Source organism: Dryas octopetala, chromosome 9, assembly GCF_963921425.1.
Source record: "Dryas octopetala chromosome 9, drDryOcto1.1, whole genome shotgun sequence".
NCBI classification, from domain to species: Eukaryota; Viridiplantae; Streptophyta; class Magnoliopsida; order Rosales; family Rosaceae; genus Dryas; species Dryas octopetala.
The window spans coordinates 11,302,760-11,373,365 of record NC_141374.1 but is presented as its reverse complement, the minus strand read 5'-3'; the positions used below and the strand labels follow the sequence as shown (position 1 = coordinate 11,373,365).

Genomic DNA, 70,606 nt, shown 5'->3' with positions numbered 1-70,606 from the left:
GCAGTACTTAAAAGTCCCACCTATTTTTTATAGTCCTCAATTTAAGGACTTGCAGGATCTAATTATGAATGAGGGCAGACACATTAATGGGCTTGGTCTCACCTCTCAATTTTCGGTAGGAGTGTTGTTAAAAATTGACAACAAGACACCTGGTGCAGATAACATTTTTTTTTTCTGCAACTGCATTTGTAAGTTCTTACAAATTCTTTATTTTTGCACAGATGCCAAATGCCAACCCATTGTCATTATGTGTTAGTAATACTTGCTTTATTGACAGGGCGACACCTCGTTTCTGTTAAATTTTTTGTTCTATAATAATCTGTTGATTTCTCCTTAAGATGACAGATTTAAGAAGCCTTCCTTGAGTTGTTCAAAGTACATCTTACTGAATGTAATGCTCTATCATATAAGCAAAAAATTGTAGGTGAGCTTTTGGTAGGTACAGAATCACATATCAAATACTAGAAGATATAGCATTTAACACAAGTTTAATTCCTTTTACTAGACTACTACTACCTGAAGGAAAATTCCTCAAAGAGACTCATGTTTCTTACAGCGAAAATCTAAAGAACCTTTCCATGTTACACAGTTGTACAATGACAGGTTTTGAGAAATCAAATAACCCTCTTGGTTAGAACAGAAGCTTCAACAGTTCCTTGCAATTCTCTGAAGTGCTTGCTTGATTGTCCGAGCCGATGCAAGAGTCGACCCCTTGAACTGTAGAATAAGAAGAAACCAGTAGTTAAAAACTATACAATTTCTCTTAAAGCACTGAAAATTGAAATGATAGAGCATATTCATCATGTAACTATGAGTTCCTACCCTGGATTGAATAGTCAGGGAAAGAATCCCATCTCTGGTGGATGATTGAACTGAGTGAGTATCTAAATGGAGACTGCTGGTGGCATCCATGATGTCTAGTAACACTCCCTCCCTCCAAGGAAACCTCATCTCAATTAGAACATCCTTGTTGTTGATACTCACAGTTATATTATCACTTGAGCCGTTCTTTGATACAACATAGTTGATTTCTGGCTCCGTTTCATCAATGTCACTGGCCTTCCTTTTGTAAACTAGTGGCTTCTTCCCATTACTGATTTTGTTGTTGCAACAGTTGTCAGAGGTTCTCTCAGTAGTATCTTGGAGTTTCCTCTTTGTTTTTGCTTCTAAATCTGTTGACTCCCTGCCTGTTTCCAACTCTCCAACCCTTTTCTCAAGATCTTTCAAATATTCTATTGCATCATCCAGTATGGATACTTTGTCATCCTGTGCAAAAAAAGTGGATAAACAATTTACTTTAAAGTTAATGTCTGTAAACAAATATCAGGAAATGAAGTTGTGCCTACCTTGCTAATTGAGGGGACCAATGATTTCAAAATGGAAAATCTTGCGTTTAGTTTTTCCCTTTGCCTCCTCTCAGATAATACATGGTTCATAAGAAGTTCATCAGCCTCTGGCCTCCAAACTCCATTTCTATTGCTGTTATCTTCTGGAGAGTCAAGCACACAAACCACATGCATCCGAGGAACTTCAAACAAAATCTTCTTTAATAAATTTTGAGGGGTTCCACTTCTTTGTTTCCGGCATTTTAGAAATCCTCCTTTCTTCCAACTGACAAAATTCGATTTCTGATGACAATTTTGAAAGTGTGGCCCCAAAATCAGTTGGTGTGAGCTCTTTAGAAGGGAAGAAAGGACAGTCTGATAATGCAAGTCATTGGATTGGGGATCCAAAGAGGCTAGTTTTGTGCAATTGCACTCTTTATGGTCTTGCAGACAATGGTCATTTGCCTTTTCACCCTTAGGACCAGAGCTAACCTTTTCAGGATATACCAAAGTTTGAGATATACAATCACTAGAATCCATGGAATGATGTACAAAATTACTTAACTCATCATCCATAAATTGCCAGCTTTGCACTTGAGAAGCTCCCCCATTCATCCCTTCAACCATAAATGAATCATCAGCTGGTTGATTGGGCCCCAACCCATTTGAACTATTATTGGGTGAAGTCATATCTATTTCTTCGCATCGTACAACAGGAAATAATTTCGCGTCAATAACATCATGATCAAGCACAGCGCAGGCAATATCATTGTCATTTCTTGTGCTTCCTGCACTGGGATTGGTTTTCTTTGAAGCTATTGGGTATGGAACCTCCAAGAAAGATGTTTTAACATTCTGAATGAGACCAGGGTCCTCCAGTACCTTCAAAAAGAATGTGCAAAGTGATATAAAATGGAGCTGAATTGGAAGAAATATAAACTTCTAATTGAATATACTGAAGCAGGTTTCTAAGTCAAATACTACCTACCAGCTCAGTCACACCCAGCTCGACCACACCTCCCAAAAATGGAAAGCATACCACAGTCTGGAGGGAAAAACAAGAGAAAGCATGCTTAGCTATAAGAGATAAAAGTTTTTACATTGATTATGCCCATAATTAAAAATGTAATTTGTATTTTCTAAAATAAACCGTTACAGAAAACTTATATTGACAATTCAGAGTCTGTGGTGTCTGAAACTGTGACAACAGACTTAATGTACCAGTAAATACTTTGGCAGCTTCATGCTTCCTCCTTCATATAAAATACAGTGGATGTGTACTATTTTTAAATTTAGTGTGGATGAGTCAGTATTAGTACCTGAATGGATGCGCTCTGAGGGTGACAGTTGTTACAATCCATGTATAGAAAGAAAACAAAACAGAGAGCAGATGTTTTAGTTTCTTCATTCTGAGCATGGTAGCCAATAAACATGAACCAGTATTCAGTAAATGATACTTATATAAACCAAGAAACAGAAAGCTACCTTTGCTAGTAGAGAGCGAGTAAATACTTTGCTATCTGCATAATGAGCATTGCATAGCCAGATAGGTTGGCCATTTGCTAATGTTCTTCCTGGCAACCTGAAGAAGTTTGGGGAGGAATTAATTAGTGAAGCTATAAGAAGCAATGAATGTAGAATGAACTTTGGGGTTATTATGCCCTGCCTTTTCACATTCAAAGCCAAACTAAATTGCATCACATCTATGGTTGATCAATACATAAATATCAGAAAGGCCTAAGCTGCTACCTGAGTACAGAAGAATTGTGAGGAAATAAATTACCCTTGGCCAATGTTGAAGACAAATGACATGCAAACTAGGTAATACCACTCTGTATCAGCAAGATCTTCAGGAGATAATGCTGCTGAAGGCCTTCTAGCTTGCGGGCTTGCTTCACCAGCTGAGAGGGACTCATAAAGTTCTCTCAATTGTTCACTCCTTTGCAAACCCATTTGATCAGCATTAAGTTCTATGGCTTGAACTGTTTTCCTTGTCTTAATATCTCCATTGTAGTACCCATCACCCCACTCCAATACCCTGTAAAGTAAACATTTGCAATTTAATGCAAATAAGGACAATGCCATAAGAGATTAGGAGAATTACATAATCAAACAGTGAAAAGGTTACTACTTTGTCCTCATCTAATAGAATGCCATAGAAAGCATGTAAAACCTATAATTTTGTCATCTGAATGTGAAGGGGATTAGTCCAATTATTAAACCAACATCGGTTTCACTTGCAGAAGAAGACTTTTCTGAACTGTGAAACCAAAACAAAGAGAAAAAGAGATGGTGGGGGGAACAAACTACTATGGTAAGGTGAAACTTTCCCTTTGAACCCAACACGTGCCTGAATCCAGACGACCACCAACACAGAAATTCCGGAAACTTAAGCGGTCCAAGTTGCAGAAAATTATAAATTTATAAAAAAAAAAATTTATAAAAAAAAAAAGAGAAAAAGAAACACACACACAAACACTCAGACAATAGAAGATTTTAGAGGGAAATTGTGTACAAAAAATTTTTACTTTGTTTTCCATGAGACCAAAATACATAGTTACAATTCAACTAACCGAAGTAGAGCAAAAGATGAAAATATGAGTACCCAGGTTGTCTTGCTGAAATGGACCAGAAGATTGCATAGCTCCACTGGATGCTTCTCACAGCAAGAGCAAGCTGTTTTCTCAGGTTCTCTGGCACCCTCTGCAGCCTAGTAGCCATATTCAAGCATAAAACTTTTGACTCTGGATATTGAAACAAAAAGGCACGCACCACTCAATCAGACCAGATGGAGATAGACTCTCCCTGGATTCTTCATTTCCGAGCACCAGAACCCAAATCTTGGTTTCTGTTCTTTATCAAAATACACCTCTAGAGAACCAAGAAGTGCTGGTGTATTAGCTCAAACTCATGATTCTTGGTGTTTCTAAAGCAATAACCCAGATGGGTTTCTTTGACTCAGGACTGTTCCTGGTTTCTGAACAACAAGAAACTGGGACTCAAAACCACCATGGCCTTGCTCAAAAGAGACAGACAGAGCCTCAAGATGGGCACTTTCTGTGAAAATTTGGTGTAAAATAACAGTACAGAGAGGAAAGAGAAGCAGCTGGTGCTTATTATTATTATCAAAAATATAAAACCTGGTTTGTAGAGAGAGCAACGACCATCACTAGACCAGTAGTAAATTGCTTTCCCGTTTTGTACAGAATCAGAACACTCACTTTCATGAGAAACAATAACATAAAAAAACGTTATCTTATTTTTCAATCTAATAAATGAGTGACTTAAATTTTTGCTCTAAAAAGAGCTCTATAATAAGCTATCTGTTAGAAGACCCAAGAAGCACAAGCTCTTTAATGGTGGCAAGAGGTGTGGGGGGAACACCAACACTTTGGAGTTTTTTAACAAATACATACAATACAAGCTAAAAGAGCCAATAAATGATCTGGGTATTTCTGATCACCCCCAAAATCTGAAACACTTAGGCCTACAAACAAGAACCAAACACCAACTTTCCCAAACTGGGTTCTCTAATTTTCACCACAAATAACTCAAAACCCAGCTCAGAAATACAAACTTGTGTAATGGGGAAAACAGGTATAGTAACAGTAGTAGCTAGTGAAAGGCACTTTAAAGACAAAAGAGGCCTTGAGTGCAGTGAGGCTATATGGGTTTCAATTTTGATACATTTCTGGAAACGTTTCACACAGTTTCACTGCATTGGCTTCATGGGTTTTGGAGCAATCCCAAAAAGGCGTTGCACAAATTATTGATAGAATGGCAAAAGAAAGATTCTCTTGGAATTGTTTCTTTTGACCCAAATTACATGGAAATGGAGAGAGAGAGAGAGAGAGAATTCTGGACAGAGAGGAAAAGAAAAGAGACGTGGTACAGCAACAGTGGTCACATGAACGAACAAGCTCAAGCTAGCAATCGATGCTCTCGCTCGCAGTCGTCGTATGTGCTTTAATGGTGGGATTTGGTGAGAATTAATAAGCAAAAAACCAAGAGTAATTATTGTCTCCATCCCTCACTATTTGTTTGTTTACAACCTTTATTTACCTTTTTTTTTTCTTTCTTTCATGCTACGTCCACACCACTTCTAAATTCTAATGGTGAATTAATCACAATTGGCTCTTCTTCTTTGACGTCTTAATTGGCTCTTCATCTAGTTCTTCGCATATCAATGTTCTCATTTGGGCTTTTAAGAAAATGCCAAATTGAAAGGATGGTAAATTGAGCATTGATTGTGTTATTGGTAAGAACGGTAAAATGGATGGATGTATTATTTTCTATATATTTACTTTCTCATTGTATGAAATAATTTGAGCATAATCATAATTTATTATGAGATTAATTTTGTAGTGAGATTATTCGATCCTGAATTATATAGGCTCATTTGGTTCGCATAATTGGTTCTTGGAGAATATCATACTATACTCATTTCCTTGGTATTATTACATAGAAGTTGATGGTGCACGGACCACGAGAGCCTCATGGAATCGTTTCCCATATTTTTATTTTTTTCCTTCAGAAAACACGACAACAACATATTTGTACGTATTTCACATTTGTGACCTAAACCTTGTCCTGGTTACCTTTTGAACTTTTTGCCTTCTTAATCAATTTTCAGAGTTTTTTACAGCTTGCACAATTGAATCTCTCACTTAGAATAATGAAAGTCGAAGAAGTCCAAGTATGGCAAATTGTTAGGTATTACGCTAACACCACATGTCATGCTAAGTGTGTTATTTACTAATAACATTTCAATAATACTAGCGAAATTATATTTGGAAAATACGTCTCTCAATATTATTCAAAACATTTAAACATCGGGTAGTTAAATAAACATCATCAAATATTGTGTAACTAAGATTATAACTTTTTTATGTTACATCTTTTTCAATGACCTCACTAATTAACTTAGATTCACTTTCACTTTTTTCGATGTCAATTTTTATCATTTATCGCTTTATCTTTATTGAGTGCTCCAAAGAGGTTTTCATCACGATAAAAGACAAGCATGAGCATGCATATATAAGAGGCAAAAATAGAATGCTCAATCACAATAAATTAAGAAGAAAATTCTTATTTGGAGGGATTATATCAGTTTATTACATTTAACAAGTTAACTCATTAAGCCCATATAGGAAATTAAGGTGAGGTGCACAACTACCTAGTCAATGGACTTAAATTAACAAATATAAAAATCTAAGGTCCCAAGCTAGCTAAACCCAATTACAATGTGTACATAGTTTTTGGATTAATGTCAAACTGTCATTTTAATTATTCCTGCTGTGAGATTTCTCTCGAACATAATCTCACTGAAATAAAAGAAAAAAGAAAAAGAAAAAACGAAAAGTAGATGCAGTGTAAATGTGTAATTCACATGGAGATGGAGCAGGTTTTGAGGAGAAGGTATGTAACATCATTATACGGCCATATATCTGCAGATTTCTTTTCCCTTTCCTAATGATTATAAAAAGACATCATAATTTCTTGGCCAAAAAAATAAAATAAAAAGACATCATAATTTAAGAAAACGAAAAACAAAACACGAAAGACAATAGTATCCTCAAGTCTAATCCTGTCAGGATTTGTTGGAAAACGAAATTATTACATATAATGTCAGAATTTTCAAGAAAAACAGATTAATGAATATAGAATTAGTTATATAATATTTAAAACAACCTGCAAGCTTTCTCTAGCTTTGTTTCACTCTTATGTATTTATGTTCACGTGCATATTCTTGAGCCTTGGCATCATTATATATATATATATATATATATATAACCTTGAACCTGATATTATCATATGTTTTTATGATAACCCTGAATCTGATGTCGATAGTTTAATTAAAGGATAATATTAGTAAAACAACTAACTATTTGTTCTAATTAAATATTTCAAACTTTTTTTTTTGACTCAAGTAAAGATTTTTGGTCAAAAATACCAATTTTGAGGAGCAAAAGCATATTTTTATTTAAAAAATTATTAAAAAATAAAAATAATCATTAAAAAAAGTTTGCATAATAAAACTAAAAGAAACTAAAAAAAGTCTGTCTCACCATCATCATCAGACCTCCTCCCTACGACGCCCTCCACTGCTAACCCGTGCCCAGCTACTTAGCTTCGGGCTCTTATGCTACCACCAGTCACCTCCGCAACTCCAGCTTATTCGGCAGCTCGCCCAGCCACCTGTGCACAGCCCAGCCACCCTCGTCGAAGCCCATAACCAAGCCCACGCCTCAAAGCTTTTATGCCCAGCCGTCTTGTCTCGCCGCCCGAACCTTTCACGCGTGCCTGTTCAATACCGCTGACCACCACACCACCAACTTCACCTCAAGCAACCACGCCTAACCCGTGCCTTTGCGAGCCCAGAACAAGGTGCCCTTGTCTCACTGTCGAGCCTAATTTATAAACTAATTATACTATATCCCTAAATTGTTGTGTGCTTCACATTTGGATGATTCCAATATCCAAATCTCCTAAGTGGCTCAATTGATATCATCTATAGTAACCTACTTGTGGGTTGTCAAAATAAGATAATATTAAATATTCTTGTTTAGATGAGGGATAATTTTGAGTGAGAGCAAATTTGCTCACCACCGTCACTATTTTATTAGTTGTTTGACATGTATTATTTAGAGTAATAATGATAACCATAATTAACTTTTTTTAAATTCCTACATTCTGATGTATTTATAATACAGATAAAAGCTATTTAACAATAAAATAATAAATTATCTTTCAAGTTTACCCACATTTTTCTCACCATTATTCTCACCTACAGCCTTTTCATATTCTTTTCATTTTAATGTCTTTTTTATTTTTTTTTTCTCCCAACAATACAACCCATCAGTTTTCGTCGACGAATGGATACCCCACTCCACAGTAAATAACAAACAAATTTATAATAAACCAAAATTATGATTTCTGAGGCATGTAATGATGATGTTGAAGTTGAACAACCTCATGAAGGAATTTTCGACAATTTGGAATAAAAAAAAAGACTAATTTACGTCAGCCAAAATTTTCAAATCCATTGATATCTTAGGCCAAGATGTGAATTTTAGCATTTGAAGAGAAATGAAGTTCTAATTGTTATTTGGAGATGATTTTGGGTGTCTAATGTTAGGATACAAAATAATATTTTATAATTTTGATTTGATGGTTTTTATTTAAGAACCATTTGAACCTCAAGTATGTAAAAAATTTTATAGTTTGTTGGTTAATCAATTTATGATCCTTCAGAAGCCAATGAATTTTCTTTGATATATTGGTAGGTATGCATGTCTGTAATTGTAAAATTTTCTCAATAATATTGAATAAATAATTTTTGTTTGCAATTGGAATGAATTTTATATATTGTGTTTGTTTAGTTGTTAGTGGCTTTTCATGTATGAAGTCCAACTGTAGTGTTTGAATTCAACAAACCAAGAAGTTAAAGTTCTTATCTTTTAACTTTTTAATTTCATTAGTCTTTTTTTTATTCTAAATTGTCGAAAATTCCTTCATGAGGTTGTTCAACTTCAACGTCATATTCCATGGCTCAAAAATCATAATTTTGGTTTATTATAAATTTGCTTCTTATTTACTGTGGAGTGGGGTATCCATTTAGGCATTGCCATGGAGATTTTGTATGTATTAGTTTGAACACTCAAATACTGCAGAAAAGTATAAGCGGAAGAAAGCCAGAAAGAGTGTCAAAAACTGATGAGTTATATTGTTGAGAGAAAAAAATGAGAAAGACGTTGAAATGAAAAGAATATGAAAAGGCTATAGGTGAGAGTAATGGTGAGAGAAATAAGGGTAAACTTGAAAGATGATTTATTATTTTATTGTTAAATAATTTTTATCTGTATCATAAATGCATCAGAATGTGAAAATTTAAAAAAAGTTAACTATGATTATCATTATTACTCTAAATAACACATGTCAAACAACTAATAAGGTGGTGATGTTGGTGAGCAAAAGATGATTGTACTTATCACTAATCACATGAATTCATGATAGAGTCTACCATAAGAGGGAAGATAGTGGACCCTATCATGGGCTGGTGGTGATGAGTACAAAATTGATACTAAAAATTGAGTACCCAAATATTTTTCTAAAAATAATTTAAAATAAAAAAATAAAAAAATAAAAATAATGAAAGAACCCTCAGCCCAGTAGCCTCAATCGCAGGAACCCACCTCCTCCCTCTCTCATATTTCCGGCAGCCTCTCCCCTGATGCCGGCGACATCTCAACCCGACCCCGACCAGCCATAAATAAAAAAATTGTATCACAAAACAAAACGGTAACCAAGAAGAAATCTGGAATTGAGATTTCTTTGGATTGGTTGAGTTGCAGAGATCTGGCAGAATCGGGAGAGACATAAAGCCTTTTAATTAATGTGTATGCTTGTAAATGCCTCTGAAGAGATAGATTCTGGGAAAGAGGAATAATTTTCTATCTTATAGTCTTATCGTATTGTTCAACATGTAATATTACTATTATTCATTCACCCAAAGTAACATCATAGATCTTGCGAATTATAATATATTTAATAATAGACTTTGTAGGTGAAGTCTTCAACAACTTTTTCGACCTTGTCAAGAACAACACAAGCATAAGCCAAAAGCTCTAATCCATTAATCTTCCAAGCATGTGGATTAGCTATGTAGCCTATGTATGATCTATAAATCGAGTCCCAAGATGTTTGGTTTGAATGAAGTCATTGTGGTTGGTGAATGGTAAGCCCACGTCATTCTTGTGCCCATTAACTTTATGCATTAAATACATATACATAAGACAAAATTTTCTTCTATGACTAATACATCTATGAAAATTGTTTTAATATAGAGTTGCTTGGAAATCTTACATTCTTACTTTAGAAATTTATTAATTTAAATTATTAATAAGATGAATTACTATTTTACTATGAGATTAATTATATATAATGTGCCAAACATCTGAGAAGACATTATTTTATAGCATTCTACAGACTATATTAGAGTCTGAACAAATTATCTTATGAGAATTGGTATATATCATATTTCCCACAACATAAATTTTCTATTTTACGTCGAAAAGACATAATCAATACAAGTTAAAAATGTGTTGTTATATAAACAGTCATGCATGTCATGAAATAAAAGGAATTTTATAAGATTTTTTATTGACTTTATGCAATAATATGGGGCTCTAGCTAGTGTTAACGTCATACATATTACATGCTTCCACAAACCATTATTTAATTGGGGGAAAATTTTTCAAAAAGGACACGTACTTTGGGGTCAATCTTAGTTTAGGACACCAGTTTGGGTTTGTGTTAGTTTAGGACATATATTTTGGGTTTGTATCAGTTTGGGCTTTTCCGTCACCTCTGTCAAATCCCCCGTTAAAAACAGACCACGTGACTTGCACCTGACTTATTTTAAAGGGCAAAATTGTCACTCCCTTGCTTTTAAGAACCCTATCATAATTAACAGCGTACAAACCAACAATTAACCCTAATTTAAGTGGATCCATTGAGGAAAAAAAACTACTAAAAAGAAACAAAGAGAGTTTTAACTGAAAATAAAAAACTTTCCATTTCTGGTCAGCCTTGCTTCCCCAGTTCCCCAAAAGGGCCATAACTACTTTGTCAATTACCCACAAACACAGAACCCCTCTGAAAACTTTTCTCATGCTCACTGTAATTTTCCCTCCTCCCAAACACCCAATGATCTCCACACTCCAACTATCATCTCCCAATCCCTATCCTCACTTCAAAAAGCCAACTTTCCCCTCTATTCCCGTTTCCTAGGGCTTCTTTATTCGTCCCCAAACCTCATACAAACCCCCCCCCCCAAAAAAAATGCTCACCAAAATCATAAAACGCGGCCACCGCAAATCCTTCAAACCCGACCCCACTACCGATTTCGAATTCGGACCACCCGACCCACAATCCGCCGTCACTTTCCCCCCTTGGAATCCGATGGAATCCCTCCCTCTACTCCAAAACGTCGCCGTTTCGGATCGCCCGTCCCTCTTCCTCCGCAAACTCCAAGTCTGCTCGTTCCTCTGCGACTTCTCCGACCCTCTCAAATGCGTGCGAGAGAAGGAGCTCAAGCGCCAAACCCTAATGGAGCTTGTGGACCTGATCGACTCCGGTTCGTGCAAGCTCACCGTTCCAATGCAGTTGGATCTGACAGAGAAGTCGCAGAGGAACGAGCAAGATATATCCAACTGCAAGGGAGTGACAATTTTGCCCTTTAAAATAAGTCAGGTGCAAGTCACGTGGTCTGTTTTTAACGGAGGATTTGACAGAGGTGATGGAAAAGCCCAAACTGATACAAACCCAAAATATATGTCCTAAACTAACACAAACCCAAACTGGTGTCCTAAACTAAGATTGACCCCAAAGTACGTGTCCTTTTTGAAAATTTTTCCCTTTAATTGGCGACAAGGCTTTACGAAAGATGTTGGTGATCGATCACCATTGCTTGGACTTGACATGCAGCAGCCTTGGGATTTTAGCCTCCTGCTCTTTATTTTGATAGCAATCAAAACATACGAAAAAAAAAAAAACAAATTAACCAATTCAAAAATAATTTGTTGCTTCAAATTTCTAAACAGTGGAATAGATATCAATGAAAATAGTTATTGGGATATATATATATATGTGTAACATGTTCACCCACGTGTGTTAAGCCAAGCGGCTACAAGTGCTCCACATCACCTAATATAAGTATGAGTTATCCATGTGTTTGGCTTAAAGTGACGTCAAACATACGGGAGCGCGTGAGAATATGGAGTACTGTCTCACATTAAAAAATTATAACCTTGCCTAGTGGCTTATAAGGGTATTGTGTTACTTCTTATATTATCAATTAGTTTTGGGATGAATGTCTAAATTTTTTCAATATCATTACACATACTCACAATTATTGTTACATACAAGGGTTTAAATTTCGAAGTTTTCGGCGAAATTTCGCCGAAAATTTCGTTTTTTCGGGGGTCCGAAATTTTAACACCAATTCGACCGAATTTCGGTAAATTTCGGCGAAATATTCGAAATTTCGGATACCCTAAATGCAAATTTTTTTGAATTTGAGGGAAATTTCCACGAAATTTCGCTTAAATTTCGTCGAAATTTAGGGAAACTTCGACGAAATTTCCCTCAAATACCCAGTAACCCAGCAAACCCCAGCCCCCAGCGCACCAAATTTCCCTCACTCCCTCACTCCCTCAAATACCCAGCCTCACAATCTCACCTGCATAGTCGTCGGCGCACACCTCCATCGAAAGCTAAGGCCCGATCTGCAGTGCACACCTCCGTCGGCGCACACCTCCTTCGTCTTCTCGGCTCTGTCTCTTCTCTCTGTCTCTTCTCTCTCTCTCGCCTCTCTCCTCCATCGTCTCGGCTATGGCAGATTCTCGCAGTATGGCAGTATGGCAGATTCTTCTTCTTTTAATATCACCCAGAAATTCTCGCAGCGAACGATGAGAGAGATTCTCGTCACATACCATATTTCTTCGGACTTTTGCAGTGGACTCTGTGACAGTGTGTTGTGTACTTGTGTGTGTATGAGGTGCGATTGTGCGAAGAGGTGGGCATACGAAACGCAGACCAACAGAGTACAGAATTGTCGTTTAATGGGCAAAAAAGATAAAACTCATTTAACACAGTCTGCTAATCGATCGTCACAGTAGCCAAGAAACTTGTATACTTGTATTCATTGTTTTTTTAATTAGAGTTTTATAGTTTTTGTTTTTTTTTTTTTTTATTTGGTCGAAAACAGGTTCCTGTGGACTTATTCTTAGACTTTACTTTGATTTTAGAAGTTTGACTGTTCAATATTCTTATAAGAATTCGTTTTGAATTTTTGATACATTATTATTTATTTTAAAATTTTTTATGCGGTTGCCCTGAAAATTGAACCATTTAATAGTCAAATATAAAATATCCTATTAAAAAAGTAGTCATATATAAAATAAAATAAACACTAACATAATAGCTAGCCAACTTCGATCTCCACATTGCAATTAATTACTTTAATCTCATATTTTGAACATTCTGAATAAGAATTAGTCCTGATTCTGTGGGCTGTGGCTGTACCGCTGTAGTTAGATTTCATTTTCAATCAAGTTTCTAATTTCTATAGTTAGGTTCTATTTTGAATTAGGTCCATCAGTCCATGTCTTAAGGCCGTGACTGTGAGTAATAGTCTAATAGACTAATCTAAAGTTCTAAACTCTAAACTGTCTAATAGACTTAACTAACAGTGTAAATGTCTAAATTAATGTATCATGTATTGATGTATATGAGTATATCTGTATATATGAGGTTGAGTATATCATTTACCCACTTTTAAATATTATCTAACATCAATTGATCAATATCATATTTTGGGTCATGAGAGTTTGGCACAAGAAGAAGAAGATTCATTATCCACCACTTTTGGCTCTATGGGGGTAGGAAGTGACAATTACAATTATGGGCAAAACCCTCCAATATTCTACCCACCACATCTGCCTTACTTGGTTGAGTCTGATAGTAACTCATTGGCACAACAAGAGACAAACTCTTCAAATGAGTATGCTTATGGGCAAATTCAACCACAACAGGTTCCTGGTCCATATGGTTGGCATGTTGGCAATTACATGCAAAATTATGCTGGAGAAGTATCTTGGGATGATTATTCTTCACATTACACCTACTCTGGACATGATGATACTGAAGACAGCGGAAATTTTGAACCTCCTAGAAACTCTATGTGGTATTGATTACTTTTGTAATTCATGTGGCAATATTATAGTAAAAATAAAATTGAGGTGTTAATGTGTTATTGAAGTAATTATTAATTAGTGAAGCATTTTTTTAACAGTATTTGCCTCCAACGCGCATTATATTCATCACATATCACATGAAACCTACCATATAATTTGGTTTTTTTCAATGTTTTTTATCAATGTAGTAGATAATATGTTAAATAAACATATGGTGAAGTTTCATTCAAAATTTCCGTATTTTGATAATAATTTCCGTCGTTTCCGTCGAATTTTTGTCGAAATTTAAAAATCTTCGAAATTTCCGTCGAAATTTCCATCGAAATTTCCGTCGAAATTTCCTCGAAATCCGAAATTTTATTCCTTGGTTACATACCCTTTTGTCTTTACGTATTAAAGGATAATTAGATTTATAAATTTTGTAAAAAGAGATTAGTCTTGTTGAGAGAAATCTCATATTGAAGATGTGAGAGCCTTACTAGTGGCTTATAAGAGTTTGAGCTACTCCTCCCATTATCAATTAGTTTTGGGATGAATGCCTAGATTTCTTCATAGTATCATAATAGATTATCTACGTGATGCATCTAACGGTTACATATGCTCCCACGTCACCCAATATAAATTGTCCACGTGTTAGGTTTAAATAATGTCACACGTGCGATGGCGTGTTGAGAGAAATCTCACATTGAAGATGTAAGGGCCTTGCTAGTGGCTTATAGGGTTTGGGTTACTACTCACATTGCTAATTAATTTTGGGATGAATGCCTAGATTTCTTCAAGTCTTACTCTTGCCTATGGTTTTCAAGGGATTTTCGAAATAGTTTAATTAGGCATAAAACTCTTAGTACTTATTTAATAATCAAGTCAACTTCTTAATTTAATTTTTTTGTATCTTAACTTAATTTTTTGTATATCTAGTATTTTTCACATGGTGATGATTATTTTGATCTCATATAATCCACCTTCCATTGTGAAGACTTCTCATAATAATTAATTAATTAGATTACTATTTTGATGATATATAATACACCCACATATATTCCTTTGTATAATTATTTTCTGGACTTTGTAATTTGTATGTATATACTATATACTACGTACGCAGCCTGCAGCTTGCAGTGTACGTGAGACTTACCAAGTAAAACTATCATATAATAAATGAATATATTAAGTTAGTGCATGAACTATTAATTCCATCATATTAGAATAGATTAAACTTCATATATATGTTTAATGGCCTAATGGGTATTGATTAACGTACAAGTTCATAAAAGAGCTGCTTTCAGATTAAAGGACTAGCAAACAAACCACTAGGTTGCTAGTGGGAATCCACATCACATGTAAAGCTCCTTATCACTTCTAGATGTTATTGAACTTCCTTACAAAATCAAATCAACAATTAATTATCATTTGATCTATTGGTATTAGTCTTCATTTTGTTGGAGTTGGTTCCAATTTCATACACTATAGACAAAATTTTAATACCTATTTAGTGGTTTAATTATTATGATTATTAGGACTAATTTAAAAGAGCCAATAGCCACATTAGATATATATATATTATATATAAGAGCAATTGAGACTACTATTCCACATAGGCCGCAAGTGCATGTATAATGAAAAAGATATTTAATGTTTAATAGCATAAAAAAAAAAATTTCAGTATAGATAAATATATTTTTTTCATTTTATAAAAGATAATTGAATGATATGACATGTTGCTACTTGCTAGTATATTCAACCAAAAATTTAAGTGATGACTTTCACCATGCAGACGCGCGACCTCTCTGGCTCTCTCAATAAAAAATTAAAAATATATTACCATACAGAGGCGCAATATCCCCTAAAATTTTAATTTTTCTTAACAAATATATGTACTATATTTGATAGATTTTAAAAATATATATTTAGCTCCTTAAAAAAAATGTTCTTGTTCTCCCCTTGTATACAATATACACTAATAATTGGTATACTAATACATTGTATACTCAACCATTATATTAATTTGTGGACTAAAAAAATACACCATTATATTAATATAATATAATATTTCCAATAAATAATGATATAACCTAATATAGCAATATTATTTTTTCAATAAGAACAATTTTATTTTCGGAGATAGCAGACACATATGTGACACTTTATTTATATGACAGATGGATAAGTGACCTCTTTAATGTCATTGATTACCTTGACTTGCGGACTTCGCAATCAACAGTTCGCAATGATTCGCTACATTGATCTCCTTAGAAACATTGTCTAAAATGAAATCTAGATGAGACCTGTAAAAACATCATAATGCATATGAACCATGAGTCCTGGCTAGTGCCCAATAGTTTATGATAAACAGATGAATGTAATTACTAATTACAGAAAGTAAAGAAAATAATAAATGGACCCAATCTGACCCCAAAAACTAAAAAAAGAAGAAGAAAACGACCCAACATTTGCTGAAATGTGTAGGCAGCCGTATCGATTAATTATTCAGCCATTTTCCAGCCCATGCGACATTTTTTTCTTCAAGAAAAATTTTGCTGTGCTCCTCCTCCTAGGGCTGTGAACAACTGCATCAGCCACATGATTGAGCAAATCAATAAAAATGTGAAGAGGGATTTTAAAATTTTGCAGGGTATCAAAAGGGCATCAATGGGCCGTGATTTTTATAGTTTTACTTTGTACAAGTAATTAATAGAGACAAATTAAAAAGGAAATTGTTAAATTGTTGTTGAGAAAAATGTTCTTTTACCCTTTTAAATATGTTATGTTATTAAATTGGCAAAAAATTTATTAATAGAATTTAAATTTATTTTCTCATGTGATTTGTTTTGTATTGTAATTCAATACTCGAAATTGTACAAAAATTGAGGGTCAAAGACTCAGCAGCCATCCAAAGAAAATACAGCAAAGTTGGAGAGAGATGGTTCACACTTCACACTAGACTTGAGTACATTCAAAATCAAATTAATTAAAAAGAGGACAAATCAGAAAAAAAGATGAAAATCTTGTGGGCCATACATGATACATACATACCCATGAGTCCACACAAGAGAAGATCCTTGGTTTGGGGTTTGGTTAGTTTGGCTACCTACCAGTCAAGGCAGACCCGGCGGCTGCCTGGTCATTTTCAATTGGAGCCTTCGATATGCGCACGTGTATCGCTAGCAGCCCTTAGATCCATGTCTCATATATCCTTAATTAATTAATGGCTTTGTTAGGGACCACCATTTAATTAGGACATGTTTGTTTGTTAATCTGTTTTTTCTTCTTTATAAAAAACATCATAAGCATGTGTTTTTTGTTTTCTTTTTTTTCAACAAGCTAGCATGTCCTTTACTTGGTAGTTGGTAGACTTTTTCCTTGGTCTTTTAAAAAGTAGTACTGCTTGTACTTTTCGTTAGTTTTATTTGACGAGTTAATTACACTTACATTTTCTGAGGTTTATCGCATTTTCACATACATCACTTGGAGTTTCAAAAATTACACATACACCTTCTGAGGTTTTAAAACTATTGCATATAACCCCCTACAAGAAAAAAAATAAATAAACAAAAAAGAAAATATTTGTATTGAGATTGGACCTTACACCTTAAGTAATCTTATTAGGCTATTTAATCCCTTAGCATGTCTTTTTGCATAATTTCTCATCATTTTTTGTCTCATTATAGGAGGTTATATGCAACAGTTTTGAAACCTCATGGAGTGTATGTGTAATTTTTGAAACCTCAAAGGACGTATGTGAAAAGGCGATAAACCTCAAGGGGTGTAAGTGTAATTAACTCTTTATTTGACATACTATGACTAGGAGGATAGTAGGTCAGTTGAAAATTAAAAGAATAATCAAGAGTAAATTAAAAAAAAAACACTGACAAGAAGTTAATTAAGGGTATTAGGGTAGTGTAGAAGAGAAAGTCTTGGGTGGGGCTGGAATGCCACTCACCTAATGAGACTCACACCCAAGTTTTGACATTTCTTATCCTTTTATCCAGTTGGACATCTCCTCTCTCTCTCTCTCTCTCTCTCTCTCTCTCTCTTCAACACCATCACCAAACCCAACACAACCCAGCACACCCCTACCACCCGACATCGGCCGGCCACTATCGCCATCGACCGACCCTCCTACTGCGCACTTCTCTATCTCTCTTTCTATTCTTCCCTCCCTCTTTCTCTTCTCTTATCTTTCTCCCTCTTCTCCTTTTGCATGCCCAACCCCATCCCTTCCCCGGCTCGCCCTACCCAACCTCATCCCCATCCCCGCCCCACCCTGCCCAGCCCTATCTTGGCCCGCCCCTACCTAGATCAGAGAGAGTGAGTAAGCAGAGAGAGAAAGGAAGAGGAGAGAGAGAGAGAGAGAGAGAGAGAGAGAGAGAGAGAGAGAGAGAGAGAGAAAAGGGGAAGCAAGGTTGGCTGGTTGTTGGCGATAGTGGTGGGAGTGTGCTGGTTGTGTTGGGTTGGGTGGTGGTGTTGAAGAAAGAGAGAGAGAGAGAGAGAGAGAGAGAGAGAGAGAGAGAGAGATGAAATGTCCAGCTGGATAAAAGGATGACAAATGTCAAAACTTAGGTGGGAGTCTCATTAGGTGAGTGGCATTCCAGCCCTACCTAAGACTTTTTCTAGTGGAGAGTAGAATGATCACATCTTTCGTTTTCTAAAAACAAATTAAAAAAACTCTACCATCTAAATACTATATGATATACAAATACGTTTTCAAGTTTTTAATATTAACGAATTCACATTTTCACTATTAGGGTATGAATTTCCTATCATCAAATATGTTTTATGACCATAATAATCGAACTCAACACTCCCTACATTTTAAACTAGTATGTACCTGCATGTATTGTTTATCACATTTTTTTGACTGTGCCATGTACAAATATATTTTCTAAATAGTTACTTACATAATTATAGTCGTGTAGACTTAATAGTAGTTTAAAATAGGTATGTACTAATACAAAAAACTTGATATAGGTTCGAAGTAGGTCCAATTCTGCCGACTCCGACCCAAAATTCAATTGGAATAGGCCTTGGGTTCAAAATTTTGGATCGGATCAAGCCAGACCAACCCATTATTATATATTTATAAAAGAATATTTTAAATGACATGTTATTAAAAGTAACATTTTTGTGTCAAGGACTATTTGGTATAGTGAGTGGCACTCAATTTTCTCATTATCGGGAAGAGGTTTTGAATTTAAATCTCATACACAGTTGTTGATAAAGAAAAAAACAGCAAAATTTCTATGACTGTTGAGATAAGAAGTTGATAGAACATTTTGAAGCTGAAAGGGAATTGGGACCCTTGTTTTGGAAATTATATGCAAAAATTGACAGTTATTTGAAATGTACATATCACATGCATACATTTCTTATATATACATGAATGATTGTGAAATTGTTTTGTTGTAGTTGAATCCTTTTGACTCTTTCTCAATTCAGTCAAAAAACAATCAATGCAACTTTGGAAGAGTTTAATAAGTGAAGTGAAAAAACAATTAATTGTGGCTTTGCTGGCCTGTTTACATTGAGAGATACAGCAACATATTGACCCACAAACTGGGCCAACAACAGTTTTTTGTCTGTTTCCGTTGCATGCATATATATAAAAGTCTAGAAATTTCAGATAAACTTATTCACATTAATTCACCATATATTCACATAGCATGCACTTTGCAATTAGACTCAACCACTTTTGATTCACCATCACAAATTAAATATGAAATGGACTTCTCTATCACTCTTTTGAAGTCTCGATCTGAAATCCTATATCTATTGTTATCATGCAAATGGGTATCGGCAGTTAGACCCAAAAAAACAAAAAATGGGAATCAATCAGCAATTTCTGACATGTTGAGGTGTAACTGTGTAAGCATAAATATAGAATTTTAATTGCCATGATATATATGCTTCTTGATCGGTACTAGATTCATGTACAATAATTTATAAATTAAACTTATGAGATAAATCTAAATGTTTTGTGTTTATTAAAAATTAACAATAATGCTAGGAATCTTCAATTTATATCCTAAATTTGGATCGTAAATACACATGTTAGTGTTTTACTTGTTGAAAAATTTATAATCTTTAGAGTGGGTCATGTATGGATTAATAAAATACTGACACATCATTTAAAATTTAAATTTATAATACAAATTTGAAATTCCTAGCACTACTCAAAAATTAAACTTTTATACCTAGTTTGAGTTAACACCTTACGTGCACCATTTTTTATTTTTTATTTTGGTGAGCAATAGGACACAATACAATTATAATAGTGGCCCAGTGTTGGGAAGTTTTGAAGACAATTGCTGAACCTAAATCTTCAACTTTTAGAGGAGAATATAGTATGTCTAATGAGTACAGAAGCTAATTGCAAGGTTGCTTTTTGGTAACGTTGATGGTTCCAATAATTTGCAGCCAGTAGTGGTGTAACATAAAATAATGTCATTCCAAATGCGAAACAAATACAAGGGACAAACAATATATACCAAACATGCAATACCACGTAGAACCAATATACAATTAGTATCTATATATGTTACCATGAGATGGACCACATTCCTCAAATAGTTGTCCTTTCTTCATTCCCTTTTTATATATATCTTGCTTTGAATTATATTTATATACAGGGGAAAGTTAAAATGATGGGGCATCGTCCCCCTCTGCACCAAAATAAAAAAACAAAGTTAAAATGATGGATTCTTTTATATAAGAATAAATTGAGAATGCATGTCTACACAACTCTCAATAAAATTTAATAATTCAAACAGTCTATTTGTTGGCATTCCACTCAAATATCATCTTTATAAAAAATTTAACTAAATTATAAATTATTTAGTCATACTTGAATAAATAGACAAATAAAATGAGTTTAATAAAAACTTAAATATTTACGATAATAATTAAATAGTCAAATTAGTTTTGATTTTGTTAATATTTTATTAAAATTATTCTTAAATGATGATGTAAAAATTAAACTGTTCTAACATTGGACTATATTGCAGGACGGCCCCACCAGTCCGATATCTTATTCTTCATGTAAAAAAAGATCCTCTTAAAAAGGGACCTCACACGTATATATGGCTCTTCTATTATGATGTGTCCACAATTGGAATTCGATTGGTACCATTAAATGTTAATTTGTTCCCCACTGAATAGACTCAAAGTGTATTTGTTTTTATTTGCAAATTCAGTTTTGATTTGAGACACAAGTTCAACATATGCTCTATATCTGTATGACAGTTAGATCAATAGATCCATTGAGTTGATGTGAACTCTGCTAAATATCTTCATTGTCCTATCAATAACAATTTAGGCAAAGAGAAGCCAATACCGTTGGCTCATTGGTTAGCGCATTTTGCGTTATCCAACTATGGATGAAATGTTTGGTACTTTTGTTGGATGTTTTAGATGGTCCTCTTTGGTTTCGGCTGAAGTTGTATGAGGATTATCATCTTTAATAAAAATTCTCATTACTTATAAAAAAAAAAAAAAATTCATATAGTCACCTAGTTTTAAAACAGTAATTGTGTGACAGTTTTCAATTAAAAAATAATAAATGTGTGATAGTTACAAATTTAAAAAGAGTAATTGTGCGACAATTATCAATTAAAAAAAGTATGTGGTTGTTATTGACTTATATGTAATTTTAAAAATTAGACATTGGTTATGTCAGCCGCATGTCAGTATAGTGGCAAAATTCATAAATTCCTTTTTTTTTTTTTTTTTTTTTCTGATTGTTTCTTCACATAGTTTATCTTAATTTTATTTTGGGCAATAGTGACTATCATGATATTTTGAAGAAGTTTATTAACTAATTTGTAATATTGAATTTTTTTTTTTTTTATAATTGGCCCTTTTTAATTTCAAAATATTATAAATAATCGTAACTCAACAATCATGCAAATCATACGAAGAATTGTTTTTGTGTTAAATATATCATATTATGTTACTAGACTATCAATCTCATTTACAAATATAAACAATATTCTATTTAATGAATGGAAAAGTCCGTAAACATAATCTTGAAAATTGTATTTAACAAAATATAATAGTGATAATAGTATTTGAAAGTTGAAACACCTAAAACAGCAAATATGCATCTGATCTAGTAAGGTGGGGACCACTTAGGGTTTCCAAGGTCTAGTGTGGATACTCCAATTTTCAACCAAGATCTAGACTAGTGTGGTTGATATTATGACATATAGGTACACCACTTTATTAGGGTCAGGACAATGATTTTAATTAGCCCAATTGGCATCGGCACTCACCAACTAAAATTTTTAATCTGCTACAACTTACCACTTAAAAAAAAGTATTATCCAATTAGTTAGTACTAGTAGTAGTACTCTTTTCATGTATTTATTAAATTTGTTTTGCCAATTATTCATGGTCATGAGCAGCATGCGTAATTAATGGTTGTGAGACATGTGAATCAACTATACATGTATAGTATAGTATAGTATGCACTTGCAGGATAGGATTTGACCCTGACCATATTTTGTGAGTTGTGACCCCAAAACATGGAATAACATATAAAACCCAATTGTATAATTTGTATGGTAGGCAATTACATGGATAGGATATTAATTCATTTTATATAAACCCAATTGTCCCCTGGATGATTTTTCGAGGCCAATTGACCCAACTCAACCCTTTTTTCTTTTTGCTTTATCAAATTTTGTCTTACATTAATTAATATGAGTTGACATTAATTAGAATATCTAGTCATGGTTCCATCACTTCCATGCATGCATGATATCTACTCTTAACCTAAAAATGATGTTAGCATTGATAATTTGAAAAGCTCAGTGACATGAAATAAATAAAGAAACCCACTTGATGAGATTTTGTTACTCTCTTTTAGTGATTTTTTTTTTGGGTGTGAATTAAGTGGGATTTAGAACGAAGATAAAGGTTCTTGGGATCTCTCAGATGGTCACAAGTAGGATACTAACATAATATTTGGACCTGCTTCCCAATCCAAACCCATTAGCAAGTTGGGGTAGGAGGAAACCACCAAAAGGGGTGGGCTGGGCCACAATTTAGACCCAATTAGCTCTAGTCTAGCCACCCCCTTGAACTAAGCTTAAGTGGATTCAATAGATTATGCAGTGAATTCCATAATTCAATTAAAGATCAAGTCAAGGCAGAATTCCACTCATAGTTTTGAAATTGGTCAGATCCAACTTTCATACTCAATCCAGCTCTAAACCTAAATTTTCTTTTGAGTATTATGGGGACCAAGGCCCAACAACAAAGAATATACACACAAATATTTTGTTACAGTGGTTACACTTCTCTCAACGTTCTACACCTACCTACCAAGATAATAAAACATCTCTACTTCATTTGCACCAATTTGGACAACTAGTTCATTCGGTAATCAAAATGCTGTGATGAAATTGTCGAACATTACCTGACAATGATGATATTTCCAAGCAAAACAATCATAACTAAGCAAATAAATTAGAGAGAAGTTCCCAAATCCATAACTGATGAAATAATATATAAGTCCGGCTGGTCGACATCATGGAATACGGAGGAGTTTGGTGACACCTGAGTCTAGAGCATCAACATTTCTCCTCAGGATTTTTCTGGATATGTATTAAGGAATCCAAAACAATGCCAACATCCCAGAAACAAAGAACTCTACAGCAATAGCAGTCCAAGGCAATTTTAAATTCTTAACTGTGCTGGAATTTAAGGGTTGCTGAGCAAAATTTATCAGCTGGCAGCAGATTGATAACTCACTGAACATCCAGCTGCCTTCATATTAGTATAAAGTGTGATGGAAGGCTGAAGCATAAGTTGTGAAAACACATACGTACGTATATAACAAAACAAATGTTAAGGATACAGTTGCATGGCTAGATTGTCAATCCCCTTCATTTCTTCATTTAATCTGCAAAAAACAAATAAAAAATCCAACTTGGGCTTAGGAAGGCCATATTTATGTTGCAAAAGCGCCCGCCACCACCCCAAAAAACAAAAAGAGTGACCTAAAATTTTAATTCTTCTCCATCGATCCTAAAACTAAGAATGCACCAAACAGCTACTGAGACAGAGACTCAATGTTACTGAGACAGTCAGTCTATCAGTGCATGGCATTGGCAGATATGCTTCAAGAAAGGTAAAAACTTACTTGAAAATGTAGTGTTGTAGCCAGTTATCACAAGGATGTGTGCCACACTGTTGATGGCAAACAGAATTTGACAAATATTATATCTTTCTAAATAACACATACAGACTGCAAGCACTTTTCCAGATGACACAAAGCTCATAAATATCAGATGCTTATTAGTAGGAGATGAAGATTCTGAGAAAACAACCACATATCGTAAATTCTAGGCAGGCTAAATATCGTCTGATTGATGATGGAGCAATAAATTTATGTGAAGAACAAAAAAGTGTTATTGCAGAAACCACTATCCATTGTTACAACTATTCACAGTATACACCTTCAAAGACAAATTCAAATCATATCATGCATGAACAATTCTGACCGGTCATACCATTCAAAGCAATTCCCATTTTCCAATATCTACTAAATCATAAAAAGGAAGATAATCAAAGTGTTTAACAATACCTGAGGCACGAATTTATATACCGATTTCCCTTAGTAGCAGCATCAAGCACTGGAAATTGAAAATCCAATCACATTTGTTATCTTTCTTTTTCGCAATTCGGAATTGATAATTATAATTCATGCTAACTATCAATGAAATCTTCAAATGTTTTGCAAAAACAGATACCAGATTCTTGAAGGCGGCCGGCGGCGTCGCTAAAGCAATGCATGTGATCAACCGAGTTGCTAGTGACCTTCATAATGTGATCGTTCATAATTAGATATATTGTTAAGAAAATAGTAAAATAGAATAAAAAAAGAATAGTAATAAAAAATCTTACCTTCTAATTAAGCTAATTAAAATTTTTTTTATTGATCACCGTTTATACACCTTATTTTGCTTAAATTAAATATTCCTTGCGTTTCCTTCACTCTCTCAGCAACCAAACAGAAAGTCAAGGTAAAACATAAATAAATTGGAGTGAAAGCGGCACAGACAGACCTCGGAGAGAGCCATGCGAAGGGAGTCGAGAAGAGAGGTGAAGCTTTCGGCGATGGCGAAAGAGTCCTTCTCGACCACTGCGAGAGCTCGGAATATCTCGGCCTGGTTCGGCGGGGGATCGGAATCGGTGCTGTCGTCCTCACCACGATCGAGTGTGGTATCGGGACACGTGAACGGTGGATCAGGGTGTGGCTCTGAGATTAGGGTTTCGGAGCTCGTCGGATGGGACCGTTGAGCTTGTTCTCCTCCGTCTTCGTCCATTTTGTTTTCCCGCGGTCTCTGTGACTGGTTTCGACTGCAAGTGTAAACTGTTAATCAAGAGCCTTCTGCGTTTTATTCTTGGGCCCAAATAGTTTTGGGGTCAAATTTACTATGTTTATAAATTTGGGGGCTGTAAATGCACTCTTGAAAAAAATATATATAAACCCAACTTCCAAACAAAAAAAAAAATTCCAAATTCAATTTTACCTATGCGTGACAGCGTGAGTTATGAAAGTTCAAAGCTCCTTGAAATTACAAAATTTAGATAATTAATTTTTTTATTTTCTTAAAAATAGCCAGTCATGATTGTAAAAGATGAGGGCGATTGCATTCTTGGGATGCTCGTGTAGCACCCGAATGCATTTCAACATTTCATTTGTTTCGTATAGAACAACTATCATTACCAATTAGCTATAATCTAATCGTATTTTTTCCTCATAATATTAGAAGTGCGACATTTAAATTTATGAAGTGTTTGAATGACATATTTGAGTGTATCAAAAAATTGAAAATAATGGATTTTTGTTTTAAAGGAGAAAACAATGTGGGAATTGATATCAAATCCTAACGTGGTGAAGTTGAAGACAATGGGATTCAAATGCAAAATTCATGTCATTTAGTTTTTTTTTTTTTTAATTTATTATTTTTTTATGGAAGAGTTCAAGTCAAGGATTCGAGGTTTGTACTTTGTAGTTTGAGAGGCAGAGTTAGAGATCCAAGCTTTTAAAGTTCCATTGTCTTCGAATTTGACAATAATATCTATTTAGATAGAATTTTCAAATAGGTATTAAAGCTTGTTAAAGATATAAAGGTCCTGCCCGGCTGCCCCTGCTAATAAGCATAAATACATTGCACCAATATGTGAAATTGGATTTTCTACTTATTATGTCGTAAAATAAACCAAAGACATGTCATTTGTGTTCTTCCCTAAACAAAAACAGAACAGTCAAATAGTTGAACACTTCCTCAGGAGTGTAAAGAAACAAAAGAAACAGCAACTATAAATTTGATGGAACCAAAACAGTTTTATGTAATGTAAATCTAATCTAATAACACCTTGGAGCAGCGGCGTAGTTAGGAACTTTACTCATTGGGGACGAATTTTAACTCATAGTATATTCGACAAAAAAAAAAACTCCTAGTATGTTCACAATAGTTTCTTTTAATTTCTTTCAATATTTTAAATAGATAGATATATATATATTAATAATGAATCATTCATATCGATCAATTTTTCTTTACATTGATATATAGTGTTTTTTGAAAGCACTTACATTAGTAGTTTTTATGCTAGCTTATTGAGACACAAATTTATATTTGGTTATCATAAGTTAGAAAAATAAGTTTATTATAACCAACTTATCATGTAAAAGTTATTAACAATCACTCTTTTTTCTTTACAAAATCACATTTAAAGTGTTCAAAAATATTACACAATTTTCTAGATTTATTAATTAGCACATGTAATTGATACGACATAATTCACATCCAAAGTTATTTGTTCATCTTTATTAACCTTATATATCTGTTTTATAACACACTTTTAATAGTTTTATTTAAAAATGATATTTTTAGATTTAAAAAAAAATTACCAAACTTCGTAAGAGCAACCTATAAAAAACACATATATTATTAATATTAATTATATGCTTAAAGATAAGTAGAAAAAGTTATTGAGTCAATCAGACAATTGACCCCCTTTTAGCCTAACTCGTATAAATTCATTGTAATTATAAAATTTCACATTGGGGTGTAGCCCAATTGAAAGGACTAATGAATTACTCTCCCTGCACCAATATGTCACGTTCACAAAATTCATATACATTTTTTGAATGGATAAAAGAGACCTCAAAATGATCAATCTGAGATTAAATAAATCTATCCAAATTTGTACTATATTTATCAACTTAATTGTCAATATATTAGAATGGCTAGTATGAGGGACAAGTGAGAGACAACACATCCAAGGGTTGGATTTGAACCCTCACTTATGGATATGTTGTCTCTCATAGTAGCTGGACTGGTCAACATATTCTTTAAAATAAAAAAAATAAAAAAAACTTCAATAAATATCATTAACAAAAAAAAAAAAAAAAGCTATAGGGGTCAGTTGACACCATTGCCCCCAGGGCCCCACCATGTCTTCGCCACTGTCTTGCTTAATCTCACCTTCACCAGCTGGAATTTGGACTAAGAGGGAACGCCTCTCCCAAAACCTGCGCTTTTGAGGCCAACGATGTCGTCGGTGTTGCGAGAGGGGTTGCTGGAGAAATTGCCAACTGGCCATGAGGTGGAGGGATCGCATGAAAGTATATTGGGGTAAAATGGTCATATAGCAAAAGTTTGGGAGCCAAAACTTTTGCTATTTGAGGATAAAATGGTCATGTCACGCTTTTTTAATAAGTCTTCACTAACCTTCACTATGACACACAGAAGTCCATTTTTGTTTTCTAATAAGCCCAAGCGCATTTTTACAGCTTGTTTCATTGTTGTATGATAATTTCATTATTTTAAATACACAATTGTTTTTCTTAAACATTCACAACAATAAAAATCATCTTTACATAATTAGAATTACTTTCACAAACAAAAAAATTAAGAAAATTAACTTGTTCTTAAGGTAATTAATCATCAAGTATCTCCAACAAGAGTAGAAAATTTTTTATAAATGAGCAAGACGGATCAATTTTTACCATTGAAAAAAAAAAATTATTCACTTGGATTTATACATACTACACAAGAAACTATTTCATATTTTATGCCAAAAATAATTATTTAGAAAATAGGGTTATTTTTTTTAAAGTCCATTTTTTAAAATTTACTGTTTATCCGGCCCAGGCGCTACAGTGAAATACTGTAGCGGCCCACTTTTAAAAAAGAACCCGGTGGTACAGTAACGGCGTTACTGTGGCCGTTACTGTAGCACACTACAGTGTTTTTTAAAACAACCAATTTTTGTTTACTTCTTCAATTTTTTTCTTCATTTCAATGCCAATCGGTACCAAAAAAAAAATAAAAAATTCATAATTTAGGTATTTTTCATTCCATAAACATGTTAAATAATAACCATCATAAAACACAAAAAATCAAGATGAAACATACATATTCTTTTTCAATCACCTATTGCTACTGTCCGGCAGTAACAATCACCTATTGTTACTGTCCGGCAGTAACAATCACATATTGCTACTGTGTGATAGTAACAATCACCTATTGCTACTGTCCGTCAATAACAATCACTTATTGCTACTGTCCGGCAGTAACAATCACATATTGCTACTGCACAGCAGTGGCAATCACCTATTGCTACTGCACAGCAGTGGCAATCACCTATTGCTACTGCACAGCAGTGGCAATTAAGTATTGTTATTGTTTGATAACAACAATAACAATAAATTAGATAATATAATTTAAACTTAATACAATCACTGTGAAAGCATAAATAACTAAATGAATTGTAAACTTATGACACAATTACAACAAACTAAAACATAATCACAATTCCGTTGAAAAAGAAAAATAACTTGAAACTTCCAGACTGCCAAACAGTAGCAATAACAACCATAGAGGCTGACAGAAACTTCGCACGAGACAAATAACTAGCAAGATAAGCAACATTAATCATCCTGCACAAAACCCAAAAGAGAAATCAGTACTATATATGATGCCCCTAAACATCTAAAAGTTGAAACTAATCATCTGCAAAAATGTCCTCTTTTGTGACTATAATTACAGATGAACTCACGAACACAAGATATTCTCCTGCCAAACACACCAAAAGAAAGGGAAAAAAAGATATGTGACAGAGACCCATGCAAACAAATAGCATCCACCTTAGTGATCTAAGATACAAAATGTAAATGGCAAAAACAAAGTATAAGAGAAATTGTGATCAAGAGGGGTAGTCAAGCAAATTAAAGTAAGAAGTAAAGGAAGCCATGATCCTTGCCTCTAGGGATTCAATTTTCTTGATTTTGCAATGTGAAAGCATTAAAAATACAAGATCTTTGTCACAAGATCAGTCATGAAAGAAATAATGCATTTAATTTAACAGTAAATATGTAAATATTTGTAAATAAGTGAACAACAACACAAGGAAACGTGGCATCTATAATATCTACCTATTTACGAAGACACTCCATATTGTTAAAAACATATCCAACTATAGCTTCCCATCTTAGCTACATACTTGCAAATCTTCCACGCTTGAAGTATGTCCAATATATGGAGTAGTATCAACATTCCATGTTGCACCAGATGTAGGCTCGCACAAATGTATATGATTTTTGCAGTCCCCTTTAAAAATCAAGAACATCAATGAATCATCAGTTTCAATCAAGAAAGCAACATACCGTTAAATACCCTCGAATAGAAAAAAGAAAAAGGAAATTTAAAAAAGTTTATAATTGTACCAGATAGAAGACTTCCAGGTACAAGAGGACTCCAGTCCAAAGCATACGTACCCTTCATCTTTATGCCCAAATTTAACCAATGTAGCCTGAAGACGTTCAATGGCAGAGTGGTTTCTCATATTACAAACTATTGCATATCTACAATACAATAAATAGGGTCAAGTCCAAATGAGCAAGAAAACAAAGAGTGTCATTCATAACATACAGACACTAATTTATCACTTAATACACAGTGTCAGTAGGAATAACCCCAACAGCTCCTTGTTTCAAAAGATCAACAACTGGATCCAATTTCCAGCTATCCGCTCCAGACTGTGATGGATCAACTTCAACATAAAACAACTCATCCTCCTGATATTATTAGTCAATGAATTTCATAAACATTGGATACTTAAACGCCCAATAAACTCTTGAAAGAAAATGATTCATAAACATGAAACCAAATTCACATAAGTAAATCTCATACACGCAGAATTCAAACCATTCAGTTAATTTTTTTATGGAATATAACATGAAATCAATTGAACTCTAGCTCAAGAGAAAGATGGCCTCACCACGAAAGCCCGAAGTAAAGGTAAAGCAAGCTTGTGCAATATTCGGTCTGTGTATGTTTTGCTTGGGCAGTTAGGCATCAGAGAAAGAACACCAGAAAGAGAGATCGAAGGAACGATCGGAGGGTACCGTCGTGTTCAGAACGACGAGAAGAATAAAACCTTATAGATCTGGTACCTCGTCGTGGCCGGAAGAAGCAGATCGCCGCCGGAGTTGACTCTCGGCTTTCGCATCGATCTGTTGCTGTTGGTGACTAGATGGACGATCGGAAGCCATGGGAAGGGAGAGCAGGAAGAGGCGAGAACGAGAAGGTGGGTCTAGCTGCCATCCATGGTCGGACGACGATGCATCGAGGAGAGAGAGTGACAGTGAAGAGAGAGAATGGTGCTAAGTTTGAAATGAGAAAAATGAGAGAAATGAGAGAAGAAATTGAAGAGAGACGGAGAAAGAAACGGAGAAGTGAAAAAAAGGACCGGTTTGGTATAAATTGGGCCTTCTGTAAAAATAAAAAAAGGACCTGGATTTTAAAAATAGTGAGAGCCCAAATTTGGACTTTATAATCATTTACTTTAGAAAATATATGTCATAATATATTAACAAAAATAATAGAAAAATCAATCAATTAGAGGTGAGGGGGGCTGTGTTCCCCCCTGGTCCCTATGTGGCTCCGCCACTGCCTTGGGGTATCAAACGTTAATTTCTGTTAAAAATACATTTTCCCTACAATGTCTGTATACCATGACAAAAAGCTTTAAAATGAGAACCAAAGGAAAGAATTCCCAATCCGAGAAAAAACAGGTCTTTCCATCCACCGATAAGAATAGAGCAGAAGGGCGCAAAGGTGAGAAGTCCAAGCTCCATTTACAGTCATCACCTGGTGACTCTATAGTTCTACAAAACCAGAGAAAAGCTTGGTTGAGTTTTTCCTCCAATTAATAAATTTATACCTTAATGTAACATCGAATTAATAATTCTGAACTATGTAATAAAGCAAAATAATTTTTCTCTAAGGGAAAAACCAGAAAGATACCTTAACAGTCTGTAATAGCTGTTTGGCAGCTTTGTCATTCTTGAAGTGTGCTCGTACAGGCTGCATGTAAGAAAAACAAAGTTAAGATAGCAGTAAATAATAAAACTGACAGTGCTTTCTCTCTCTCCTTTTTCTTCTTTTCTTATACTTTTTTTTTTTTTTTGAGAGAGAGAGAGAGAGATTTCTGGTCCCTCAATCATAACTTTGTAATGTTTGCAACTTGCATATGCACTAGGTCCCTAACAATTGCGTGAAAGTATGGGGTGGGAATATCACCACACCAGGTTTAGTCAAATTGGCATCAGGCCCTCAGGGGAAATAAAAGTGAAAGCACATCACATATAAAGAAATGAGCCTACCTCCAGTATTTTGTTCAATGCTTTTGATAAAGCTGGTTTAAGGTCGGCCGGATGTAGCTCACCGCTTCCATAATCAGCAATCAATTCCTCGAAGCTTTTGAAGGTTCTGTATTGGGAAGGGGAAAAGGCAACAACACAGAACAATTACAACCAATGTTCCAGGGAAAAGCCCCGCCTTGGAAGATAGTTCAGGACAAAAAAACTAATTTAAAATGGCACTCTTGGCAGGCTGTAAGGCTCAAATTAGGTGAACAAGCAAAAGCCCTTCCAGAATAGATTTGATCTAAAGTATATTACTTACTTATTTCCACCATTCTTTTCACTGCGCTCTACAATGAACTCCTTAAACCAAGGTAAAACGAGGTACTTTATGTACTCCAAGCATGGATTCCCTTCAACAACCGTTGGAGGGCAGTAAGCTTTCTTTATCTTCGAATTAACTTCGGCCTAAGATTCAGACATATATGTCAAACATTATATTGATGAAAATAAAATAAATTGTGGCATACAATGAAAGCTAAACACCCAAATCTAAAACTTCAATGTACTTGTCTTCCAATTCATGTGCAGCTAATATAGGTGATTTAACTCTGCCCCCTCCCCAAAATCACAAGTTCAGTTCACCTTTAGTAGCAACCCACCTCATCATCTTCCATGAATATGGAGGACGATACATCACTTTTAGACATTTTCTCCTGCCCTTGCTGAAGACCAGGTAACATGTCTGCAAATCACCATTTAAGAAAAATGAACAAAAACCATGTAACTAGTCTCATATGATATCATAAAACATTAGCTGAAAATGGATTCAGGATGTTACGGTGTGACAAGATAACAGGCTTGTTTTTCTTCTTGATGTCATCACAGTATTCTCTTGCAAGCACATTCACTTTACGCTGATCCATTCCCAACTGGCAGATGTCAGCCTATAAAGGAAAAACATTTCACATAGATCAGCATTACATGTTTGTTGAAATTCAACATGGGTATTCTTTTTCCTCTTTTGATGTCAAATCAAGGATGAATACAATTATCAATTTGATGAACAATGTTCAAGAGATAAGAGCAAAGACTGGAAATCAAAGTATAAGAAACAAAGTGAAGATCAGAGAGCCAGCATCACATGAATTGCACAAATGACAGATTCATGGCAACAAAAATAAATTGGATCACATCTATTCTGCAAGATAAACAAGCAAGGTTAATACTACTTCCATCTGTGGGAGGTGGCTGTAATGAGCCGAGCATCTACTGAGGACTAAATCAAGAAAGAAGTACTACTAAAGAAATGAGAATTATCTGTGAACAGCTGAGCTGTAGTGGTGCAATGAATCATATGTGTATGAGTGAAGATCTCCACATATCTCCTCAAAATAAACATCTCATTTTACTATTGTTATTAACTGATGGCATAAGAAATTTTATTTGTTGTACCATTCTTTATACCTCACTCAAACTTTTCATATAGAACGAAGTTACCAATATCAATATGTCTGATACTCTAATTGATTAATTTTCAAGATTTGTGACCAGAATCGAGCTCTAATAGTAACTTTGCTCATTAAATTTATAAACATCCATCATTTAAATTGATTCTGGTGCACAATAAGGAAAGTCCTGCCTTTAAAACATTTGTAGATTACATAATGTTAATTCGTTTCCATATGGAAAAACCTAGCAGTGCCTGTCATATAAGTATTATAAACAGAACCCACATCAGAAAAAAAAAAATAGCTAGGTTAATAGATAAGTGAGCGCCATTTAGGACAGCCCTTTATGGTCCCCTCCAGTAATGGGCCTTTATGCTCTTTGCAGTTTTCCACTAATTCACTTTTCATATTCGTGTAAATTTTAACTAATAGGTGCAAAACTGAAGTAACAGGCATATACTAAATAAATCATGTCGTAAGAGAATCTACCACATAATTCCTATATCATACTAGCACCATTCCATCACTAATCCATGCAATATTCAGCAATTGAGGAAGCCAAATCAACAGTCAGTATCAACATAAGGCTACATAGAAACAAAATCCATAAATAAAAATTCAAAAATAAATTAGCAAGCACCTTCAGGAAGAATATATCTGCACATTGCATACATGGGTAGAAAATTTGGGCTGCAGTTAACTCGTCTTGCTCATTTCGACCCATAATTTGACTACACCTGGATATATAGGATTGAAAAACTTATCAGCTCAAATTCACCAGATATGATAGGCACAATAAGCATTATAAATGTATGTACCTAATAATCCTTGGAAGCTTATTTCTTCGAGCTATATCCATCACAAGAGGCCAGTACTCATGTGCTCTCGAATTAATCTCCTTTGACGACCACAAAAACTCAACTTTTCCATCTTCCAGATTCATCCCAACAGCCTTCCATATCTCAATCAAGTAGCGACCAACAGTCTCAATCTTTTTCAAATCACCCCCCATCTTATTGTTTAACTGTGCAAACCAATCTGCTATCCATATTTTCACTCTGCAGCCAGCGGAAGTCAGCTTGTTCACATTTATTGTCTTCAAAACCCCCTGCATACAAGTAACAACCCATTTGGACCTCATAGCATAAACAATGCTCGAATGGAAGCATGCCCAAACACTGAAAACCTAAATACTACATATTAATAAGAATTCTTTCATAGCACAATAAAGTCTGATAACCCAAATACTGAAAATGAATACCACACTGCAAAATTGAATTTGATCTACTCTCCAAAACTAAAGGAGAATTGTTCAAAATTAAATATATATATAAATAAAAAATGAACCTGAGCAATGTGCATTCGACCAGAGGGTTCGAACCCGTCATAGCAGATGGGTTCAGGCTTATGAGCCAGCAGATTCCGAAGCTCATCTTCTTGAATACACTCTTCAGCCACACTCCTCATTATCTGGTACCTCTCCTCCAAGCTCATTCTTCACCAAAATCACACAGACACAAACTTCAAATAAGTTCACATTAACAAACAAATTTAGAATAAAAAAAAAACACAAAAAAAAAGAGCGAGAGAATCTTACTGGACAGTTGGGTTGGATGAGCTGGAGGGTATTTGGTCTTGGGTCTGAGAGTCGGAGATGGCAAGAGATTGGATGTCGGCGGCTGGACCTTGCTCTGGTGCTTCGGACGCCATTGGAGAGCTAAAGAGAGCAGCAGCGTCAGGGGATTTGGTTTGGGATTTTGCGTTGTGTGTTTTAATCTGTGTTTCTACTTTCTATTAGTTTAGGGTTTGGAGAATGCGTTTTATACGCTGCGTTGTGCGTTTTATTACGGAGAGAGTCTTCGGTGGGGCTGGAATGCCACTCACCTAATGAGACTCCCTTTCATTTTTTAACATCTGTCATGATTTTGTCCAGCTGGACAACTCTCTCTCTCTCTCTCTCTCTCTCTCTCTCTCTCATTCTCTTCAACACCACCACCTAACAGGCCAGGCCAACACACCCTAATACAACCCAAACCTAGCACGGCAGCACACCCCCACCACCCTCCACAAAAATATTGAAAAACAGAGTTGGGTCAATGGCATCTTCCAAAGGGAGTTTAATAGATGATTGAAACTATTTAAACCCAGCCCCATCCCCTCCCCGCCCAGCCCCATCTCAGCCAGCCCCCACCCAGATCGGAGAGAGTGAGTGAGCAAAGAGAGAAAGCAAGAGGAAAAAAAGAGGGGAGAGGAGAGAGAAGGGGAAGCAAGGCCGGCGGCGGGTGGTGGGGGTGTGCTGGGTTGTGTTGGGTGGTGGTGTTGATGAAGAGAACGAGAGAGAGGGGAGAGAGGAAGGCAAGGTCTGTTGTCCAGCTAGATAAAAAATATAACAGGTGTCAAAAAATTAAAGGAAGTCTCATTAGGTGAGTGGCATTCCAGCCCCACCCAAGACTTTCTCTTTTATTACGTGGTGCCAAAGCTTTGGTCTGGGACCCACGGGGTTTGGACGCTGATTAATAATATTCATTGTTAGAAAAATTATGGGTAAATTACAATTTAATACCTCAACTTTACCTCGGATTTCAAGTTAGTACCTCAAGTTTAAAAAGTTGCATTTCAGTACCTCAACTTTCATTTTGTTGCAATTACATACCTCCGTTAGCTTTTCCGTCTGTCAGACCGTTAAGTGCTTACGTGGCACAGTGACGTGGCTTTAAAAAATGCCACATAAACAAAAAAAATAATAAAAAATAATAAAATTTTTAAAAATAAAATAAATAATTATAAAAAACCCTAATAATTAAATTATAAAAAACCAAAATACATTTATTTTATTTATTTCATTTCTCTCCTCTCTCAGCCGCCCCCCCCAGCGATTCTGTCACTCAGCCGCCCCCCTGCTTCTGTCACTCTTTCTCCGGCGCCCATCTCCGACGAGACCACCCCCCATCTTCTTCCTCTCTCTTTCTCCGGTGACTTTCTCCTATAACTGGTGGGTCTCGGGTTCCCCCTCTCCACGATTCTCTTCTCTCTCCTCACTTCTCTCTCTTCCCGATCTCTTTCTCCGGCGTCTATCTCCAGCGAGACCACCCTCATCTTCTTCCTCTCTCTTTCTCCGGTGACTGGTGGGTTTAGGTTGCTCGGGTTTTGGGGTTCCAGGTGGTGGGTGGTGGGTTGATTTGTGTGGCTGGGAGGGAGGGTTGCTTGGGTGGTGGTTCGGCGGCAGGGTGTGTGGCTGGGAAGGAGGAGGGTTGCTCGAGTGGGTCTCGGGTGGTGCGTTGATTTGTGCGGCTGGGAGGGAGGGTTGCTTGGGTGGTGGTTCGGCGGCAGGGTGTGTGGCTGGGAGGGAGGAGGGTTGCTCGAGTGGGTATCGGGTGGTGCCGTTGATTTATGTGGCTGGGAGGGAGGGTTGCTTGGGTGGTGGTTCGGCGGCAGGGTGTGTGGCTGGGAGGGAGGAGGGTTGCTCGAGTGGGTATCGGGTGGTGCCGTTGATTTATGTGGCTGGGAGGGAGGGTTGCTTGGGTGGTGGTTCGGCGGCAGGGTGTGTGGCTGGGAGGGAGGAGGGTTGCTTGAGTGGGTCTCGGGTGGTGCATTGTGGGTCTCTGGTTTTGAGTTGCAGAAGCACAATGGAGGGAGGAGGGTTGATTTGTGTGGGTCTCAGGTGGTGGTTTGGCGGCGGGGTGTGTGGCTGGGAGGGAGGAGGGTTGCTTGGGTTTTGGGGAGTGGCTGTTGGTTGGGGCAGGAGAAGGGGTTGCTGGGTTGCTGGGTGGGGAAGAAGGAAGGGTTGTGGGTAATTGGGTGTATTGGAAATGGATTTTGGGTTGATTTGTGTTGATTTATTTTGATGATTTTTGTTGTTTTTTTTTATGGTTTTGGGTTGATTTGTTGGGGAAGAAGAAGAAGATGGGGGGGGGGGGGGGGGGCGGCGGCGGCGGCGGCTGCTGAGAGAGGAGAGAAATAAATAAATAAAATAAATGTATTTTGGTTTTTTATAATTTAATTATTAGGGTTTTTTATAATTATTTATTTTATTTTTAAAAATTTAATTATTTTTTATTATTTTTTTTGTCTATGTGGCATTTTTTAAAGCCACGTCACTGTGCCACGTAAGCACTTAACGGTCTGACAGACAGAAAAGCTAACGGAGGTATGTAATTGCAACAAAATGAAAGTTGAGGTACTGAAATGCAACTTTTTAAACTTGAGGTACTAACTTGAAATCCGAGGTAAAGTTGAGGTATTAAATTGTAATTTACCCAAAAATTATTATATCTGATCGTAATATCACTAGGTGTTATCAATTTATTCAAATTATAACATGTGAACAATTTTAACAGTTTTTTCATAAATTTTAGAGTGTTTTCTAGATTTTAGGATTTAAAAAATTATTATACAAGTGTAATAATTTGAATAGATTAGTAACATGTCACGTGGTGTTACACACACACAATAATTTCTCCATGAGTTGAATATTCACAATTTTGCCTTGGCTCTCAAGACCCATGATTTATTGTTACCAACAATAAAAAAGCTCAATAATGTTATCAAAGTTAGAGAGAAATGATGGAGAGAATACAACATATAGCTTTGGAGAATTCAAAGTATCTCCAATTCAAAGTATAATTTTCATTAACATAAGCCTTCTATTTGTAGGTTTAGCGTTATTTTAGAGACCACCCCTAAGTTTTCTTATTTTACACAATAAAATATTATGATAAATGTAAATTGCATAAAAACTCTAACAATAGTGCTAGATATCTTATATTTTTATACCATAATTTTAATATTTTATACCACCTTATGTGGCAACTTACATGACATTCATATATTGGTCACTACAAAATAAAAATAAAAACCCAAAAAAGAAAATAAAAACTTTGTCCAATAAAGTAATGACACGTAAAATAGTATAAAAATATTGTATAAGAATGTAGTAAGTATAACATTATTCAAACTCTAAATATATACATGTGGACAGTAACCTAAATATCAATATTTACAACACATAATTGAATTTTTTTATTTGGATTGCGGTTTGGCTTTCACATTTGGTTTCCATTTGGCCTATTGTAGCCCCACTTGAACCATATTATTTAGCTTGTTCTAGACGCACAGGGTGATGATTCTTTAGTTTTTCACTCTTGCTTCTTGTTTGGGCCTGGATCTGTCATAGTGCTAACTGCTAAGAGAAGGGGGATTTTACTAGATTTCCTTTCTGGGCAAGTTAAATTGTATTTCTTAAAATAGTAAATTCCATTATAATCAATAAAATAATAGTTATTTTGGATTTTTTTTTCCATAAAAGTTAATGAGTTTTGAAATTTTTTTTCTACTCTAGTCAATAGGTCCAATCCATTTACTGATGTTATGTAATTTGGTGTATCAAAAATTACTAATTTACTTATTCTATTTTTTTCTTACTTATGAGAATGAAATTACGACATTGCTCTTGATTTGATTTAGGATTTGGAACACCCAAAACTATTTTCATGTGTAGTAATCAAACACAAACATGATACAAATCTAAATTTGCATGGTAGGATAATGTTTATTAATTATAATATATCTTTTTCCATTTTGGTCAATGGTGACTAAAATGATTTATAGAAAAGTGCATTAAGGACTTTGTAATTTTGAAAAATTCTATTAATTTATCTGTAAATGACCCTTCTTAAAATTAGAAAAATTTAGAAATGAGTGGTTCTTCCAACACTAAACACTTTGTCTTAAAGCAAAGTTTCCAACAACCCATTCATTCAACTTCCCTCCCTCTATTCCTCTCATCCATGCAAAACCCCTCTCACTCTTATTTTGTGGTAAACAAGAGGAGGGAAGGAAAGAAAGAAAGTGGGGTTTACATCGGAAAGGAAGCAAGAGAAGCGATGAAGAAGGAGGGAGTCAAGCGAAAAGACATAAAAATCTTTATTCGCTCGGGGAGGCAAGGTGAAGGTGGATGCAAAGCTCAACAACCTTTTTAAAGATGTTTTATTTACTTTAGGCTTATTTGCACATTTGCCCCCTGATTTTTAGGTTTTTTCTCACTTTACCCCCTCATATTTATTTGTATCATATAACCCCCTGAACTTTTATGTCGTGTCCCATATTGCCCGATTCCGTCAACTTCGTCTTAACTTCCGTTACAAATGCTGACGTGGCGGGGTAATATCGTCTTTTCAGCCATAAAATATTGTTAAAATTATATTTAAATTAATAAAATAATAAAACTTAAAATTAGAATAATATTTTAAATATAAAATCTTAAAATTTAATTACATATAAATTTTTTTAAAAAAAACTCAATGCCCTCCCCCCACCCACTGTATATGCCGACCAAACTAGGGATGGCAAAATTCCCCGCCCCCGAAAATCCCCGTGGGGACCCGCCCCGATTAAGCGGGTATGGTAATACCATCCCCATCCCCGCCCCGCCCCGTATACCCGTTTAATAAAAATATTATATTACATAATTATATTTTAATTTATTTTCTTAATTTTTGTTGCATATCTTTAAAATTTAATAGTGTTCTCTTTATGATTTAGTGTTATTGTAATATAATATGATGAATTTTAATGTATTTCATCTATTATATTATATATTTATATTAATTTGATATGTTATTAATAAAAAAAATTATTTTTTTGAAAATAATAGGGGCCCCGAATACCCCCGATGGGGACCCGATTACCCAGCGGGGCGGGTATGGTATTGGCAAACCCGCCCCGAACCCGCCCCGTTGCCATCCCTAGACCAAACCCTTCCCCCACACCCTCCCCCACCCAGCCCATCCCTTTCCCCTCCAACATAGCCCCAGCCCCGATCCACCTCTCCCCCAGCCCAGCCCCTCTCATTTTCTTTCCCTCTCTTTCTTTTTTTCTATCTTTCCCTCTCCTCCCAATCTATTTCTCTCTCTTCACAGCCATGGCCGCGACGAAATCGGGTCGGGTTGGACCTTGATTCGGTGTGGCACGGTGGCAGCCATGGTATTCTGGCTTCGCACGTCGACTGGGTTTCGCACCCTGTGCCTCGCATCTCTCTGTTTTGTATTTCCCTTTTGATTTTTTGTTTAAATTTTAAGTTTTAAATTTTTATTTTTCAGTTGTGATCAAATTGATGGATTCTATTTAGTAGTCGAATTTTGGTTCTATAGTGGTTTTGGAGCTGTAATTTTGATTGGGGTTTTGGTGGATTGGTGTTTTGCTGATTTGAGCATGATAACCTAAAAAAAGAACCAAAAAATGCTCATTAACCAGTGAGCATTTGGTGAAGAAATCCAGTGAGCATTTGGTTATTTGAATCATCAAGATGCAGAGCAGAGACCGAGATGAGAACATAGGGAGGGATGAGGAGAGAGAGAGAGAGAGAGAGAATGGGAGGAGGTGCGCGGCTAATGAGGATGGTGGTCCGGTTGATGGGGGAGGGAGGGAGGGAGGGTGAAGATGGTGGTGGTGAGTTGCTGTCGGTGGTGGAAGGGAAGCAAGAGAGGGGTGGATGTGTTTTGATGATTTTTTGTTTATTTTGTTTATTTATTTTGTGTTAATAATTTTTTAGTTTTATTTTTATTATTTAAAATGTGGAAGGATTGCCAACATGGAGTGTTGGGTCCCACAAATCCACAACATGGCACAAATATGGCAAATGCTGGTCTTATATGGGTGAAAAGACGATATTACCCCGCCACGTCAGCATCTGTAATGGAAGTTAAGACGGAGTTGACGGAATCGGGTAATGTGGGACACGACATAAAAGTTCAGGGAGTTATATGATACAAATAAATATGATGGGGCAAAGTGAGAAAAAACCAAAAAATCAGGGAGCAAATGTGCAAATAAGCCTTTAGTTTAAATTATTTTAAGGATAGTATCGGTATATTTCAAAATATTGTTGGGGTCCATAGGATTTAGGATTGAGCATGGGTGTTAAAATGCAAATGTTTGGTGTAGTACTAACTCACAAGTCACAACTTTATATGACGCATTTTGGGCCATTTCAATTTGTATTCATTAGCGGATGACTACAACCCAAGTCCAAATCCTAATTCACGAAAAATAGTGGACTCACAACATTATTGATGAATTACAATCCAAAATATCTCTTGCCCTAATCTTCATTATCAATAATGTGACAATATTAAATATTAATCAACATGATAATATTTACATATAAAAAATAAATGAAATCTAGAATAAATAAAACACATTTACTAGGTTGGAATTCAAAATTTTGAAATTTGGTTTGATGATTGTAAAATTACTCATTGTTAAAAAGAGTTGCATACCCTCCAAACTTTGATCAAGGAACTATTATTAGATTAATGCTTATCACTATAAAATTACACTACTGCTAGCTATTGGCCTTCAGACTTCAGCATCCCCTCAATTAATCACTCCATCGATTTCTTACAAATTAATTTTGTCCTTAATGCAACCTGCAAGTTCAATAGAAAATAATGCAAACCTCATAAAATTAATAGAAAATTAGGATTAAATATCAAATCCCAATAATTTTTTGGTATGGCATGAAGACCATATAATATTTCAATTGAACTACCCAATTTAAATGTAGTTTTTTAGATTATGTCACAAATATGTTGACCCCTTTGATTTGAGCCTTTTTCATTTGACATTTTTATCCTTTGGCTCACATATGATGAGTGTTAGTTAAAATTTATAAGGTTTTAACAAAATTACCCTTAAAGCTTTTATATTATTTTGAAAATTTGCTGATGTAGTCTCAACTTCACATTTAGTTGTGACTGTACGACACTCACAACTTCAAATTTAGTTGTGACTGAACGACATTCACATCTAAGTTGTGAGACAGTCACAGTTAAATTGTGAATTAATTGAATTTTTTTTAGAGAAATTATACTACAATATAGTATAAATAGATGTCAAAACAATACTTTTACTCAAAATAATATATAGTATAGTGGTGTGAGTTATCTCTTTCAATTTACCAAGACAGTCACAGTTAAGTTGTGATTGGATTGATTTTAATACAATATAGTATAAATTAATGTAATATTTGTGATGTAATATTATTTTTATTTTTTTATTGTAGTGGCATGTGATGTAATATTTGTAAATTCTAATACCTTTTACTTTATTAATTTGTTTGACTTTTCAACTAGTACATAATCTAAAATGCTATTTAATTTTTGTACCTAAACTAAAAAGTTATTGAAATTTAGTAGTTAAAATCAATAGACCTTAAAATTAATTGTTTGGCCACCAAGCTGCAGACCCTAAAATCCAAATTACCAACACAAACAAGGAAATAAAGTTTCCTAATTTAAAAAGCATAATCGATCTTCGAATCTAAATTGATTTGGTTAGAACCTTTCTAAATACCCATATTCTGCTATTCATCATGGCCCTTCATTAGTTCAAGTAATTATGATCACAATTAGTACACAACCTTAAGGTTTCAAGTATATTATAAATATATTCTTCATTAGTTGCAATATTCACTCCCACTTATACAGTGAAAAACAAACCTTAAAATTACAATCTCACTCGCTTTGGCACTCAAACTCAAACTCATACTCACAATCACACTCCCATTCCCACTCCCACACATATGGCCCTTATTCGGGAACGCCGCCACTGTTTGGCTGCTTGGGTTATGGGGTTATGCCTAGCCTTTTAATTAATTCATTAATTTTTTATTTTGCATTGAAATGTTTAAATATGTCATATGTCCTTTTAAGTAATTTTAGAGAATGACAAACTTATAATTAAAGAAAAACTTAAAGAGTGGGTGAGAAAATAGAAAACGAAGGTGAAAATAGTAGCACTATTTTTTTTACATGTATAAGTTTTTAAGCATCAATGAAAAGTCATTATTCTAACATCAAAAGATTCTTTCAAATTGTGTCTTTAGAATATCATCTCACAATGAGGTGAGACTAACATATATAACAACCTCACTGGCTCACTATGAGACAAACCCTAATTAAGCATATTATTAGAAAAATAAATTTTGCTGTATATGTTTGTACTAAATTAGATCATTATAAAAATTATAAAATTATATGGTTCAACTCCCTTTATAAATAGTCTACCTTAGCATTCGACTTTGATGGTTTAGGATCGAACTGCAATTTTTGAAAATTTTTCATTGTAGTTCTATTTTCTCTTATCGAAAAAAACACTTATTTTGTTATTAATAGACACGTGTTAATTTATGATTTATCCAACTCAATTACTCTTAAGTCTTAACTTGCTAAGCGTGTTGTATAGAGTTGCCAAAAATAGAAAGGAAAGCCGGAAAGGTAAGCATGCTTTGTTGTCGTCTTGTGCTATACTAATGAGTAGTGGTGAGGGTGGCACGTGCTCTTCCACGCGCTGGCCGGCCTGTGAGCTCACATACCTTCTATTTTAAAATTTTAATTATTAATTAATTTTTTTAATTATTAATTTATTGTCTTGTTTGGCCGGAGTCTTAAATTTAGTTTTTTTGGTCAAACCAAAATTCGATTCAAAATCCGAAAAAAGCAACAAAGACAAAATAACAAGGCGGGAACCCAACTCCAAAAGTAGAGGAGGAACCAAACTGCAATTAACCAAAAATACAAGCCCCTACTTTGAAAACAAAAAATTAAAAAGCAAAATCCAAATCCCAACTAACACACACATCATTTCTCTTTCACTCCCTATTATTTTCCAACGCTTCCTTCATCTCTCTCTCTCTCTCTCTATTCGGACACCTTAAAAATTGCCTAAAAAACGAACTCAAAAAAACCCAAAAAAATTTATTTATTTTATTTTCTCGGTTGCCAAACAGATCGGCTCTGAGAATTCCAGCATTTCTTCTCCTCTCTGGCATTCACAATCTTTCGGAGGAATTCGATTCCTCCGAGACCCCGAAGCTCTCTCTCTCTCTCTCTCTCTCTCTCTCTCTCTCTCTGATCTCATTGTTTAAAAGCGCGAGGCCTATACCTCACCAGGTACGTAAATTCTTGGCTGCATTGCGTTTGTACAGCCTTGTGCATTTGCTGAAAGTTAGGGTTTTTGTTTGCCGATCTGGTTGCGAATTTGCATTTCTGTTTTTCGGCGTTTGTGAATTGTGAGAGGTAGTCGACAATGCAGCTTGAAATTGTCTAATCTGAAAGGTTGCATTTGAGCTGAAAGCATGTTGGGATTTTTTTATAGTTTTTCTTTGGTGTATGAGTTTTTTTGGGACGATGATTTAGAGTTTGTTTGGTGGCTGAGAAAATTGAGGCTAGGATAAGGTAAAAAAGAAAAAACAAAGATATTAATAACTCATTTGTAATTATTTAATTTGTACGAAAAGAACAAGTTCAGCTCATATCAGCAAATGTATACATTTATTTATGTATTATCTAATATATATATATGTATGTGTGCTGCGTCTGCTGCGTCCAGTTGAGTGTGAGTTCCTCATTAGATAAAGTGTATATGGAGAAGAGGATCAATGTAGTTCACAGCTTTACCTTTCTGCAATGTGGGGATATTTGATTCTATCAACCTCAGAAAGCAACAAGGAAACCACTTTGAGGCTTAGTTGAAGCAATTTTCAATAAGATATAGCTGAAGTGTTGAACTTTTTTCATAAACTGCAAAGGACAAGAATGTATAAATACTTACTATATTGTCTGCACAAGGTGGAAATTAATTAAATGGCTGAATTGGGCTTTATGCAAATTTTTATTTTTCTTAATGATTTGATTACTTAGTTGGAATGCCAATGCATTGTGATGGCATGAAGTTATGAACTATTTACCTTTCAATTGAGGCATGGTGCTTTTGATGATTATATGACACACATGTGCAACCTTGCATTGATTGTTTCTTCAGGGCAGTTTCCTTATCGGGTTTTGTCTGCACTCTTAAGATTTTGCTCTTACCAGTTATGTAGACTAATATATATTCCTTTTGGTGTATGTGCGTTGTATTATTGTTTCCTTGTAGTTCTGTGTCCACAATTGATAACAAGAACAGGACATGCCCAGAGATTTTATCATGAACATCCAGTCAGAGTCACATAAAGGTGAAAATGGGGGGTTAGAGTCACACAAAGATGAAAAAGGGGGATTTGAAACTTTAAATGGGACTTGTAGTCAAGATGCTGAACTTGACATTACAATTGAAGGTAAAAAACTCTCTTTATCTCTCTCCAGAGTTATTTTCACGTAATTAGTCCCAGTTTGAGGTCCTGCTTCTCCATGATTTATCTTTGAACTCTGGTGTTGTTTAGGTAACCAGATATTATCTCTGGTGGAGTGGTTAAATTTTATCGTTCCTTATTTAAGATTGCCGTTGGATGCTTCCGAGGAGGAACTCAGAGCTTGCTTAATTGATGGCACTGTATTATGCAGAATTTTAAATAAGCTGTGTCCTGGTTCAGTTGTAATGGTAGGGCTGCTGTTCTGTTTTGTTTGCTTAAAACATATCGTTCTATGATGTTTTTATGCTTTATGATTGTTAGATTGGTTGCTTCTCTTTCTTTTAATTGTATTAGTAGCTATTGGTACATGGTTTTATATCTCGTGTTCTTGATCTGACTGTTTTTTTCCCTGCTTTAGGGAGGGAGTTCGGACCCTGGTTTCGCAAATGTCAAAAGGTTTCTGGCAGCTGTGGATGAATTAGGATTCCCCCACTTTGAACTGTTAGACCTAGAGCAGGTAGTTAATTTCTTTGACTAATTTGGTTTTTTAATGTTTTGTGAGGCAAACCAGCCATGGGCTGTTTCTGTCTGATTAGTAGAAGCTAGTATAGCCTGGGCACATTGAAATTGAGTATCCTGGTTCCTTTGGCGACATCCGATAAAATTGAAACTAGGCATCCTGTGGCCAACTTGGCCTTAGTTGTGTTGTTAGCTGTGTTCTGGGTAATACCTGGGGTGTATTTACCAAATGAGAGAGGTCCTTTGGTAATGTTCGGGTTCATTATAAAACCATATTATACTGGTCTTTGTGACCAGACCAGTTTTTAAGTCATGAGTTTATGCAAAAGCATACTGGCTGGATTGACCAGTATCCGTATTTGATGTGGAAAGATCAATCAACCTTTGGTTCTTTACTATTTTTTCTACCTTTAACTTCTCTCATATCAATCGATGGTCCTGAGATCATTTGCAGGGGTCTATGGTGCCAGTTTTGCGATGCCTTAGTGCACTTAAAGCTTCTTTTGATTATGGTTTTTGGGGAGAGAACACTAAAAATCAAACAAAGACAGGATTGGATTTGTTGGAGGTAGAAGAGACACGAGCAAATTCAAGTGATTCAACATCTCAAGGGACAGGTAGAGATCATAAACTTGTATGAACCTACAGATAGTGACAATCTTAGACATCTTATTTGGATATCTAATTTTACAATGCATTGGTATTTTCAAGAGTTTTGTGATCGTCTAACAAATGGTGTACATGAGTCAATTCAAGCATCAATTATTTGAACTCGACTTGGTTTTAGGATCGAGCTTGTTTAGATTTAGGCAACTTATTCTCAGCTTTGCTTAGGAACCTTATCAAGATGACCATATATAGGATAAAAATGTGGTAAGTGGTTTCGGAGTATGGTTGTTATGTTACTACTTGGAAGTGAATAATATTTATTCGAAAACCCTGACTACAATAGGAATATATCTATGATTATTCTGTTCGTTTTCATAGTGATATAATTTTGTTCATGATGCTAGGTCTGTGGTAGATTTTTATGCAAATTCATATACTGCATATATGAGATCATGTATGCTGTATGCAATGAAGCATAATTGCCCAATTGGAGGAATCTAGGAGTTACAGGGGTAGGTTTGAAAAAGTTATTGAATAGCCAGAGGTGTGAGCCCTATTTCTTTGGGAATATTTTTGTGGATACTTAAGTTCGAGAACTTTATAAAGCTAGACTGTATGGGAGTGAAAGGATGGTGGGTGGATTGGAACACTTGGTTTCATTCAACATGCCCACCACACTAATTGGATTAATCTATTATTTTGAATATAAGAATAGAGCACTGGAAATGGGTGAATGGGGGACCCAATTTTTGTTTGAACTTCTAAATTTATCATGTTGTTCTAGCATATAAACTGTTGATATTGTTAATACGTTTGTTTTCCTTTCCCTCCTTGTTTTTAGATCCATCAGCTGCTTTATTACATCATCTTGGACAGCAATTGAAGCAGGGGATTAATGTTGATCTCTCAGATGCTAAGGCTTTGGAATCGATCAAATCAACCAGTTTAGATGTAAGCTCTTGACCTTTTTTGTTTCTTGCTATACATTCTGGTAGGGGTACTGTGATAAATCATTAATTCTTGCTTTATCTTAGTCAAACCCAAGTTTATTGCTGCAATTCATTTTTGCAGAATGCATCTACTCGATCACTTTTCAGTGTTGGGAATAAGATTCTGGATGACAGCATTGAGAGAAATGGCAATGTACCTCATGTATGGCAGTAAGAGGATACATGGATGCCATACTGTGCATGCATTCGTGAATCCATGCACAGTTATAATTTAATTCCTTGTTCTCTGCTGTACATTTTATTTTGTATCTCTAACTTTTTTTAAAATATATTTGCTCAGCGTGTGGCATATCTTCTGAGAAAAGTCTTGCAAGTGATTGAGCAACAATTCACAAATCAAGCAGTGAACTCAAGAATTGTAAAATCTTCAGGCCTTTTTTTTTTTTTTGCTCGGAGAATATTGTTGTGTTATTTTACTCAGTATTATTAATTGCTTTCATTGTTGGATGCTTGTAGCAAAGCAATGTATATAAGGCCCGTGAGGAGAAGTATCAAATGAAAATAAAAGTACTTGAAACCCTCACATCAGGGACTACTGAAGAAATTCAGGTATACTAATATTTTTGGTTATTATTTTCGTTATAAAAGTAAATATAAATTTTGAATATTAATCTAATTGATCTTCAATGCTATTCCTACTTCCCATCTCCCTTTAGGTTGTCCTGAAACAGCTTCAGAATATGCAGGTGCAATTTCTGATTTCTGCTAGTTATATTTGTTGTGCTTTTATATTATTGCGTTAGTACATTTATTGGTTTCTTGCAGGTTGAGAAGCTCAATATAGAGGAAAAGAAAAAACTTGAGGAGCAGAATGCAGCGAGATTAAAGGAAGAGAAGGATCGCAAGGATTCTGAGATTTCCACACTCAAACAAGAACTAGAAATGGCCAAAAGTACACATGAAAGTTATTGCCTGCAGCTAGAGGAAAATGCAAAAGAAGCTAAACTTGAATTGGAAAGGAAGTTAAAAGAACTCGAGTGCATACTAACTGATTCAAAGAAGAACGAGAAAGAACTAGAGTCATCTCTGGAATCTGAATCATGGAGATGGAAAAAGAAAGAACGCACTTACCAAAGTTTTGTAAATTACCAAGTTGGAGCTTTGAAGGTTTGACTTAGTTCTCTCATTATATTAATCTTATAGTTTGTTGGTGTTGATACTTTTGCATGACATTTTGATGCTGTATAGGAATTAAGTGCTGTTTTAGATTCCACAAGATGTGAAATCTTGAGGACGAAAAGAAGTTACTCCGAAGAATTTAATTGCTTGGGTAAGACTGATGGTTAATAGCTTATTTTGCTGTTAGTTATGTTTTCTTGGGTAGGGCATCTGTTCACAATCTATGCCTTTTTATTTCCAATAGGTATGAAGCTTAAAGGACTAGTAGATGCTGCTGAAAAGTACCATGTCATTCTTGCTGAAAATCGAAAGTTGTATAATGAGGTTCAGGATTTGAAAGGTACATTGTCAAATATAACCATGCAATCATTATATTTTGAATTTAATGCTTGTTAGTTCAACTTAGTTGATTATGATGCTTTTTTTGGTCAAGGTAATATTAGAGTGTACTGTCGAATTAGACCGTTTCTTCCGGGGCAAAGCCATAAACAAACCACCATAGAATATGTTGGTGAAAATGGTGAATTAGTTATAGCAAATCCCTCTAAACAAGGAAAAGACAGCCGGAAGCTGTTTAAATTTAACAAAGTATTTGGTCCTTTAGCTTCACAAGGTATTTACTATCTAATCTTGTCTAATGAATGATGTTGGATTTTTTTTTGTTCAAATTGCTATGCTTATATTGGTATATGTCAACAGAGGATGTATTTTTAGACACCCAACCATTGATTCGTTCTGTCCTCGACGGATACAATGTTTGTATATTTGCGTATGGTCAAACTGGTTCGGGAAAGACTTATACAATGGTATGAAATTCTTTCACGTTTTTGCAGATCCACCATGTACGTTATTCTTACTCGTCTCTTAACATATTTTTGGTGTTACTTCTAGAGTGGGCCTAGCATATCATCAACAGAGGACTGGGGTGTCAACTATCGAGCATTAAATGATCTTTTCCAAATATCTCAGAGCAGGGAAAGCTCCATATCATATGAAGTTGGTGTTCAAATGGTTGAGATATACAATGAACAAGTTCGTGATCTACTCTCAAGTGAGGGCCCTCAAAAAAGATATCCTTTGTTCCGTTGATTTTTATTACATCTTAAGATTCACTTATGGTTGAGACTCAAGTCTACTGCTTGTATTCACTAATAGTTTGGTTCTTAGTTGTCTTGCATGCTTTTTTGTTGATGATATTGGTCCTTTCTTCCTCATTTTGGTATAAAAAATGATTTTGTTTCCTCTAACTTGCACACACTTGGGATTTGGAATACTACCCAACCGAATGGGTTAGCTGTCCCTGATGCAAGCATGCATCCTGTTAACTCAACTGCAGATGTCCTAGAGTTGATGAACATTGGATTGATGAACAGGGCAGTCGGTGCCACAGCCCTAAATGAAAGAAGTAGCAGATCTCATAGGTTATATTCTCAGTACAAAGTTTGTTCATCGACATTCTATATTAGATGTTTTGTTCCCTGAGGCACGGTTTTCAATCAATCAATGGTGCAGTGTTCTGACTGTTCATGTTCGTGGCGTGGACTTGAAGACTGACACTGCCATGCGTGGTAGTCTACATCTAGTGGATCTTGCTGGCAGTGAACGAGTGGATCGATCTGAGGCTACTGGAGATAGGCTTAGGGAGGCACAACATATAAACAAATCATTGTCAGCTCTTGGAGATGTAATTTTTGCTCTTGCACAAAAGTCTTCACATGTGCCATATAGAAATAGCAAATTAACTCAAGTGCTTCAGAGTTCTTTAGGTATGTGTCAAATTAACTCTTGGATAATAAGGTTATTGTTATAGTATGCAACTTTGACTATGAAACTCTTCATCTTCAATTGATGAATTGTTTTTTGGTTCTCTAATTGTAGGTGGTCATGCAAAAACGCTAATGTTTGTACAGCTCAATCCGGATGTTCAATCATTCTCTGAAACTATAAGTACACTGAAGTTTGCAGAGAGGGTTTCTGGTGTTGAATTAGGTGCTGCACGGAGCAACAAAGAGGGAAGATATGTAAGAGAACTTATGGAACAGGTATGGATATATATGTGTGTGTGTGTGTGTGTATGTATATGTTTAACACGTCTACCTGAATATAGTTCGTTTCTGCCTTTTGAATTAAATTCTGATGAACTGCCATTCCTTGTTAAAAGTAGTTAAAAACTTTGTAAAACAAGTTGACACTAGAAAATTGAATAGGTCCAATTGATGCTTTTTCTTTGTTTCCTGTGAGAAGAATGGGTTCTCAACTACTAGGGATGTTATTACTGGTTATGAATGTGTGCTGTCTTCTAGCGAAAAAGAGAAAAAAAAAAAAAAAAGTTTACTTTTCCCCAGAGGAGGAGTAAGCACCGCTGTCTCCAATGGAATAGATTTTCTATAATTAGCAATTCAACTGCATAAGGGACTTTCCTTTTATTCAAGTCTTTTGGGCTTAACACTTCAAATTGATGCTGAGTAGAGCAGCACATAGCATCTGTCTGGCAAGTGGGTTAGTGCCACATTTAGCGTGGCTACTACTTGTATAGAATAGCTCCAACATGAACTTCCGTTCCTCCATGCCTGGGTTTGGCCTTAATCTCAGCAGCATATTTTGCACGCCCTGTTCTGATATTGTCACAATGTTAATAGGATGCCATTTTCCTGCATTGCTCTGGTTGGCATCCTGGCTGATTGTTGAGAAAATCTTTTCTCATACAGTGACTCAGTGTAATATAATAAAGGCCTTGTTGCTGGAAGCATTTGTGCCATGGAAGCATCATTAGAGAGGTCATTTTTCATAATTCATACTATTGACTACCAAATTTTTGGGGATAATGGAATAGAACTGCAATGAATGTAAGAGGTTTTTTTTTTTTTTTGGGGGGGGGGGGGGGGGGGGGGGGCCCGCGCAGAAAGAGCAAATATTGCATCCCTCAGAAGTTAAAGAAAGTTGGCATGATGAAATTTTGCATGGTAGTAATGGTGCAAAGCTGACAAAATGTTGCATCCCTTGGAAGTTAGAGAGGAATTTTTTTTATTCATTTGTGTAATTATCTATTAAATCTTGCAGGTGGCGTCCTTCAAGGACACAATTGCTAAGAAAGATGAGGAGATTGAGCGATTGCTGAAGGCCAATAGTAATGCGGTACACCGTGGCATGAGCTCACTAAGATATGAGTCTTCCTCTCCCCGAAGACATTCGATTGCAACGCCTTCTCGACAGAGCCAGACAATATCAGGTGGAAATGGTTCAGGAACTGAGAAAGTGGTTCCTGATATGGACGGTTCCTTCGAGCATAGTGACAAGCATTCTGAAGCTAGTTCTCAGCAGTCAGTAGATGACTTTAGACATCATAAGGAACATTCACATGGAGGTGAGGCAAAGCATTCTAGAGCGAGTTCTCAGCAGTCTATAGGTGACTTTAGACATTATAAGGAACATTCCCCTCGGTCAAAGCATGGAGATGAGGCAAAGCATTTGGAAGCTAGTTCTCAGCAGTCAATGGATGACTTTAGACATCATAAGGAACATTCGCCTCAGTTAAAGCACGGAGGTGATTCAAGTCAAAATTTTAATGAAGACTTTGAGCTCTTGGGCTTTGGTGAAGAAGATTCTGGGGAGAGATTAAGCGACATATCTGATGGTGGTCTTTCAATGGGAACAGAAACTGATGCTTCAATGTCCAGTGTTGTGGAGTTTACTCTTTTTCCTGAAGTTACAAAGCCAACAGAAAGCACAAAGGCTGGTAATAAAGAAGCCAAGAAAACACAAGCTGAGAATGGTCAAGGCGAGAAGACACCATCCCACCACACAGTAAAGTGAGTTTCTCATTTTCCTCATCCCCACGTGTAATGTGGGTGCCCTTTGTTAGTGAGATCAATAATTAATTGCTGGCTTTTTTGGTCAATAATTAATATTTGACATCTTTTAAATGATCTGACTGCTGGTTGTTTTATCAAAAAGGTTGCTATTTTTATCCTTCAAAACTCTCAATTTTTCTGATGCACCATTTTTGGTATATTTGTTATTTGGTCAAAGTTTCAAAAATTTAATTGGAATTTAGGGTGTGATTCATTTGGAATGTTGGATTTATTGGACTTTTCTAGTGATTAAAACCCACTTCATTTCTATGAATCTAATGCTTCGGTTGTTTTTTTTATCTGGTTTCAAGGTTTGCACCATCCAAACTTCCCAAGCCAGCACATAAGTCTGTGGAACCAAAAGCTACTCGGTCATCATTGATTAAAAGTTCCCCAAAGGTTTCATCAAGTATGTATGATGTATCTGAATCCTTTCTGTCTACATTTAACAGTTTTATTGTACTCAAAGCTTTGACAAGCAATGATTCAATTACTTTTACAGCTGCCACATTAATTCTCCGAACCCCTAACCCCTCCCCCCTTCTTTCCTGCTCTTGACGCCACCCCTTTTTATCTTTACTCATTCTCAGTTTGCTGTGTAATTTATGTCAGGTCCTAAGAAAGCCACTGCTGGCAGCACCTCATCAGCGAAGTCTGCCAAACGATGGCATTAAAGAGGCAGTATTTGGACAGCGATGGAGCTTATAAACCGCTGTTGGCATTGCTGTTAAAAGACTGAGTGTACTATGTATTTTTAATTCTGCCCCTTCTAGTCTGCTAGTAGTTTCCATTTGTCTTTATATTGAAAATGGCAACTGGAGACTTCAAAATTCACCTTGTAATATAAGTACTTATTATTAAGAATCATATTATAACTTTGATTTTTTTTACTTTTCTTCATTTTGCCCACTATCAAACTTTTCTTTTTTACCTTAACAAGCTTGGATTGAATGCATAATCGGATGAGAATAAGCGAATAACATGTTGTCACCAACTCACACTTGGTCGCTAAGTTAGACACACACACACACATATTTATATATATATATATATCTTGCTGACTACTTTAAATGGAAATTATTTATATATGGTGGTTGTTCCAGAGACCCTGTTCATGGATTCCATCTTCTGTATGTACGGATATTCTAATGAAAAAATGTGGAATCTAGCTATTTTTTGTATGGTGGTTTTACACTTTATTAGAGTCTGACATACTGCGCAAGAGTGGATCGAGTTCCACTGAGACCTGTTCACGGACAGCCAGCCATATGCGAAGTATTCTTTTCTCAAAGCCCTGTGTGCATCACCATGTCCTCAATATTGCTATAATTTACACCATGCAAAATGTAAAATGTAGCTTTTGTGTATGATTTCTATATATATAACATGGTACAACTTGTAAGGATCATTCTTGCCTAGTTTTTAGTACCACATTCAGGCAATGCAAATATGCACCCATCATCTCACATGTATATCTCTATGATTGTTAGTTGTTACATTCATCAGGGTTATCTTAAAGTTATCTTTATCAAAAACCTGCATGGATGCATGTCTGGGTGTTGTAGTACGTAGTTATATAAGATATATATATATATATGGTAATAATATTGGCTTCAAGTATATACAATTTTACATTAACTAATTTATTTCAGTTTAGTCATGACCGTGACTAAACAACTTATACGATAATTTCGATTCATATATAGGATACTTGAATTCTTGGATATATAAACATTAATAAAAACACAACAACTAATTATACGATAATTTTGAACATATTGAATACTAGGATATATAAACCAAATCCGTTTTATAAAGCACTGTGATTTCCATACATACTTGTCAAGAATTAAGAAGGTATATGAACAAGTTACAACACCTTAATTCTTGATAATCAAATTGTAAAGAAAGATTTGAAAAAGAAAAAGAAAATTATCAATGAATTCACTAATCTAGAACACCTAGCTAAGTAGCTAGTATGAATATTAAAGCATCAAGCAGCAGCAGGTTGGCGTGCCCGTTTCAGAAGAGAAAAAATGAAGTTGGATTTGAGGGTATCCCAGTAAAGTCCAATTTCATCACCCTCCTTCAGTCCTCTCCTCTTCACAAACTCCTTATTCCACTTCCCATTGAAAACATAACTCCCTGATGTCTCCCACAGCTTGAAAATTAACTGATATTTGGTGTTGGTATCGGAGTCATAAACCGTAACCTCTGCACCCTCTTTGGTCTCGACTTTCTTGGCTAACTTGTGATCCAAGAATCCCAGAACATGGTGGTTGATCGAACTTGTAGCCAGCAAGAGCCTGCTCAAGTGTCCAAGATCGCTGGCCGTCAGTGTCTTCTTGATTCTCCAAGGGTCGTAAAGACTCAGCCTCGTCGACACCCCCCTCCGGCTCTCCTCCTCCACTTGTTTCCTCGCAGCCTTGGCGGTCAGTTTTGGACGTTTTGGATAGTTTGAAGCAGAGGGTTTGTGGTTATTAATAGCTGTAGGGACAACGTCTTCCACTGCTTTTCTCTTCTTTGTTGTGACATTCCAAGATGGATCATACAAAGTCAATGTTGTTGAAAGGTTGTCTTGTGGGCACAGATCAGTAGTAGTACTACTAGCAAGGGTTAGTGTGTTTGAGGGTTTCTCTTCCATTGATGTTGAACCAGATGAAAAATAAGGTTTTGGGTGTTGAGGATGAGAAGCCAAAACCTGAGGCAGCCGATTAGGGATTTTGATTTTGATGATCATGATATGGTCGAGTGGGTGAGTTGTGTTGTGTTGTGTGTGAGCGTTTGTGATACCACTTTGGAATGAAGACAATGAGTATACTAGCTAGCAGACTATGGGCATTTATAATGATTTCAGTGAAATAAGTTTGGACTAGGAGACTATTTGCTTTCATTTTTTGGAAACTTTTCTTTCCTTTCCTTGTTGTTTTGGTATAATCCAAATGTCTAGCCATTTAGGGTATGAACTATGAAGCTTGGTGGCTAAGTAATTAGGAGATAGTTTCTTTAATTTCCTTGTTTTTGTTGGTTTAATTTAGATCAATTGTATTTAGTGTGCACTGTGCAGCTTGGGGGATAAGTAACTGGTATGCGCGTAATTCGTAATTTTACCAAGGAGTTATATATGAACTATATATATGGCCAAGTGAGCTCGCATTTGTGATTATATGATCATATACATATATATATGCACAACCTTTGGGTTGATTTGATAATGTAATCAGTCACCTCACTTTTTTTATATATAAATTTAATCTTTATATTTTAAGGTATGTTGATCAAGCCACTTTCTTAGTTCTAGCACATATAAAATGAAGATTAAACTTTAAACATGGCAAATAATATAGACTAATATATATGTTGGACCAAATGTACTTTCTCCATAAAGCCACATGTGCCTCATTTAATTAATGATATCACTTTGACCATATATTTTTCTCCCAAGGATAAAAATCACTGGTGTACAAGTAGAATCACATTATTAACTATATCTCTTATATAGTTGAAATTAACTCTATCATATAAATTGACTTTATGTAAGTCGTATATATATAAGCTATGCATGTGCAAAACATGTAATTAGGCTCTATTTAGTTCGCAACTTAGAGACTTGGGAATGGAAAAACAATTTTATAAGCTTGTTTGGTGATTAAGGAAAAATTATAGGGTATAACCGATATACCGTCACGTGGTATAACCAATCCAATGTGTAAGGGTATTATTGGACGATGCATTTATATTAATAGGGTATAGTATTAATAATATCCACTCATATTATAATATATAGACTGGTTATACTACGTGTCAATATATCGGTTATACAGAATAATTTTTCGTGATTAAGCACAAGCTACACAACCTTATGAAAATAATTCCTATTTTATGAGAAAATGATGGCCCCAAATGGAGGAATTGAAGCCGATGAATATTTGGTCAAAGTGGTGGTACCTAGTCTTTTTTTTTGTGAGAAGATGTTATGAGTTCAATTTCACAAATGACAATTGTAAATCAATAAAAAAAAAATAGAAATTGAAACCTTCTAGCTAACTTGAATTTTGTCTTTCCTTTACATGAAGAAGCATTATAATTACGAATTTTGAAGACCAAGTTATGGTATAATTGAAAAACTGAACAAATTTTGTTTCCTATCCTACATAAATTAAACATGAGAATGAAAATTAAAAGATATTTATGTTATTTTCTCAGCATTATTAAGACATCGCAATGATAATCGTTCATTTCTTTTCTTCTGAAAATGCATAAAAATTAATTTTTCAAAAATTATATTTCGCATGCCAAATAAAACCCAATACTATAGTAATGTAGTAGAAATAGTTTATTCTTGCGTACAAAAGGTTTTAACTTTTAAGGCCTGTTTGGTTGAGAAATCAATTCCTTTGCATTTTTCAGGGAAAAAGGAATGTGAAATTTCATTATGTGTTTGGTAAGCTTTGGGAAGTAAACTAGGAATTTGAAATAATAAATGCTGTATTTGGTCAGTTTTTCAATTGTACCATAATTTATTATTTATTTTGAAATAATAGCAGAGTTAGTTTTGTAAAAAAATAATAATAATAAATACTTTTCCAAAAAGGGGAAAATCAATTCTATTGCTCCAACAATGGTTTCATTTTTCCCCTAATAAGGACATCAGATTCCCGTGGGCTAAGAATTGATTTTCTTTTCATGTACTTACCAAACATGAGAATAAATTTGATTTCTCATTCTCAGGCCTCCAAAATTTGACCAAATGTGCCCTTAAGATTATGAGATTGTTTACAAGAAAAATTATAGAGTATAACCGATATACCGTCACGTGATATAACCAATCCAACGTGTAAGAGTATTATTAGACGATACGTTTATATTAGTAGGATATAGTATTAATAACATATACTCATATTATAACACATAAACTGCTTATACCACATAGCAGTGTATCGGTTATACATAATGATTTCTCCATTTACAAAGCCACAAAATCACAAACATAGAGCATACAAAACCTCTAATCGTGCGACCGCATTCCATTCTAGCCCAATCAATATATGCTCACATAAAACCACCAATCACCAACCACACAGGATTAGGATCAGATCCTCCTGAATGGGGTCCAAATCCATACGGTACACTCCGCCCCACCGTCACTGTCTAAGCAATTTCCACCCTGGCTCACGTTAGCAAAGGGCCATTCAGAGAATCAGAACTAGAAGTATTTGGGAAACTGATATATAAAAGCATAATTTGAATTTATGCTCCCGTACAAATCCTGTATAAAACCCACACCACCCTCCTTAAACCCTAATTCTTCTCTCAAAATTTTCTCAGGAAATGAAACCCAGAAAGACACAGACTCTGCTTTCTGCTCGAGAGCAGCAGCCACTTTCGTCAAGGTTTCTATCCTCACAATTCTAAATCACTGCTTCAATTCTTTCCGTATAGAAATTTGAATTGCTTTTAATTTTTTTTTCTTGTTTGGTTGCTGAGAAAGCTGAGGAAAAGAAAATAAATTGATGATTCAATGCTTACTTTGTTTATTGTTGTTTACTTTCACTGAACTATATGCCAAACTGAGCTGAATACTTAAATTGGATCTTTAGTGCCCATTTTAGAAGAGATTATGTTTCATCTGTAAGTACTTTTTAAAATGTGTTACATTAAGTGTACCATTCTTTTCTATCTTGGTGTAGATGGATTGAAAAATGCTAGTTACCTTATGGGTTTTATTAGACTTACTGTTTGATGTTGCTCATTGGGATGTAATAATGTCTCACTTGTTATTTCATTCCCATTCAGGGTTCCTGTATTGTTAATCAGATCATCATATTTCTGTGGATTGGAGCAGCTGGAGCTGAGTGATTTTAACATAATCTGCATAAAATAAGAAATGGGAAGAATTGACCGGTAACAATATTATATTTTCCCACATAGCATGTTTTTCTGTCATTTTGATTCGATGCTACTTATTTGAGAGTAAAGTGTAAATCGATAATGGGAAAATAACCAATGCCTATGGGGGTGGTGTGTCTGAGATTTGATGGCGATAATCGCTCTTTTAACCCATAAATGGCAATAATTTAGATTAAAATTGTTATTTCTATGTTCTTAGTTTCACACAGTGATGCAATACGTTAATTCCCTTTTGCAGTTATTTTTATTTCAAGATATTGTACTATTTTCTTTTTCAAGGAAACCCTTAAAAGATTTGAGAAAATGGCTGGGTGCAATAAACTGCATAAGAATGATCAACCTTCGATCAAATACAGGTGGTACCCAGTTGGTCAGGCATCCTCTGGGCTCCCTGATTTTGTTCATGAAGAATGTGCCCCTGCCATTTCTGATAAAGTTAATAAGCAATGCAGTAAAAGATCAAAGCCCAAGCCTCCTGAGATGTTGAGCACTGCTGAGCTCATCTCAGCAGTTGGCCAGATATGGGGTTGTGCAAGTCGTCCTCTTGGTTTCTTTCAACCTAAGGCAAATTCAAATCACAATGACGGTGTCTGTCCGAAAGAGGTTATCTTGGCTGATCTGGTTGGGGAAGGAAATGACAGGGCACCCATTTCAGACAAGAGTAATTACTTGTCTGTTGATGTAAGGACTTCTGATCAGTTTCCACCCATAATGCAACCAAGTTTAGATTTTCTGCAGGTAAGCCAAAAGATGTCAGTGTTTGAACCTTGTAGTAAAAGTTATAGTCATTCTTCATTTTGGAGGTTATTGCATGGTGGTGCGAACGTGTCTAAAGAATCTTGGAGGGGAAAGGGGCTTGCAAGTTTAGAAGTCTCATACCAATTGGGACATATATATGAATGGATGAACGGTATGATTTCTTCTGGGTCAAAATGCCCAGTCAGTGTTACTGAGATTGAGAAAAGTACTGATCAATGCTGCATTCCAAGAGATACAATTAGCGTTGTAAGGGGATCCATTTTAAGAGATACAACTAGTCCTGTAGATAACTTGGCAACCAATGCTGAGTATAATCCTACACTGATCAAATCTTACAACTCGTCATTATATGACAGTGGAAAGTTGGAGATGGATACAAGTAACACTCTGCATTCAGATTATTTCCTCAGTGCTGTAGATGGTGATGCAGATAGTAGTATTTCAAGGACCTCATGTTCTAATCTATATGCAGACTATCATATAAACATGTTAACTTCCTGTAATAATGGGTTTGAAGAATGTCATCATAAGATAGATGATCATGAACTACTTGAGAACAAAAAGAAACAAGCTGAAAAGTTTGTCATCCAGGATGAGTGCAAGACGGAGATCTGTGCAGTAGCATGTGAAAAGCCTCATCATGCTCTTGCTAAGCAAGAGCATGCCTTTGCAGGTGCATTGGCTGGAGTATGTGTTAGCCTTTGTCTTCATCCTGTTGATACAATTAAGACTGTAATTCAATCTTGCCGAGCTGAACAGAAGTCTATTTGCTACATTGGAAAATCAATTGTGTCTGATAGAGGTGAGTTGATTTATGTGGATTGAAGAGAATATATGTTGTTAGAACTAATATTATCTATATGACTGTAGAAGGATTTCCTTTATGACATGTCTGAAAACTCATGGTGAATTCAGGTTTAACTGGACTTTATCGTGGAATTGCTACCAATATTGCATCTTCAGCTCCAATTTCTGCAGTTTACACTTTCACCTATGAATCAGTTAAAGGAGCTTTGCTTCCTCTTTTTCCAAAGGTACCTCTTGATCTTTTGCTCTGCAACTCTCTCTTACTATGTTGTTTTTTTGTTTTTTTTTTCTCTCTTTTATTTATTTGTATATTCATTAATTTATGATTTAATTCTCATATGGAAGCGGGGTGGGGAGGGAGAAAACAGGTAAGTTAATAACATTTTGGAATCTATTGTGAAGCCACAACTGTATATCTCATTGGTTTTGTGTGCAGGAGCATTACTCTTATGCCCATTGCGTGGCAGGTGGTTGTGCAAGCATTGCTACTTCCTTTATTTTTACTCCTAGTGAACGTATAAAGCAGCAGATGCAAGTTGGTTCACACTACCACAACTGCTGGTATATCTCTACAATCCTGTATTATCCTTGCCAATATCACAACTCATAGTACTTACTTCAGCATAGGCATTGATTTTGATTGCTGGGTTCATTCAGAAATTTCTTTCAATATTTTAAATTTAACTTTTACGGCTAATAATATTGTAATTTCAATGCAATTTTCTTTCTAGGAGCCTCATGACATTTCTTTTTTATAGCTACCATCTCTGGTTCTGCATGGCCCTACATAGAACTTCTGCTGTGTTAACAGTCCACCTTTCATTTTTTTCAGGGATGCATTGATTGGAATCATTCGGAAGGGGGGTTTTCCTTCATTATATGCTGGGTGGGGAGCTGTACTCTGCAGGAATGTTCCACACTCAATTGTCAAGGTTAATTATCTCTACATACTGAATTACTTTATGCAAAAGAATGGAATTGTGTCAACAAGAAATGTGCAGGGGGAGGGAGAGAGACAGAATCCTCTAGCTTTATATTGTGGATTTATTTGACTCTCCATGTTATTTTACTAGACTAGTTTTGATCTTTTACTCTTTTCTACTTTGGCATGTGATTTTTGAGACTTTCTGTATTGTTACTGCAGTTCTACACATATGAAAGCTTGAAGCAATTATTGTTGTCTTTGCAACAATCTAGTGTTCAACCCAACACATTACAAACAGTTTGTTTCACTCTCCTCTACCCCAACTCTCTTCCATTTTGACTAAACACTTCCTTCTTTGCAACTAGCTCTTAGCAGGTTTTTTGTTCTCTTGTTCTCATCCCAATTACACTTGAGATAATTTTGCTATCCCTGCAGCTAGTTTGTGGAGGACTAGCTGGATCTACTGCGGCTTTATTCACTACTCCTTTTGATGTTGTGAAGACAAGATTGCAGACACAGGTTTGAAATTTTTATGCATGCTTTTTTTGGTGCTTTTTCATGTAATTCATTATTAAATTTATTGTGCTTTGCTGAACAATTACAGTCAGGGTAGTTTATGTTCAAATATATGTCTCAGTCATTAATTAATGATGCACACCAACTACTTTGTCTATACTTGTTTTCTGAAATACTTTTCTAAAGCATTAGAAGTTTAATAACATAATGACTAATTAACTTGCTAACTGCTGAAGCTAGAATGTGGCTCAGGGGATTCATTTTGGTGTATGTAGAGTTTCAACTGGTCATATGTCGCCTGGACCTTTGGCCTTGTAAAAATTATACCGGAACTTCACAAAGAATATTGCAAGCGGACAAATACTTGTGTGTGTGTGTGTGTGTGTGTGTGTGTATATATATATCTATTGTCATCTCTTCTGATAATGTGGGTGCAATGCAGATTCCAGGGTCTATGAGCCAATACAATAGTGTGATTCATGCCCTTCAGGAAATAGGAAGGAATGAAGGTCTGAAAGGCCTCTACAGGTATAGCTTTTGTCGTTTCTGCCCATTATCATTGCCAGAAGATAGTTTTCTTGCATTCCATGAGCCAATTTCATCTTCTTGTCCTGCCAAGCCATTGTAACGGATGTCATGACTATTTTTCGTATTCACTGAGAGTTTTCTTGCATTCCATGAGTCAATTTCATCTTCTTGTCCTGCCAAGCCATTGTAACGGACGTCATGACTATTTTTCGTATTCACTAAGCTGTATGCATGCTATAATGATGTCATGACTATTTTCCGTATTCTGGGTGTCAGGGGATTGACTCCAAGATTGGTTATGTATATGTCTCAAGGAGCGCTCTTCTTTGCATCATATGAGTTTTTCAAGAGATTATTCTCTTTGGAGATGCCACAAGCTGATGCTCAAAGAATCCAATACCGAAAAAAGATAGAAGATCCAGTATCACCATTTCCACCAGCATCATCTTCAGCATCACCAAGGCTGCATGGTGTACATTCATGACAATTTAAGAGTAGAACTAGAAGAAGTCTTCGGCTTTGTTAGGAGAGTGATTGGATTCAAATTCTGTTTGTGATTACAATTTTTGACAAGAAAACATGAGAAGTCAGCCTGTAGGTGCATTTTTGACAATTTCTATTCATTTGACAATTTCTGTTCATGACAATGTATAGTCAGCCTGTAGGTGCGAAAGTGTATCAATATGTATCACTAATGTTCTTGATTATTGAAATATAACATGAGAAGCAGAAGCTTGTCTTTCACAAAAATGTTGATCATTGTTTAAGGGTGGTGGTGTTTATGCAAAATCACTTTCTAACGTAACTTTATGTGCACTAATTGTATATTGGAGCTTAATAAAAAATTCTGTTATCGAAAGTTGTAGCTCTTGGGATAAAATACACAACAAGGTCGTTGTAGTATGATTAGTGGTAAGTATTCCCGGGTGACCCGGGTTTGATCCCCGGCAATGGCGCATTATTTTTGTGTGTTTTCTTTCTACTAATTTTAATAAAATGCAACATCTAAGCCAATTAGATATTTCTATGAAATTAGAAATATAAACCACTATGAAATTTCTATGTCAATTAGATTATTTAATATTGTTAAATCCATCAAATTTGGAAAATACTATTTTACCCTTTATTTTTTAATATATTATTAAAACAATTAAATCTCATTAATTAGAAGAATAATAAATAAAAAACCTCGATGAACTTCTACATGTTCTAGTCCCCATCAAACTCTACATCAATTTCTCAAAAATAAAAAATCTGCAAAGCTTAGTTAATTATAAGCTATTTGTATGTGTGGCCACAACCTGCTCTGATAAAATGAATAAATGTGGATATTTATTCCAAAACCAATTAGTAATAGAAGGAGTAGGCCAAGACCCTTATAAACTACTATGCAAAATTATAATTTTCCAATGTGGAACAATACTCCACATTCTTACAACTTTAAGATCCAATAACAGAGGAAGAAACAGCACCAGATATATGATTGTCACCAAGATATATAGAGCTTCTTCAATCGAAAAAGGTAACGAAATGTGGTTGATATTGAGCCTGTGAGCTTGTTTAGATGAAGAAATAGATGATTGATGTGAGATAGCTTCCCAAACTATGGTGGGATTGGACCCCTCAAGTCCTTGAGATTGCTGAGGTCTCAAGAAGTTGAAGAAAGGATCGCAAGTGTCCGAGATAAGGGGATAGAGTACCGGACGCATATGTGTCCAGCGGTACTACTTAGAATTCAGCAGAATGAATGCCATTCTTCAAGCTTCTTTTTAAGGAGCACCATATAACTATAATTTATATTAAAGCCTCATTCTTTAAGTATTTGCTTACATGTCTTATACTATAAGCAATGTTGTCTATAAATTAGTGGGAAGTGGCTAGGATTTGTGTTGAATTAAGTGGTAGAGTATGGATATTTTGGGGTTGAGCTCCATTTTGGCTAATGCTAGTTTTAGTAGCATAGCTAGTAATAATCAATACCTAACCTTTGTAAACAAGGGTGTTAGAACATGATTGCTTCATCCATCTTGTGTTAAAAGAAACATTGGAATAACTAGACCCAGTAGGGCCATGCTCGATCTGTGACACTTAATTATTGTTTGAATATAAAATAATTTTAACCCACATTCTAATAATTTAAGCTTTTGGCAATAGTGGTAAACGAAAAAACTTCATAAGTATTGTGGCTTGGACTTGATTGTATGCACAATCAATGTTGTGGCATGATGATGATGCTGCTTGCGGTGGTTGATGATGCCCGTGATCAGTATTGGCCATGGATGGATAAGCTAACTAAGCTAAGCATGTTTTCATTCTGTGACTGTGAGCCTAACTAGCATGTTGTCATATGAACATAGATAATGTGAATTTAAGCATTGGGTTGGGCCACTCTTGAAATCATGGATGCTGGGCTTGAGAGACTACCATGTTTGCCCTTATGGGCTTCAATATTTGAATTGGTTAGCACCTGCAGGAATTTGTGAAGGCCTCAGCTTAGAAGAAATTGGTTAGCCATGGCCATTTGCATGAATTTGTCTAATTCATCTTCTTCATTCAACTTGACAAAAATTAGAAGTTAGCATCTATTTCTTCTTTCAGTATATTTTAAATTTAGTGAGTTAACTTATTCAATTAAATTCTAGACACCAACGCAGCTAAAAGAGGGAAAATGTGAGATTAATATTTTAAGATAGTTGAAGAAAGAAGAACATGAAGGCATGAGTAAAACTTTCAACAATAAATGTATATATTTATTATTCATCTCTATTATCAAGCACTAGATCACATAATGAGAAACATGTAAGATATTTAACTAATGTATTCTTTACATTAGGTATAGTCTTGTATTTTAAAGTGTGTTAATTAATGAAGGACCCCAATCCTAATGGCTAGGCAGTGTCAAAACGGACCTCAATTCAATCTCTTCGGCTGAGTTTATATTATATACTCTGCACTTCTGCAGCATATATACTACCAATAGTGCGCTACACAGGTGATGATATACTGATTCATTTGTTTTACAAAAACTAATGAAGAGAAAAATCACTATTCACAACCATGGCAGTGAGCCGGTGACAATTCAATTGAGAGTAAGTGGGGAATTTAAGTGGCATCAAAGTAGGTGGAAAAGGGTAGAACCTATGCTTAAGTTTCAGTGTAAAGAAAAAAAAAAAGCACGTTGTCCATCCATACTATGAATTAATGTCTATTGAATTGAATTACTAGTTATACAAACACAAAGTAAATTATGAACTATACCAGAGCTACCAAACATTCACCAACTGTCACATCAAATTAGGTAAATTATGAAACACATAAGAATTTATAAGGGTTTCCCAATTGAATTGCTCTTTAAATAATATAGCTGACTTGTATTCCATGCCAACATTTACTACTTAATTTCCTATCTTTAGGACTACCCTTAAATCTCATGGGGCAGATGCTCTCCTTTTTCTATCTTTTTCTCTTCAAATCTAATTCATTCAACATTATTTAAACAAAATCCAGCAAATGAGTTCTGATAATTCTTGAGAAGATGGCTTTTGCACATACTAGAGACTAGAGAGGGGCATTCTAGTCAACAAGCAAGTCCCCATCTTGAAAGTTTGAGGAGTCTAAAGTAATTTCACATGGGCAAGATCTGTAATTTACTATATTAATATAATGATTTAATAATAAATTATAAGAAAACCATCAGATTAATTGTGGGATACTGGGATTCCAGTCCCTTGATATTTGCAGTTTCCCAAAACTTAAGATAATAATTTGTGACAGTGATAAAGGACACCAGCCTTATTATAATTAGTGTACTTCCCTCCTACTAATCAATGCCACCAAAAATCCAAAAATACCTCTCAAAGAAAACAATACAGTGGTCCAACCGTCCAACATGGGTATTTTAGTCTTTTTAAACATGGGTGTTTTAGTCTTTTTCAACATGGGTGCTCTCTCCAAGGCTGCAAAATCACTGGTCTGAGTGTACATATAATTTATAACCCACAAAAGGAAAAAAAAAAATGAAAAAGAAAACACACAAAACAAAACATAAACAGCATATGATGACTTGAAGGGCATGGCTTTTGAGTAGAGACATGAACAGAAGCTTGGCAGCTCATTGTCTCTCAATGCAACTCTTCTTCCCTCTTGTGTGAGTGAGAGGGTTTTGTGAGCAATCTCACTCACTCTTTCTTTATCATCTCAGCCTCTCAGGCATGCTTTCTCTCTCTTACATTGTCTCACCTCATCATCCTCTTTTTCTCTCTCTAGAACTCACTTTTTGTGCCTATCATGCTTTACTGCTCTTGGCCTTGCTCTGATTGTTTTTCTTTTTTCCCTTTAGCACTGTACTTTTTTTGACACTTGGGTATTTATTGGCGCTCTCTGGGTCACAGTCTTACTGTGCCTTTGACACTGGGTTTTGGGTTTTTTCTTAAAGATTTGGCGAGACTTTAAGTCCAAGAGATTGAAGAATATGATTGTATCTGCTGGTAGATTGTTGGGTTTTGCTTTTGCTTCACTTATCTGAGATCTGGTGGTGGGGTAAGGCCATTTCCACAAGCACTCTTTTTTTTTTGTTGGGTTGGCTTCAAATGCAAGTGAAAATACAGCATTTTTTTTTGTTGCGAGAATGTGTAGCTTTTAGCTGTATTACTTTACTCATCTTTGGGGAATTTTAGAGTCAATAGGGCTTCCTCTCTGCTTTAAGGTTATGGGTTTTCATTTCTATAGAGATCAATGTTGGGGTGTTTTGAGGTTGATGTGATCTCAAAGTTTGGAATCACTGATGGGTTGTATGCCTTTTCAAACAATGGTTTTTGGCAAGGTTAAGATTATTGAACTATCTCCTCATGAATAGAAGATTTGAGATGATTTTGTTTTAGAAGTTTTCTCCAATGATGTGAATTCATGCTTATAGGCATTGTAAATTAGGACATAGATTATCACAAGTAGAAATGCATTGCCATCAGTGTATCTTTGTAAGTGAATTTCTCTTTAAAATCTGGTTTTATGCTTATTTGTGATTTGTTTTGTTCTTATCAAGAAGTCCAGAAGAAGATTCCTTTTCAATTGTCTGTATCTGAGCATGAAAATAGATGAAATTTGACCTTCTCTCAAAGGAGGTGGTTTGGCATATAGTGCTTTGTAGTTAGATCATTTATATTTTAATTTTATCAGATGATTGTATTTAGATAATAACTGCCAATGGTTTCAATTTTGCACAGTAAACTTGCAGCTGAATGCTTTTGCTCTGGTGTATTTATATAATATATTTGACTGCATATTTTGGTGAAAGAATTTTAGTGTAGGAATTCATTTTTGGCAGTAATGTTAGGGTAATTTCTATTTTAATGCAATAGATGGGTTGTGCATAGCCATTGCTCCTGCAGGTCATGATCTCTATCTTTTGTTCCATATTTCTTGCAGAATTTCAGATCTATCAATGGGACTAGAGATGGAGTTCGATAAAAATTGCACAGTGGGTCTGAGTCCTAACACTGTTCTTCCAACTCCTCGACACCGTTCCCATGTTGAAAAGAGGAGCACAAAGGGAAAATCCACACGTAAAGATGATGATTTATTGAGCATAAAGGAGGATTTCGTGGAAATCAGCTTTCGTCGCTATCGCAGTGCTTCTTGTAAAAGTGTTCCATCTCGACTTGTTGGACAGGAAGTCAACATAGATCTTAGGCGAGGTTCTGTATACCAAAGCTCCAAAGAGGTAAGGAAAATTAAGAAAATGGGCACTGTTGAGGGAAGGAGAAGGATTGAAATGCCGCAAGGTAGTGACACCTCTTTCTCTTACAGAATCATAGACTCGCATAATTCAGATGAGGAAATCCCACAGAACAGGTCTTCAGAAATATCTTTGAAATTGGACTTCAATACACCATCTGTTGGCTGGCCACATGTAGAACCATGTTCATCAGATAGCTTCATTGAAATTTGTCTGGATCCAGATAACAGGGAAAAGCACTCTGCTGAAGCTTTAGGAGAAGATTTGGTGCATCTGAATCTAAGAAGTGATCCCGTTGCTGGACCTCTAAACAGTGGTAATGAACTCCTTGAAAGAGACCAAGTTCACACATTGCACAAGTCAGTCTCCGCAAAGGTGGAAACGGTCCATTCTCCTTCTCCATCAGAGAGTGATCACTCGTCCAGGGCCAGCTCAAATGTCTGGTTCAGCCCTATCAGAAAGATGTTTGATCCATTCATAAAGTCCAAGTCTTTGCGAAGTCCAAGTTATGCAGTGGAACCTGGCGGAGCCAAAACAACTGGCAGAGCAAACATAACAAGAAACAGGACATATCAAAAACCTTTGTTGCCAGTCTCTTCAAATACTGCACAAAATTCTTGTGATTCTCAATTTATTGATCAAGATAACCACCAATCAGTTGTTGCATGCTCGCCAGTTCATCTACATGGCCATCTCAAGTTACAAAATAAACATGGAATGCCATTTTTTGAGTTCTCATTGAAGTGCTCAGAAGATGTCTTTGTGGCCAGAACATGGAAAGCAGATAATGCTTTTAACTGGGTGTATACCTTTCACTCCATTGGCAGTGGAAAGAAGAGCAACGCCAGTGGTAGGGGATCGTATGGTAGTGACAAAGGTTCTTCAATGGTGGGTCAGATGCAAGTTTCCTGTTATCTATGTTCAGAACTAAAAGATGATGTTTTTGACAATTCCATGGTGACAGAGTTTGTGTTCTATGATATCTCTCATGCAAGACAAACTTTTGCAGCCCAAGAAAACTCTAACTGTACCCCTGATGCTGTTAAACCTCCCAAAGGTTCTAATCTGGGCACAGTGGGGGAAAATTTGAAGTTTAGTGATGGGTCTTGTCCGACTACGGTCAAACATGAACAAAGACATGCTTCTGACGATGGTGATTCCGATTCTTCAGCCTGGGCATCTGCAGATTTGCATCCAACCCTTGAAATTGCAGCCATTGTTATGCAAGTCCCATGCCAAAAGAGAGAAAGTTTAAAATACAAGAGAGGGGATAAGATTAGTGATAAAGCACATAAAAACCTACTTAATCTCTCTATGGTCGAACAGAAGACAGCGAGTGTTCCTGATTGCCAAAGTCCAGGAAACGTGCAGGTGGTAATTCCAGCTGGACACCATGGTTTTCCGGCTGCTGAAAGCAGGGGTCCTTCATCATTGCTAGATCGATGGAGGTTGGGTGGAGGCTGTGACTGTGGTGGCTGGGACATGTCCTGCCCTCTCATTGTCTTAAGCAATCCCAACAATCAATGTGCTGATAATCAACTATTTGTGGAGAAGCAGCAGCCTTTGGAACTTTTTGTTCAGGTAAACATCTTTGATGTTGGAGGAAATTTTCATGATCATAGCCTGGATAAATGAAGTTCTTTTGTTAAATTTTGGATTTGAAGAATTCTAGAAACAACAGCTTGGGGTGCTGGTTCCACATGTAAGGATTTTAAAAGAATAGATGATCTCTGCATTCAAATAAGCCACCTGTAGCATCCTAGTTGATTTGTTGCTAATTTCATGCTTCATTCCTTTTGTTTCATGTTTACTAACCGATGTAGATGGCATCTCATTAACTAATACTTGATTTTGATTTGTCCGCAGGGAGCAAAGGAGAGTACACCGGCATTGACCATGACAGTGGTTGAAGAGGGACAGTATGCAGTTGATTTTCATGCACAGTTATCCACATTACAAGCATTCTCTATATGTGTTGCCATTCTGCATGGTACAGAAACATCGGCAGCAGCCACCGGGCAGGAGAGAAACAAACAGTTGACACAGTGCAATTCGTTGAAAGTGCTAATTGAGGAGGAAGTGAAGTTCTTAATTGAAGCAGTCACAGCAGGGGAGAAGAAGAAAGTAGTTAAGAGGGTAAAAAAAGTCCAACCATCTTATGTGCTCAACCCACCCTTCTCTCCAATTGCACGGGTATAGATTTCAAGCAACGTGCTTGGTTTCCTCCACAGAATCCCATACTGGGCTTAGAGATGACCCCAACTTTAACTGGAATGAATGGAAGGGCATCAGCAACAGATGGCCGAGATGATGCAAGCTCCCCTGATTCTTCATTTGGTGTCAAAATTATTTGTGCCATGGTTCAACAGCCTGCTCAGTGAAACAAGAAGGGCTTCCTCGAATCGGAACAGACTTTTGAAGCTGCCATTTCTTTCCATTTCCGGAGAGTTAGTACCATCGAGGGGTCCAATAATTTTTAATGCATTATTCAATTTTTTCTTCGACGTCTATAAGCAAAATTTTCAACAGAATACAATACTGTCCATATTGAAACCTGATAGGGAAGGAAAAAGAAGTAGCCATATGACAATTGGGAGATAGCAGTCCTTTTTGTTTTGCATTTCTCTTTTCCTTGTATTTTATTAGAAGGGTAGGACTAGGAGGAGGGGAAGTAAATCCTTGTAATGGTTCCAAAATGCTCTCACTATTACAGTATATGGAGCCAGAAGGCAACAACTTTGTTGGCAAAGAATTTTCTCCAATATCTATTTAAGGTAAACGTATTTAAATAGGATCCAAATCCATATAAAAATATATACAACCATTCCATAGTAATTTTTTTAAAAGAATAAAAATAATAAAAGAGAAGTAAATGTGGTAAATGTATTGGTAAAGGTGGTAAATATATGGATATGGTGTCTGTGCTCTTAAAATTCAGAAGCATGTGTATGATGAGCAGTGAGAGTGGTACATTTACCGTTGAAAATTGAAATGAT

General features: G+C 35.6%; 7 protein-coding genes across 9 annotated transcripts; 3 read left to right on the top strand and 4 right to left on the bottom strand.

Moving 5' to 3' along the window:
- Positions 1-386: 386 nt before the first annotated feature.
- On the bottom strand, positions 387-5,142 carry LOC147274041 (transcription factor EGL1-like). The gene is made up of 8 exons (XM_086256157.1): positions 3,931-5,142; positions 3,109-3,363; positions 2,811-2,907; positions 2,645-2,659; positions 2,314-2,370; positions 1,347-2,207; positions 823-1,266; positions 387-717 (listed from the first exon to the last, which is right to left on the bottom strand). The coding sequence occupies exons 1-8, from the start codon at positions 4,044-4,046 to the stop codon at positions 646-648; spliced, it is 1,917 nt and encodes a 638-aa protein (XP_086112283.1). The 5' UTR covers positions 4,047-5,142; the 3' UTR covers positions 387-645.
- Positions 5,143-23,345: 18,203 nt separating this feature from the next.
- LOC147274040 (uncharacterized) lies at positions 23,346-25,554 on the bottom strand. Of its 2 annotated transcripts, none has more exons than XM_086227589.1 (5): positions 25,150-25,551; positions 24,835-24,901; positions 24,669-24,717; positions 23,940-23,984; positions 23,346-23,676 (listed from the first exon to the last, which is right to left on the bottom strand). In XM_086227589.1, the coding sequence occupies exons 1-5, from the start codon at positions 25,408-25,410 to the stop codon at positions 23,610-23,612; spliced, it is 489 nt and encodes a 162-aa protein (XP_086083715.1). In that variant the 5' UTR covers positions 25,411-25,551; the 3' UTR covers positions 23,346-23,609. The 2 variants fall into 2 exon arrangements, with proteins under 2 accessions (XP_086083715.1, XP_086083716.1); XM_086227590.1 differs by lacking the exon at positions 23,346-23,676 and adding an exon at positions 24,225-24,271 and having other exon boundaries at positions 25,150-25,554.
- Positions 25,555-31,115: 5,561 nt separating this feature from the next.
- LOC147274039 (Tyrosyl-tRNA synthetase, class Ib, bacterial/mitochondrial) lies at positions 31,116-34,968 on the bottom strand. Its single transcript, XM_086257266.1, has 10 exons — positions 34,791-34,968; positions 34,541-34,688; positions 34,012-34,301; positions 33,834-33,930; positions 32,584-32,689; positions 32,405-32,487; positions 32,065-32,210; positions 31,764-31,869; positions 31,405-31,464; positions 31,116-31,265 (listed from the first exon to the last, which is right to left on the bottom strand). The coding sequence occupies exons 1-10, from the start codon at positions 34,901-34,903 to the stop codon at positions 31,245-31,247; spliced, it is 1,170 nt and encodes a 389-aa protein (XP_086113392.1). The 5' UTR covers positions 34,904-34,968; the 3' UTR covers positions 31,116-31,244.
- Positions 34,969-43,935: 8,967 nt separating this feature from the next.
- LOC147274038 (P-loop nucleoside triphosphate hydrolases superfamily protein with CH (Calponin Homology) domain-containing protein) lies at positions 43,936-53,321 on the top strand. The gene is made up of 22 exons (XM_086255832.1): positions 43,936-44,142; positions 45,128-45,308; positions 45,414-45,571; positions 45,742-45,840; positions 46,297-46,459; positions 47,293-47,402; positions 47,523-47,603; positions 47,742-47,819; positions 47,918-48,010; positions 48,118-48,147; positions 48,227-48,568; positions 48,650-48,731; positions 48,825-48,920; positions 49,014-49,193; positions 49,280-49,386; positions 49,472-49,651; positions 49,838-50,001; positions 50,093-50,346; positions 50,459-50,622; positions 51,641-52,389; positions 52,743-52,840; positions 53,044-53,321. Exons 2-22 carry the CDS (start codon positions 45,161-45,163, stop codon positions 53,103-53,105), a joined length of 3,438 nt encoding a protein of 1,145 aa, XP_086111958.1. The 5' UTR covers positions 43,936-44,142; positions 45,128-45,160; the 3' UTR covers positions 53,106-53,321.
- Positions 53,322-54,424: 1,103 nt separating this feature from the next.
- Positions 54,425-55,075, bottom strand: LOC147274037 (B3 domain-containing protein At2g33720-like). The gene has a single exon (XM_086228295.1). The coding sequence runs from the start codon at positions 55,073-55,075 to the stop codon at positions 54,425-54,427; it is 651 nt and encodes a 216-aa protein (XP_086084421.1).
- A 2,598-nt stretch (positions 55,076-57,673) lies between these two features.
- Positions 57,674-62,581, top strand: LOC147274036 (Mitochondrial substrate carrier family protein). Of its 2 annotated transcripts, XM_086257228.1 has the most exons (10): positions 57,674-57,824; positions 58,228-58,335; positions 58,698-59,902; positions 60,016-60,134; positions 60,344-60,468; positions 60,740-60,839; positions 61,052-61,129; positions 61,268-61,351; positions 61,791-61,876; positions 62,153-62,581. In XM_086257228.1, exons 2-10 carry the CDS (start codon positions 58,319-58,321, stop codon positions 62,358-62,360), a joined length of 2,022 nt encoding a protein of 673 aa, XP_086113354.1. In that variant the 5' UTR covers positions 57,674-57,824; positions 58,228-58,318; the 3' UTR covers positions 62,361-62,581. The 2 variants fall into 2 exon arrangements, with proteins under 2 accessions (XP_086113354.1, XP_086113353.1); XM_086257227.1 differs by lacking the exons at positions 57,674-57,824; positions 58,228-58,335 and having other exon boundaries at positions 58,508-59,902.
- A 3,777-nt stretch (positions 62,582-66,358) lies between these two features.
- Positions 66,359-69,902, top strand: LOC147274035 (uncharacterized). Its single transcript, XM_086257226.1, has 3 exons — positions 66,359-66,415; positions 67,301-69,191; positions 69,477-69,902. The coding sequence occupies exons 2-3, from the start codon at positions 67,317-67,319 to the stop codon at positions 69,807-69,809; spliced, it is 2,208 nt and encodes a 735-aa protein (XP_086113352.1). The 5' UTR covers positions 66,359-66,415; positions 67,301-67,316; the 3' UTR covers positions 69,810-69,902.
- Positions 69,903-70,606: the final 704 nt, after the last annotated feature.

Bases quoted from the DNA above. Each gene is read 5' to 3' on its own strand.
- LOC147274040 (XM_086227589.1), bottom strand. From the start codon at position 25,410: ATGGACGAAGACGGAGGAGAACAAGCTCAACGGTCCCATCCGACGAGC. The intron at 24,902-25,149 runs GTCTGTCTGTGC...CACATTATGAAG, and splicing joins TTCGCATGGCTCTCTCCGAG to GTCACTAGCAACTCGGTTGA. The intron at 23,677-23,939 runs GTATCCTTAACA...ATACATATCCAG, and splicing joins GACAATCTAGCCATGCAACT to AAAAATCCTGAGGAGAAATG.
- LOC147274039 (XM_086257266.1), bottom strand. From the start codon at position 34,903: ATGGCGTCCGAAGCACCAGAGCAAGGTCCAGCCGCCGACATCCAATCT. The intron at 34,689-34,790 runs GTAAGATTCTCT...ATTTTGGTGAAG, and splicing joins TCATCCAACCCAACTGTCCA to AATGAGCTTGGAGGAGAGGT. The intron at 34,302-34,540 runs GTTCATTTTTTA...ACTTGTATGCAG, and splicing joins GTCGAATGCACATTGCTCAG to GGGGTTTTGAAGACAATAAA.
- LOC147274038 (XM_086255832.1), top strand. From the start codon at position 45,161: ATGCCCAGAGATTTTATCATGAACATCCAGTCAGAGTCACATAAAGGT. The intron at 48,011-48,117 runs GTATACTAATAT...ATCTCCCTTTAG, and splicing joins GGACTACTGAAGAAATTCAG to GTTGTCCTGAAACAGCTTCA. The intron at 50,623-51,640 runs GTATGGATATAT...TAAATCTTGCAG, and splicing joins TAAGAGAACTTATGGAACAG to GTGGCGTCCTTCAAGGACAC.
- LOC147274037 (XM_086228295.1), bottom strand. From the start codon at position 55,075: ATGGAAGAGAAACCCTCAAACACACTAACCCTTGCTAGTAGTACTACT.
- LOC147274036 (XM_086257227.1), top strand. From the start codon at position 58,645: ATGGCTGGGTGCAATAAACTGCATAAGAATGATCAACCTTCGATCAAA. The intron at 60,135-60,343 runs GTACCTCTTGAT...TTTTGTGTGCAG, and splicing joins TGCTTCCTCTTTTTCCAAAG to GAGCATTACTCTTATGCCCA. The intron at 60,469-60,739 runs GTATATCTCTAC...CATTTTTTTCAG, and splicing joins TCACACTACCACAACTGCTG to GGATGCATTGATTGGAATCA.
- LOC147274035 (XM_086257226.1), top strand. From the start codon at position 67,317: ATGGGACTAGAGATGGAGTTCGATAAAAATTGCACAGTGGGTCTGAGT. The intron at 69,192-69,476 runs GTAAACATCTTT...ATTTGTCCGCAG, and splicing joins CTTTGGAACTTTTTGTTCAG to GGAGCAAAGGAGAGTACACC.
- LOC147274041 (XM_086256157.1), bottom strand. From the start codon at position 4,046: ATGGCTACTAGGCTGCAGAGGGTGCCAGAGAACCTGAGAAAACAGCTT. The intron at 3,364-3,930 runs GTACTCATATTT...TTTACTTTACAG, and splicing joins ATTTCAGCAAGACAACCTGG to GGTATTGGAGTGGGGTGATG. The intron at 718-822 runs GTAGGAACTCAT...CTTATTCTACAG, and splicing joins CCCTGACTATTCAATCCAGG to TTCAAGGGGTCGACTCTTGC.